Source organism: Miscanthus floridulus, chromosome 10 (assembly GCF_019320115.1).
Source record: "Miscanthus floridulus cultivar M001 chromosome 10, ASM1932011v1, whole genome shotgun sequence".
Lineage (NCBI taxonomy): Eukaryota > Viridiplantae > Streptophyta > Magnoliopsida > Poales > Poaceae > Miscanthus > Miscanthus floridulus.
Window position 1 is genome coordinate 116,724,255 of NC_089589.1, and position 72,089 is coordinate 116,796,343.

At 44.5% G+C, this 72,089-nt stretch overlaps 4 protein-coding genes and 1 pseudogene across 4 annotated transcripts; all 5 read left to right on the top strand.

Moving 5' to 3' along the window:
- The first annotated feature begins 17,171 nt into the window (after positions 1–17,171).
- Positions 17,172–20,607, top strand: LOC136485445 (disease resistance protein Pik-2-like). Its single transcript, XM_066482323.1, has 2 exons — positions 17,172–18,202; positions 18,408–20,607. Exons 1-2 carry the CDS (start codon positions 17,349–17,351, stop codon positions 19,099–19,101), a joined length of 1,548 nt encoding a protein of 515 aa, XP_066338420.1. The 5' UTR covers positions 17,172–17,348; the 3' UTR covers positions 19,102–20,607.
- On the top strand, positions 19,555–20,607 carry LOC136485446 (disease resistance protein Pik-2-like). The gene has a single exon (XM_066482324.1). The coding sequence runs from the start codon at positions 19,555–19,557 to the stop codon at positions 20,425–20,427; it is 873 nt and encodes a 290-aa protein (XP_066338421.1). The 3' UTR covers positions 20,428–20,607.
- Positions 20,608–25,126: 4,519 nt separating this feature from the next.
- On the top strand, positions 25,127–29,622 carry LOC136487029 (disease resistance protein Pik-1-like; annotated as a pseudogene).
- A 2,875-nt stretch (positions 29,623–32,497) lies between these two features.
- On the top strand, positions 32,498–33,869 carry LOC136489382 (uncharacterized). Its single transcript, XM_066486036.1, has 2 exons — positions 32,498–32,504; positions 33,133–33,869. The coding sequence occupies exons 1-2, from the start codon at positions 32,498–32,500 to the stop codon at positions 33,738–33,740; spliced, it is 615 nt and encodes a 204-aa protein (XP_066342133.1). The 3' UTR covers positions 33,741–33,869.
- A 1,838-nt stretch (positions 33,870–35,707) lies between these two features.
- LOC136489383 (disease resistance protein PIK6-NP-like) lies at positions 35,708–38,078 on the top strand. Its single transcript, XM_066486037.1, has 2 exons — positions 35,708–35,839; positions 37,374–38,078. Exons 1-2 carry the CDS (start codon positions 35,708–35,710, stop codon positions 38,076–38,078), a joined length of 837 nt encoding a protein of 278 aa, XP_066342134.1.
- Positions 38,079–72,089: the final 34,011 nt, after the last annotated feature.

A 72,089-nucleotide genomic window follows, 5' to 3' on the forward strand; every position in this document is an offset into this window, starting at 1 on the left:
TGACTATACAACCAGTGCTATTATTTTAACTACAAGCAACAACACCTGGAAAATGGTTGAACAAGCCAGCTACCCCTAAAAATGATTTACAGGACCAGGTTTTTTAATCCAACTAACCTTGAAAATTAAGTTTTAGAGCCGCTTTATTTCATAAGAATGCCCTGAAATATTTTAAAATTTTGAAAGTTTCTTGCCATTTTCAAATTTTTATTTTTCTCACCAATTTATAAATATTCATTTTCCACAAAATTTAACATCTGAGAGATATACAATATAATAACTCAATGGCATTATTTAATATATAAAGCATCGATCGCTTGCAATCATCATTATATTTGATCTGTCATAAACAATTGATGACATGACTAATAAGTATTGATCACACTTTTACATTCTTTAAACAGAAATTACAGTAACAATAATGAAGAGGCAGCATTTCCCACTGTTGAAGAAGGCGGTGTTCATCACTTTCCATGAAGTCACAGTCTTTTTGTTAAAGAACTTGACGGCTTTGTGAAAAATTTCACAAAGGATATGAATCGACAAATTTGGGATTAAACTAAAACACACCCTAAACTAAAGAGAAAATTTCCTATTTGACACTAGAAAAAGTTGTGCTCTTCTATTTGACATCCAAACTTGAAATCTTTCTTATTTGTCCACTCTGTCAATTTTTCTTTCCTATATGACATTTCCGTCAGTTAGCTAGTATAACGGTGTTAAATCCCATGTAAAAAGACCCTTTTTCCCCTGCTGATTTTTTTTAGTCATGACGTTGGACTCACAGGATGGTTATTGCAAGTTATCTCTCCCATATGTTGGTTGTTGTTGTCTTTCGTGGCAATTTTTTAAGGGCCTGCCTCTAGTAAAAAAAAGGAAAAATATATTTGAAATAGATGTGAGAGTTTGTAACCAATATTTTGGATCCTAAGCAATAGCAAGAAAAAAGGTTGTCAACAAGAATTTCGAGATTGTGTAGAACTACAGCTAAGAATACACCATATCAACACCTGAGGTCATTTGAAAATTCAAAATTTTGTATTCAAAATCTAAAAAGTCAAAATGTATATTTGGGCCTTTAATCTAAACAAAAAGTTATCAACTACAAAGTTATAGATCATGCTGATCTCTATAATTTTGATATAAAAGTTTCTCTTTATATGAAAAAAGTTATGAATTTTTGTGTGACAAGTATTTATAGAGGTGAACCTTTAAGAGGCCTGCCTCGATCTAGTAATCGATCTGTAGAGGTCTTACCTCAAGAGGGGAGCCTCTTGAAATAGCCCCAATTCTAGAGACAGTTCCATAAGTCTTTGAAAATTGATTTATAGAGGCGGGGCATGGCCATTGGGCCTCTAGATGATTTCTATATATGGTAGATCAGGATTTCTGTCTCTGAAAATAAAATACAATGCCTCATTAGGACAGTCCCAATGCTAGAAACCACAGGTAGTTTATATGTTAATTAACTTATGTAGACACTATATGTAGAAACTAGGTTCCCAATGGATAGTTTCTACACAATAATTTTTTATCCAATCACATTTATTCTCTCTTCATGATCTACCAATCACATCTCTTCATGTCTTGGTTCTCACATAGACATAGTTTCCTCTTTAAGAAACTATTTCCTTATCTCTCCTCTTTAATTGCAGTGCCACGTCATCTTTTTGCTTAGTTCGCACCCTAATGCACCCTAATTAATGATGAAGATAGAAACCATCTAGTTTCTTGGTTGGGAGTGCCCTTAGATAAGTTTCTATAGTAGTGTGAACTAAACCAAAGTTTTAAGAATACATTTGGTGAGCTAGCTTGACAAGCATGAAATCTCATATATTGGATAATATTTCACTTACATATACACTAGTGTGATGACAATTGGTGCCTCTACGTTATGTAATTTTGCTATATGTATTTACTTACATATTTGTTGTCTGTCATTATATTACTCATTTGGTATGTTACTTATATATACTAGTATAATGCCCGTGCTAACGCAACGGATTTATCTTGAAGACACACATGAAAACAACCAATGTTTTTTTTTCATAGTTCAACTTTTACACAATATCTTTGAGCATGTATACAATCCGGGAAACTAAGAAGTCATAGTAAAGTCCGCGGGAACCAGCAAAGCCGGAATTATAGTACATCATATAATTATACATGGAACAAAAAGATTAGTAAAATCAGTTTTAAATTAGTTATAGATGGGTTGTTATTTAAGCCCTTGGTAGGATAATGTTAGCATAGTACTGCGATGGTGTAGTTGGATATGGAGACCGATTTTGTGAAGGGCCAAAGACCTGAATTGTTACATGAGGATAGCAGACACTCTGAGGATAGCAAACAGTATGGACTGAACCTGAATTAGAGGTGATCGATGTTTAAGAAAATCTAGGATCGTGAGAAGACCTAGCCAGTTTGAGTGCATCAATCGCATATCCTCAGATTCGTGGAGCAGTGCCTACAATTCCTGGAACAAGCAAATAAATAAACTAATTATTAAGAGCACATAACCTATTTTAAACAGCCGCCTATTTATGTGCAGCAGCATGAGCAATGCCTAGGAAGAATCAATTTGGGCAATGATCTTATTGGTTATGGACAATGTTGTAAGGTACATTTACGAAAGCCTACAACTAAGGTACATCTAATGATGTTGAATTTGAAAATTGTAGTTATAGAAAATAGCATGGTCTGCATTAGGTACATCATAGCCCTGAGATGACAACTTAAAAAGAATATGTCAGCAGGAATGGTCTTTGCATGTGTAAAAACATCCAGGAAAACACATGTCTCATAATAGAAAGTTAGACGAACTAGAAGCACATGTCTCATATATGTGGAAAAATTATGAATAAACAATAATGTAGGGAAGACATGTTTGTCAATACAGGTTAATATAAGTAATGTAACAAAAGGAAATGTCTATACCAATGAAAATTTAGCATTAGGGCATATGTACTGTGGTTCTTTCGTGGAAGAAACACAGATAAATCAATAACCAAAAAACTGATTGTAAGACGGTAGCAGTCCAAGTTATGAACCAACTTCATTGTGGATCGGCATCTTCATTATTACAAATCGTCAGCATTCCAAGATCCAGAGATGGACTAAAATTAAGCGTTGGAATAAAAATATACTTTGCCATGTTTATATGCAGTATTTATGTTCAGATTGACCATTTGAAAATGGCATCAGTACATTCATCCAGGAAAGAAGGTGCACTATGAATGCTGTGCCATGATAGAATCAATTAGTGGCGGAGTCACCATGTTTGCTATTTGGAAATCACATGGTAACTAAAATGCTGTTTGTTTTTGCAACCCTAACAAATGCACTACACCCTTTTCAAAATAGGAAGCTCTAGGAAGCACTGCATGAGCATCTGGTCACTTAATAACCATTGCCATAAATCATGCAGCAGAATATGACACCCAAAAAAGAGGCAATAGTGTGGCTCCTCTGTTGAAATCAACCAACGAAATGCACTCTAAAGAAATGATAAACAGTGCAGTGTAAGTGGACAGGCCAGAGAAAATAAATTTGCACATTTAATACCAGTGCAAGAGCTCCAATCCTATATGGCAAAAAGCGCCGAAAACTCAAATAGGATGATAATTAATCTGTTAGAAATGACACAAAAGATTCACTGTCATAATGCAATAGCAGCCAGGCAGGGAAATGCATTTTTTTAATTAATAATAGGAGGCAAGCATAGGAATTTTAAAACAAAAATTTAGAAGAGTCTATGTAACTGCCAATGTATATAATTGCTATTGACATGTAATTGCATTTGAAAGAGCCAAAACCGGCAAACAATGAGGACTTTCTTAATCTTACCTTAGCCAAATAACATAATTGCTAAGATGTTGTGGGTCCAGGCAATACTGCTCTATCTGGATCAGCCAAGAACTTCATTTCTGAAAAGATCACACAGATCAAACAATGTGAAGAAATCCCCTGCCCCCTAACTTGCCAAAATCACTTAAAATAACAATTCCAAATCAGGGAAGGAGCACATTCCATACCATGCAGGGTTACCAAAGTTTTTATGTTGGAGATGCAATCCATCCGATCTCTGGAGCATGCCAATGGATGAACGCCAAATCTGAATAGGTCAGAAGGAAGGAAGGATACGTGTATCATGATATACATAAACTGATGTGGGTGTAAAAAGAAAAGCACAACATCCTTTTTCAAAATAGGGAACTGTAGGAAGCACCGCATGAGCATATGGTCACTAAATAACCACTGCCATAAATCATGCAGCAAGATATGGCAGCCGAAAAGAGGTAGCAGAGATAAGCACATCTTATAGTGATCAAATTAACCAACGAAATCCATTGTAAAGAAATGACAAACAGTGCAGCGCAACTGGACAGGATAGGGAAAATAAATTTTCACACTTCATACCGGTGCAACAACTCGAATTGTATATGCAAAAAAAAGCCATAAACTGAAATAGTATTAAGATGAAGAGGTTTCAAATTGGCGGTGCTTAGTAGGTATACTATGAGAGTTGATAGGAATGAACCATACAAAAGAAGTGCCTGATTAGAATAATTTAGGGAAGTAATATGATGATAATTAATCTGTTATAAACAACATAAAAAGATTCGGCATCATAATACAATAGCAGGCAAGAAGGGAAATGCATTTTTTTAATTAATAGGAGGCAATCATAGTAATCTTAGAACAGAAATTTAGAAGACTATATAATTGTTAATGGCCACACTTTGCCGTAGCTGGATATGAAACCCTGAATAAGTATACCTCTGGAAATGAAGCAAAAACATAAGCACAGCGAAAAATTGATCGAGGACATGGTTTCTGTGATCCTCGTTTGAGGACATGTAGGTACAGAGGCCACATGCAAGCAATGATCTTCCGAATGACAAATGAAGATTACTAAAGCAACACATTCATCGAAACATGTTTTGCCTGTATCAAAGCCGAAACAAATATTATGGAATAGATCGAGGAAGGATTGACCCGGCCGTCATCGAGCGCGCCGACAGCCGGGGTGCACTGTTAGGGTTTGCCCGCCTCGGGCCTCCCGTGTTGGCGCGGCATAGCATCGGGCCGTCGGAGCCGGGAGGAGGGAGCGGTGGAGCGAACATGTTGGGAGAGGCGAAGCGCGTTAGCAAGTCGAGGCGGGCGGAGAGGGCGGACCTACGGCATCCAGGCGTCGTGGCGACAAGCGCCAGCGTTGCAACCCCAGGGGGAGGGGTGCGGCGGCACTGCTGCGGGGCGGTGCAGCCGCTGCGTGCGGCGGCCGGAGGTCGCAGGAGAGGCTACGCTTCGGCGAGGCGACGCCGCAGCCTGCGGAGGTCGCAGAGACGGTGGACGACCTCGATGCCGTCGCCGTCTTTCTTGCTCTCTTTTTCTGTAGAGGCCGTCTCTTTTTGCGCGTGGGAGGTCCTGAAATATAAAGAATTGAGAGTTCAAAATTTGTACCAAAATGTATGGTATTCTAGGTGAACAAACACTAAAAGATAATATTCGCATGCATACCTACTATTAATGTCTATCATCAACCCAAATATAGTAATCAGAGAGGGTTATATAGGTCACTTGTCTTAAAATTACTTCGATTCCTTATATTTTAGGATGGAGGGGGTATTTTATTTTTCCATTTTGAATCTATTACTGCAAAACCAAATTGCATAATTGCATCAATTGTTTGGTCATTACAATTGCTCGTGAGCTAAATGAGAAAGCTCAAGCTATTAACAAACCTTGTCGAGCCGGTTTTCCAATCCTAAACTCATCTATCCTATTGCTTTCTGGCTTCCAAGAGGAGAGAGCGTTTTTAGTTCTCGCGATGCATGCGCTGGAAAATTTGGGTGCGGCATCTCTACTACAGAAAAAATTAATCGAGGCGGGCAAAAGTGATTAACCGAGGTGGGCATCGCAACCGTCTCGGTGGAAAGGTCACGGTAAATGGATCTTTCCCGAGGCAGTTGAAATGCCCACCTCGGTTAATCAATTAAAAAAACAAAAAAAAAAGAAAAATCCATGGGCAGGCCCGCCGAGCCCATCGATGCACTACCGCCACTGCCGCCATAGCTCGCCGGATCCGGCCTTCCTGCTGTCGGATCTAGCCTCCCCACCGTCGGATCCGGGCTCCTCCTCACCCTCGCCGCCGGATCTAGGGTTCGGGAGGGGCCTGAGAGAGACAGAGAGGGAGGGGAGAAGGGCGCCGCCGCTAGAGGAGGGGGCCATGCGGCCACGCCAAAGGAGGAAGAGGTGGCTACACATGCCCCGAGGAGGCAGCCGCGCGCCCCACACCAGAGGAAGAGAAGGGCTGCCTCGCCCGCGCCTCCCGTCACGCCAGCGCCCGCGCCGCCACTGGGAGAGGAGGGGAGGGGGCGCGTGTTGCTGGGAGACGGAGAGGCCGCGCCTACTCCACCGCGCCCAGCTTGCATCGCCGCGCCGCTCGCGACGAAGAGAGAGTGGAGGAAGAGAGAGAGAGAGAGAGAGAGAGAGAGAGAGAGAGAGAGAGAGAGAGAGAGAGAGAGAGAGAGAGAGAGAGAGAGAGTGGAGGAGGGAGGGGCGCCGCTGTGCGGTGCAACTGAGGGAGTGAGAGGTGGGGATGGAAGTTAGGGTTTGCTGCTCGCGGTATATACCCTTTACCAGGCCTAGATGGGCTGTCTGGGCCACTATTTAACCGAGGCGGGCCTTATAATGTGACCGCCTCGGTTAATGTATTAACCGATGCGGTTGTGTTATAATGCCCGCCTCGATTAATAGGCATTAACCGAGGCGGTTATATTACAGTGCCCGCCTCAGTTAAGGATTAACCGAGGCGGTTACTGGCCAGGCTGCCCTACCTCGAATAACCAAGGCGAGCAACCAGGCCGACTGCCTCGGAGCCCCCAAGATGTAAAATGTCGTGCAAAAGATTTTCTATAGTAGGTAAACAAGACATACTGTTTTTTGTAGCACACAAGATGTAAACAGTATGTCTACATTATGGTCGCCAGTGTCTAGGTAATACAGTATGTCTTGTTTACATTTTTTGTGTGCTGGGTCTAATTCTAACAAGCGATGTCACCATTAAACCGCTGCGGCAGTGGCTTTTTCAGTTTTAACTATAGTATTTGATAGTAGTATAAAACCGTAGTGGCTGCTCCTTTAAGTTGAAGCGAACAAGTCAAAAAAAGTATTTTGTTTGCTGCAACCTGCTTGTTTCATAGGGCTCACCTCAGCAGCACACTAGTAGAGAACAGACCTTTGATCCTCGGCCAAAATGGGCTCTAGTCCTGGCATTTTTTGCGCCCGGGACTAGAGATACCTTTAGTCCCGGTTGGTGGCTCCAACCGGGACTAAAGGTCCCTCCCAACGGCTACTGCGCCAGACAGAGGTGGCAGGGACCTTTAGTCCCGGTTGGAGCCACCAACCGGGACTAAAGGTAGACTTTTACTCTCGGTTGGTGGCTCCAACCGGGACTAAAGGTCTCTGCCACCTCTGTCTGGCGCAGGAGCCGTTGGGAGTGACCTTTAGTCCCGGTTGGAGCCACCAACCAGGACTAAAGGTCCCCCCTTTATATATCGGCCGTCTCCTTCTTCCTCCCCGAGCCCGAGCTCAGCACATTTTGAAGCTCACTGCACTAGTATTCTTGCTTCCTCCCTCCATTGTTCCTCCATCCATTCTTTGATTCCTCCATCGATTTCTTCGATTCCTCTGTCGATTCTTCAGTTGTAAAGGTTACCAATCTCATACTCTTATTTTTCACCATTGTCTTATCTCATTTTGTTCACTATATATATATGGTTCTGTATTATGGTTTTTTTTCATTTGTAAGCAATTTGAGCTTAAAATCACTTCAAGCTGCATATTTACATGAAGGAAGGTTAAAGTAGCTATTAAAAACTAGTATTCACCGTTCATTTGTAGCATGCATAGCACACTTCATTGTTTAGAGATATAGAGAATTTTAGAGTTTTTTTAATTTTATTTGTTTATAAAATGAGAAATTTATAGTGTATTAAAAAATGAGTATAGGGACTAGTGCCTCCGACTGGTATGACAGATGCAATGCAAGGCCGTGCAATAGAAAGCAAATCCGTTCTCTTTTGACGATACGCCCGAACAACCGGGCCTGGTAGATTTGGTGGTTGAACGGGTCCGTCGGCTGTCGCCGTGCGACTGTACGACAAAGAACGGCATCGATCGACCATAGTATTTTATTGTCCGAAGTCCGGTCCGGGGTGCAATGCAACGCAATGACAATTAACAATGCGTTGCTAGGTCAAAATATGGTCATTTCTATGGACTCCGCGACTAAACATTTTATTTTAACTTTTTATAAAATGAAAAACTTAGAAAATAGTTAGAAAATTATAGAAAATGCGTACTAGTTGAACTTGTGGACCGTGTTCAGCTTGGCGAGCATGTTCTCTGCCGAGCGGTAACGGACATCAAGGAGGAGCTTTGATTCTACGAGGGAGAGCGGCAACGGTCGTGGAAGACCGTGTTCCCTTCCTCGTAGAATCGGAGCTCTTCCTTGACCAAGTACGATGCCGTCCGGTGGAGAAATGCTCGCCGAGATGATCACGTAAGCAAGGTCAACTAGTACGGATTCCTGCTGGCCGTCTTCTTCCTCCCCGAGCCCGCCCGAGAGCTTAAGTTCAAATTTAAGCAGTGTTCTTGTTCTTTCTCCATCCATTCTTCGATTCCTCCATCGATTTCTTCGATTCCTCCATCGATTCTTCGGTTCTAAAGGTTACCAACTTCATACTCTCATGTTTCATCATTGTCTTATCCCATTTTGTTCACTATATATATATATATATATATATATATATATATATATATATATATATATATATATATATATGGTTCTTTATTGTGGGTTTTTTCATTTGTAAGCAATTTGAGCTCAAAATCACTTCAAGCTTGCATATTTACTTGAAGGAAGGTTAAAGTAGCTAGTTGAACTAGCGGACCGTGTTCATTTCGGCGAGCATCTTCTCTGCCGAGCGGTAACGGACGTCAAGGAGGAGCTTTGATTCTACGAGGGAGAGCGGCAACGGTCGTGGAAGACCGTGTTCCCTTCCTCGTAGAATCGGAGCTTTTCCGTGGCCAAGTACGGTGCCGTCCGGTGGAGAAATGCTCGCCGAGATGATCACGTAAGCAAGGTCAACTAGTACGGATGGTTATTTATTCACACGTCCCGATATCGTCGCAGTAGTCTGTCAATCACCGTACCCAAATGTAGTATATATATAAATATAAACGATAATCGATTGTTATGTGTGTACACTCCCATTCTTCTGTTAATTTGCGGAAATATCATGTGAATTACTTACCTGCCGTAGTAAAAGACGAGAACACAATGACCATTAAAAATATCATTGTTTAGAGATATAGATAATTTTATAGTTTCTTAATTTTATTTGTTTATAAAATGAGAAATTTATAGTGTATTAAAAAATGAGTATAGAGAGTAGATGGAAACTGCTTTCGGGTCCTCGGCCTCTCATGGGTTTCCAAAGCGACTTAGGTCGGGCCTCCCTCTCATTCCATGCGGCAAGTGTCATGATGAGACGAAGATTGTGATGGAGTACCGAGTGAAGAAGGAGGGTCCTAACAAGGATCGTATCTTCTACAAGTGTCCGGATCGCAATGTGAGTTATTTTATCGTATTTAATGATTATGGTTAGTTTATACCTATTTTTATGATAGTTGTGATTAAAGTTCTAATTTTTGTTTTAATTTCAGTGGGATGGCAGTGGACGATGTTCAGGCTTCTACTGGGAGGAAGAGTATGTTGAACTCGTGCAAAAATATCTTGCACAACAGGCAGATACGGCGGCTAATGAGGCAGTGATCCAGCCGAAGAAGCCCAAAGCGCCACATAGTTCTTTCAGGGAAAAGAGTCATTGTGGGAATTGAGGACAAGTCGGACATGTCAGAAGATTATGAAAAGTATGACCGAATTCCGCCCTTCAAAGTGAACAAAGACCCTAGCATCTTGGTAAATGATGAGGACATTCTATGGTTACGACGCGATCATAACCAAGGGACATACATAAAGAAGAAGTTCACTGCTGTGCCCACTTGATGATATAGTGATTTAATGTAGTGTGTGTTTGAGATATTATGTAATAATTGTGAATTCAGATATTTATTATGTCGTGTTTCAAATTAAATCAATGTTTGATTTGGTGGGATTTCTCTCTCGAAAAGTTACATTAGGATATTGAGTGATGAAAAATTAAAATATTAACGTTAAAATGATGTGAAAACAATTTTCTGTCCAAAACCAATAGTTTTAATAATTTTAATTAAACACTACATTTTTGCATTAACGAAATAATAAATATTAGTTACATTATGTTTTATAATTATAACAAAAAATAAAAAAAGTTAGGTTATAGATTTTTCCTATGTGCAATAAAGAAAAACAAAATCCATATTTTTAACAAAATAATTTTATGCCTTTTATTTAATTTACTATGTATTTAACAAGAAAATCCATATTTCTATTAAAAAAATTTGCTCAAAACAGGCGGGAAACGAAACTGCAGCCCACCTTTACTCCCGGGTGGGAAGCCCACCCGGGAGTAAAGGTGGGCTGGGCTGCAGTTTCGTGGCCCGCCAAAAAAAAACCCTTTACTCCCGGTGCGTGTTACCAACCGGGACCTTTACTCCCGGTTGGTAACACGCACCGGGAGTAAAGGGACCTTTACTCCCGGTTGGTAATACGCACCGGGAGCAAATGACCTTTACTCCCGGCTGGTGGCTGGCACCGGGAGTAAATCTCCCTGGTATATAACCGCCAGTGCCAGGCGCAGATCGATCCCCTCCTCTTCTTCCTCGTCGAACACCGCCGCCCTTTCTCTTCTTCCTCGCGCCGCCGCCGATTCGTCTTCCCCTGCGCATCAGCCCGCCCCCGTGACACCAGAGCCCGCGCCTCGCCTCATGTGGCCCTCCACCGCCGACGACCTCGCGCCGACGACCTCGTGTGGCCCGGCCTCCACTGCGCGCGCCCGTGGCCCTCCACCGCGCCCGCCCGAGGTGAGAGTTCTCTCGGCTTTCGTCGTGCATGGTGAAACGGTGTCAGTGAGGGCCCGTGCATGGTTGGGGTCTTTTGCTGCTTGTCGTACATAGCGGAGGAGCCATCAGCTGCTGCCGTCGTCTTGGGGGGCATGCCATGGTTGTCAGTTTCAACAATGGCATCTTGGGGCAACGGCATGCCATGGCTGCGGCGAATCATTTCCTTGAAGCACGCCACGTGCAAGTCAACAGCCTTGCCGTCCAAGTGGATGTGGTACCTGTACGCCTAGAACCTACTCCGGCGGCCCTTGTTGTCTCCAGAAGTCACACGGTGGCGAATCTCGCGATGCCTTCCGGCAGAGCTCTAAGGCTCGGCCGTTGTGGACAATGCGTTCCGGCAGTGTGGCGCAGCCCTGGTGGATGTCGAGGTCTTGTTCGAAGCAGTGGTAGACGTAACTTAGCTAGCTGAAACTTGCAACATCATGACATCACGCACCGACGACACTGCCCTGGCCCGCCTCACGTCATCGTCGTCAGCACACCAGCCCGCCTCACGTCGTCGTCGTCAGCACACCAGCCACCACGCCGACACGTATATATACATCATTTGTATTCATATGCATGTATATATACGTCGCGGAGCACCACCGCCCTCGTTCGCCTATGTGTTTCTATGTATACGGCGGAGCACCACCACCCTCGTTCACCCATGTGTACAAACATATATACAGCGGAGTGGAGCATCGCCACTCTCATCACACCGCCCTCTCTCGCGGCCTAGTCGATCAACATTCGTATTACGTGTCGGCATAAGATATATTGTAGTTAATAAAGTGACTATGTTTAGTTTAAGATATATGATGAATGACTACATGGTTCACATGGTACATAGGATCACAACATCACGCACCGACACCGCCCTGGCCCGCCTCACGTCATCGTCGTCAGCACGCCGGCCCGCCTCACGTCGTTGTCGTCAGCACACCGGCCACCGCGCCGACACGTATATATACGTCATTTGTATTCATATGCATGTATATATATGTCGCGGAGCACCGCCGCCCTCGTTCGCCCATGCGTTTCTATGTATACGGCGGAGCACCGCTTCCCTCGTTCACCCATGTGTACAAACATATATACGGCGGAGTGGAGCACCGCCACTCTTGTCACACCGCCCTCTCTCGTGGCCTAGTCGATCAACATTCGTATTATCGTTATCGTTAACGCTAAACAATCACACCAGGGCGAATTGCGTCGGTGACTAGGGCAAACCGCGTTGTTGATGTCACCGACGTGGTTCGCCCTAGTCACCGACGCAATTCGCCCTCGGCCGTTTATGTATAGCCCTAATTCGCCCTAGTACCGACGCAGTTCGCCCTAGTGTGGCGAATTGCGTCCGTGACCGAGGGGCAAGATTTAATAATGCATATTGTTCGTAGATTTTACGCATGTAAGCAAAGATTTGACGTACTATATATTGGTTTTGTTTTTTGAAGCTAGATGGCCGACCCGAGAAACATGGATGAGGAGGAGTTGATGATGAATTTGATCAACACTGGCACTCAAGTGCCGGCGATGATGGTGCTAAAAATAACGTGCAAGAGGATGCAGATGACGGGAGTCAGTACTTAGCTCTTGAACAAAATGAGCAACAACATATTGGCCAAGTATATATTTTTTATTATTAGCTATATATATTATCATATGTCTTATGTGTGATCATGACATTAAAAATAATGTTTATGTTTTGTAGCCCTCTGGATCGACATCAACAACTACAACGAAGAGTAAAAATGTTCGAGGTCCCAAAAAGCCATTGGAGGGCCGCTTCATCATCTCGGAGTTCAATGTGGATACAGGCGAACCGGGGGGGCCAAATAAAATGAAATTCGTGCACCACTGTGGTTACCTTGTATGGGACCGGCTCCCGATCAGTACCCGTGAATGGAAGAAGAAGACCAATGCTCCTCATATCAGTTTTGTCTCCGATCGTGACAAGACGTTAATTTGGAATGATGTCTTGGAACATTTCACGCTCCAAACAGATGGTTATGATGATATAATAGATGGTGATGAATTGAAGGAGCGAGTTAGGGATTGGGCAATGAAGAAGATGGCCACCTAGTTTTAGACTTGGAAGAAACACCTATACACGACGTATGTCAAGAAGAACATAGCACCAGATTTTACTGTCCTAGGCCCGATCTCAAAGCAGAGGCCCTATTGGGATGAGTTTGTACAGTACAAGATGTCGGAAGAGGGTGTGAGTCGGGTGATAAAGAACCAACATAATGCCCAACAGAAGACATACCACCATAACTTGGGATCAGGTGGCTACCCGACTGCCATTAAGAAGTGGAACAAAATGGAAGCAGGCCTTCTTGCCAAAGGTATCACACCAGAATCACTCGAGTGGGGAAAGCGTGCAAAGAATTGGTTTTTCACTCATGGGAGAACACTGGACCAGGAGACAGGGAAGTGCGTTTATGGCGCAAGACTGCAAGAAGCAGCAGAAAGATTGTTTTATGCTCAGAGAGCTACTGCTAGTGGTGCGTTCAGGCCCAACAGAGAGAATGATGAACTGACATACGCCATCGGGACTATTGAACATGGTGGCCGAACTAGAGGCAAAGGAAGTGTCTCGTGGGAGCATGGATTCCCTCAGGACAGACTTTCCTACAGAAGCCATCAGAGAAAGAAGGAAGAAGAGGCACAGTGGCTCCAGAGGTTGGAGGAAGCGATGCGTGAAGCACAGGAGCAGGAAAAAAACCTTGAAGCGAGAATGCAGGAGGAAATCAGAAGGCAAGTGCAAATAGCAGTGAGTGTAAGCAAGCAGACATCAGAGCCAGGAATCAACATTAGCCAATCTGTTCAGTTGAAAAGCAGCTGCGCTTCCACAGAGATACCAAATCAAGGGGACATAGGACTGCGCTTCCCTGTGGATGACGTCACTGAACCTTGTACATCGTGTGAGCTACACATTCCGAAGGGGAATTCCACAATCAAGGTGGCTATCGGTCTTGTTAATCCTATCGACCGAACCAAGACACCAAGGATTCATGGGAATATAATCCAAGAAGGATATGCTACCATCTCGGTAGATAAAGCTGAAAAAGGTTTTAGTGATTTGCCTCTTGACATTCCTGGAGGTGATGGCGAGAAGACTCTACGAGAAGCAGAGAAGACATTCATTCTATGGCGCAAGCGCTACATCATCATTCCCGGGATGTCGCCTCCACCTCCTCCTAAACTACCTCACCATAGGTGCGGATGAAAACACTACATCATTAATTTATATTGGCTTAAATAATTAACAATCTGCTCATAATAATATGTCATTCATTTTTTGTAGCAGATCCTCCCCCAACCTAAATCCAATTGTTCAATCGCCAGATCATCATAGTGCTCTGTACGATGACAATGTGTTGGAAGGCGAGGCTGCATCCACACCATCTCCAAGGAGGTCTACAACGCCACAGCCGCCACCTCCAAGGAGGTCTCCAACGCCGCTGCCACCACCTCCAAGGAGGTCTCCAATGCCTCCCCCGCCCCCGCCTACCAAGAAGCCAAGTACTAGCAAGAGGCTAGCCCCGCAAACGAAGAACCAGTCCCTGTCGGCAAAGAAAGCCACCGTGAAACCAAGGGCTATTCCCAAAATAATATCTAAAGAGAAGGAAGAAGTAACTGATGCATATAAAAAAGATATGTCCAGATTCTATGACAAACTTAAAAAGAATCAAGAAGCAAGGAGAAACTCGGAGAAACCGTACTTCTTCGTAGCTCCAGATATTCTAAGAAAAAAGGTGGCTTCTTACCAGCAACAACAGCGGGAATCTCGTAAGCCGTCCAAATCAACGTTAACGGACTATGACCGCACTCTCACCAAGTCAATTGAGGCGGCACAGAAAAAGAAGCGGGCAGGGAAAGGAGTTGCACAACTCGGACAACAATCGCACCAATCAGTCCCCCGCTAGTTGTTGGTAATGAATATGGTTCGAATTTAGGATTAATGCATCAGGCAAACATACCTCCGGATGTCGATTTGGATCACCTTGGTGAATTTATTGATGAGACTGGTCTCGACCTTTACCAGATGTTTGATGATGGAAACATTGAGAGTGTGGCGGAGGTTGATATTTGGAAGAAAAAATTTGTACTAGGCCAGAGTCTATACAACCCTCAAGCCTTATGTGATCTGGGGACGCAAATGTACCTGTTAAACAAGTGGTACATGCAGGCGTCTACCGGTGGAGACTTCTGCGTTGGTGTCAGAATTAGAGACGAACATTGGTTCCATGGCGATGATGTTATGTATGTTGACTTTGCAGAATTTCATCAACTATGCCACCTGACCTCTCTGGACAAAGTTATCATTAGCTGCTATTGCCTGTAAGTAATAATTCTTTCGATCTATTATTAAACTCATCATATGTGTGTATATGCATATAAATTATTCTAACAAGTACTATATATATGCAGATTTACAATGACAGAGCTCAGAAAGGAAGGCTGCAATGAAATTGGTTTTGTTGATCCCCATATAGTATTCAAAGACCCAGTTACTCCAAAGACTAATTGGAAGTCTGAGTCAGAGAGTAACCTCATGAACTTCTTAGTGAACTAACGCCACAAGAAGGATATACTCTTTCCCTACAACTTCAAGTGAGTGTTAATAATGTCGATCATCCTTAATGGCTCATATGTTGATTCTAGTTAATTAATGAGTGTTATGCGTTATATCCTATAAACACATGCAGCAATCACTGGATATTGATGGACATCGATCTGGTGAAAAGTCACTTGATAATCTATGACTCGATGAGAAAACCACAACAAGACTACCAAGATATGATAGATATTATCCAGAGGTAATTTCGGTATCTGTAGCAACTATATATACACACAAACATGATGATTAACTATATCTGATGACGTGGCAAATTTTTTGTTGGGCAGTGTTTGGAAAACCTTTATTGAGAAGCAACACATGGGAAAATGCAAAGCGCCACTGAATGTAATCCCTTTGAAAGTAAGTCCCCTAAATCGCATCATCTTTATTAATTAAACATATAGCTTTCACCGGATCACCAGATTGGATGACAAATCTTTTTCTCGTAAAGTGGTGTCTGAGGTAGGAACAGGGGAACAACTACTGTGGTTACTATGTTTACAAGTTTATCAAGGTGGTCTCCCAAAGAACTCCTACAGAGAGACTCAAAGTACGTTAAAAATACACTATATATTCATTTAATTATTATTATTGATTGTGTTACTATGTCTTTATATATATATATATATATATATATATATATATATATATATATATATGTATGTATGTATGTATGTACATATATTAATTTATTTTCCTTTAATTCAAACCTGTAGGCTCGATGGTTGGAGGAAAAGGTCATACGGCAAGACCAAATCAAAGCAATTCAAGAGTCTATAGCCGGATTTTTTAATGAGCAGGTCATCGATTCCAAGGGCGAGTTCTACTTCGACCCAACACTGCCATGGAAACCAAGCTAGAGGATGAGAGGAAACTTGTTATATCACAACAACTGTAATGCAATCTTTTGTAATATATGCACATGAAATAATATAATGTAAAATACACATATGCATGCATGCATGTAAATATATATATGATGCATGCATGCATATATATATATATATATATATATATATATATATATATATTTCTACGCTTGATATTTCTACGCTTGAATTGTGTGATTTAATACGTTCATTGTGCTTGAACCGAAACATACTATGCACGCGTATAAATGTATAATTAGCAGCGTACAATACGACTTCGAAAACCTATTTTGAAAAGAAAACAAAAAAATGAAAAGAAAAGAAAAAAGAAAAAAAAAACCTTTAGTCCCGGTTCGTATTACCAACCGGGACTAAAGGGTACCGGCCATCGGGGCATGTCAGGAGGCACCTTTAGTCCCGGTTGGTGTTACCCACCGGAACTAAAGGTCCACATTTAGTCCCGGTTCCTGACCCTCCCGGATGCTTGCTCCCGGGTGGGAAACCGGGACTAGAGGAGGTTCTCCACCGGGAGTAAAGCTCTGTTCTCTACCCGTGGCACCAACAATTGTATGTCTTGTTTTCATTTTTTTATGCTGGATCTAACAAACGATGCCCACCATTATGACTTCCACACTGTAGAGGTCCTTAATCAGTTTTCTGCTTAATCAAGGTGAGGGTGTCCTTTTGTCCAATACTCGCCGTTACCATTCTAGTGAGCAAAAAGCTTAGTACAACCACAGAACTACATCAAAAGCATCTTGTCTCCACTGGTAAGGAGGCAGCGCTAGAGTAGCGCGACGATGGATCTCGTCGTCGGCGCCTCAAACAACGCCGTGAAATCGCTGGTGAACAAGCTCGGGAGCCTCCTCGCGCAGGAGTACACCCTGATCCGTGGCGTCCGTGATGACATCCAGTACATCACCGACGAGCTGGCCAGCATGCAGGCCTTCCTCAACAAGATTAAGCGGGTGGGCGACAATGACGATCAGCGCCTGGACTGGATGAAGCAGGTCCGGGAGGTGTCCTACGATATCGAGGACTGTGTGGACGACGTCGACCACCGCCTCAGCAGCGAGCCCCGTGGGAGCGGAGCGCTGGTGTATCTCCGGAAGAAGTGGTATCTGCTCACCACGCTGTACGCGCGCCACTGCATCGCCACGGAGATCGGCAACCTCAAGGCCCGGGCGCAGCACGTCAGCGAGCGGCGCACCAGGTACGGCGTGGAGAACACGGGAAACGTCGAAAACACGGGAGCCAATGATCCCCAAGACCGTCTAGTGCCTCCTCCCCAGCTCTTCGGCACCAAGGAGCCGGTGGGCTTGGAGGATGCCATGAAGGAGCTAGAGCCATGGTTCTCCAATGGGAGCCAGCAAAGCACCGGTAATCAGCTCAGATTCCTTGCCATTTTTGGGTCTGGTGGCCTAGGCAAGACCACTCTTGCCATGGCGCTTTACCGCAAGTTCGGAGACGATTTCGGTTGCAGAGCATCCGTGCTTGCCTCCCAGAAGTTCAATCTCCGAACAGTTTTGGGAAGGCTTATAAAGACATTCCAAGAGCAGCAGTCCGGTGCATCAATGGAAGAGATCGAGGAAACTGACAAATTGGGAGAAGAGGATCTTAAAAGTAAACTGGACAATCTACTAAAGAAGAAGAGGTACTGTACCATTTTAATGCTCCTCATTCATGTTTCACCTTTCTTCACATATATATATATAATATAAGCACGATATTGTAATCCTATTTATATTATATATATAATTTTTCTATTATAATCGTTCTTTGATGTTACTGTTGTAGTGTGCTTTTGAGAATAATTACTTTGTAGGATCGATGCTTATTTTGTATAATGCTTGAAATAGGTATCTCATCTTGATAGATGACGTTTGGTCTGTATCAGCATGGGAAAAGTTTAGGGATTCTTTGCCCAAAAATGAGAAAGGCAGTACCATAGTGGTGACAACAAGGTTCAAATCTGTGTCCGAAGCCTGTCGCCGAAGAAATGGCCGTTCCTACGAGCACAAGCCACTCCTTGAAAAAAGTTCCTACAACCTGTTTCTTGAATCAATCTCTGGTGATGCTAATGATGATCTTTGTATTACCACCAGACCTATTATTAGTCAGATAATCATGAAGTGCAGAGGTCTGCCATTAGCCATCATCGTAGTAGCAGGTCTTATGGCTAGTAAACTGAAGGCAAACCAAGAGTCAAACCTGGACAGCCTGTTGGAAAAGTTTGACAAGGAACTAAGTGCAGTTCATGCAGTTCTGGGGAACAATCTCACTACGGAAGGAGTGACACGGATACTTGACCAATGCTACAAAGATTTGCCAGCTGATCTGAAAACGTGCTTGCTGTACTTGAGCATGTTTCCCAAGGGTTGCTTGATCAGTAGAAAGTGCCTCCTCAGAAGATGGATAGCCGAAGGGTTCATTGTCGAGAAGGACGGGAAGACCGTCGAGGAAGTTGCTGAGCACTGTTTCAGTGAACTCATTGACAGGAACTTGGTCCGTCCGGTCAACAACAGCAGCAACGGCAAGGTGAAGAGCTGCTAGATTCATGACATGGTTTTGGAGTACATTGTTGCCAAGTCAAGCGACGAGAATTTCATCACTGTGGTTGGTGGTCACTGGCAAACGCCATTTCCGAGCTACAAGGTGCGTCGTCTGTCCGTTCAGAGGAGTGATGGGAAAGAGAATGAAAAGGTAGGGAGGATGAGACTGTCCCACGTCAGATCCTTAACGGCACTAGGGAGTTTGAGAGCGCTTCATTCTACTTTGCATAAGTTTCAGATACTCCAGGTGCTAGATCTTGAAGGCTGCAAGGATTTGTCCTACAAGCAACTTAAGAAAATATGTAAAATGCACCAGTTGAAGTACCTGAGCCTGCGCCGGACAGACGTAGAGGAGATCCCACCCAAAATTGGCCTGGTGGAATCTCTGGAAGTGCTTGACATAAGGGAGACGAGCATCACAAAATTGCCAGAGTCTTTTGATAAGCTTTAGAGAATGGCGCACCTACTTGCTGGCAACAAGAACAAGCGGCATGCATTGAAATTAACTGAAGGGATCACAAAAATGACGGGTTTACATACACTCTCTGGGGTTGAGATCTGTACCGATTTAGCTACTGAAGTGCTTAGAGACTTGCAGAAACTTACCAACCTGAGGAAATTCACCATCTACAAAGTTAGTTGTACCCCAGGCAACTACGAGTTACTGCTGTCTGCCATTGAGCATCTGAGCAGTTGCTCCCTCAAGTATCTTGCAATTGATGATGATTTCACCGGATTTCTTGACACCTCACTGAATGATTCACAAGCCCCACCAGAGCACCTGCACACCCTCGGGCTCTCTGGCAAGTTGTCTCAAGTGCCCAAGTGGATTGTCAGTCTGCACAACCTTGAGAAGCTAACCTTGTCGTTAACTTCACTCACAACTGATGCTCTGCTGGTTCTTGCTGAGCTACCCGAGCTGTTCTCTCTCATTTTCTCACTCGACCCAACCAGGAACAATGCTCTGAAGACCCTTTATGATAACACAATCAAGTCAGGTGGCAAGATCTTTGTGCCAGCTGAAGGATTCCGAAAGCTTAAACTGCTATGCTTTGCCGCACCTGTGCTGCCCCCTGTGAGCTTCCTGGAAGGGGCAATGCCGGTGCTTCAGAGGATTGAGCTGAGGTTCAGAATGGTAGAGGGTGTCTATGGCCTGGAAAATCTTTCAAGTATCCAACAGGTAGTCCTGACTGTCAGCAGTCAGGCGCCTAAAGATGCCAAGGAAAAGGCGCAACAAGTCAAGGAATTAGCATGCATTATTCATGGGAAGGGTAATGCTCTCAGCGTGGTTCTCGATGAGTACAATGAATCGACAGAACAGAAGTAGATTATATGGTCATAATTGGCATAGTTACAACGAGTCTGTCATCGCTTTCTTACGTTGTAAACTTATATTACATTACTCCATGATCGTGCATTATCATTTCTGGTATAATTTGTGGAACTATTACCAATTATTATCAACGTTACTTCTCCTGGAGTAATACAATCACAATTTTAATATCTACTATACCTGAATAGGAGAGCCCCACTAGCAAATTTTCTTGCAATTTCGTGAAGCAACGTCAGCAATCTCCTTCCCATCTAGTATTAAAGTGCAACTGAAACTCAAGACGGAAGCATCCCTATGGGCGTGGAAACTTACAGCTAGGGGCCATTATGTGTCTGTTGCACTTCACCTCCTGCGCGGCTGCGCCACTGCCTCAAAGCACTCCATTCACCGCTTCACCTACACGTTAGGTTTTGATAGAGGCAGCCCAGTCTTCCCTCTATAAAATGAAAAGTCCATACCTAGATTAGCCCCAATCCTTCCTGGCTCTACGGAACCCAACAAGCGCGTGACTACGACTGCCTCCTCCTCCTCCTCTCTGTCGCGGAGTATTCTTCGGCTCTGGATCAAAGAAGCTTCGCAGGAGAAAGAGGAACATTCCAGGGAGGTGCATGAGTAGCCACTACTACACAAAGGATTTGTAGCAATGTTATGTTTTTTTAGGGGCGGCTCAATCACCAACCGCTCCTACAGTGACGTCCTACGGACCAACGGGACCAGCTGCCCCAATAAATAGAACAGTAGAGGCGGCTAGTGATTTGTAGGGGCGGCTTACTCACCAGTCGCCCCTACTATTTGATTTATAGGAGCGGCTCAATCACCAGCCGTCTCTAAAAAATTATAGGGGCTACATATTGTTTTATAGAGCCGTCTCTACAAAACAATTTGTAGGGAATACCAGACGCCTCTATAAATTAGATTTGTAGGGGCAGTTTAGGAACCGGCCCTACAAATCTATGATTTATAGCAACGGTTTCGTAGGAGAGGCTGGCCAAGCCACCCCTATAAACCATCACTAGCTGCCCCTACAAACCATCACGAACTTGAGAGGGAATACACCCCTTGGATGCAGGTCGAGCCGATTCCTAGGAATCGAGCGGACGGGGTCTGACCCAGATGAGCGGGCGCGTGGGGAGGAAGGAGTAGGGCGCGCGAGCACATGCGAGCGGCGAGATGGAGGAAGGAGCAGCGCGCATCGCGGCCGCGAAGCACCGACGACCGCGCGTGCGCACAGGAGTAGCACAGGCGGCGGCGCTTGCGCGGAGGAGGACGCGCATGCGTGGAGGAGCAAAGGAGCAGCGGGGGCGGAGCGAGCCGTGGAGCTACGGCAGGGGCGGCCGGGCCGAGCAGGAGCAGCGTGCAGCCGCGGTCGGGAAGCAGTAGGAGGGCGACGGAGCGGGGAGGGGCTGGGTGGCGGTGCGTGAGGTACGGCGGGGAGGGGCTTGGCAAGTGGAAGGAAGAAGAAGAGGACATTAGGCGGCCAGACAGGGCCCAGTCTCCCGACCCAGTACCGCAGATTCTTGAAACCAAACAAAGAATTAGAACCGACCCAACCTTATCAACCAAATACTGAAATGGGTACAACCCAACCCAGAAAACAGGGGCAGGTCCAACCCAACCCATGTCATCCCAAAACCAAACACATGCTAATAATGTGATTCTCATAAAATATTTTACTGGATATCTCGATGCCTAGCCCAATAGAATATACAACGCAACACAATTTCCACATGCACCAACGTGTGGGTGTCATCTAGTTATTACTAATTGAAGGTCTCCCACAGATACTTTGTGTTAATTATGATGAAACAAGTTCTGATTCTATTCATCATCACCCATAACTGCCATTGAATTCAATCTATTTTCTAAAAAAACTACTCACATCTATGATTATAAAAAATAAATAAAGTAACCCCATAAATTTAGGTCGAGCTTACCCATTTTTTGCCATTATGAAATATAATTTAAAATAACCTCTAAATATATATAGATTTCCCACCTTAGCATTATGAAACATAATGTGAAATACCTCTATATTTCTTTTTAAATTACTCATATTTTCCATCATGAAAGGTAATATAAAGTAGCCCATTTAATTTGTATCTAAATTATGTTGGAACTCGCCAGAGAGAACGCAGACGTTGTTGCCGGCAAGATCACGACCAGGAAGAACGCACACAACTCACGCGAACACAGGATACGATCTCATTTAGTGCTGTGAAACTTGGCAGCGTTTTCTGGTTGTATTGCTATGCTTAAATAAGATATTACAAGGAAACTAAATCCGCCTTTCAATCATGCTGATACATGCACAATCATGCACTGATCATGCTACTAATTAGCTACTGCCTAATTAGCTATTATCCAGAAATGCTAAGTGCATGCAAATATGCTAAGTCTAATCAGCACACAAGTAATACAATCAACAATCTCCTCCTAAGCCTTGCTGTACAGAATATTTACATCAAGCATGCCGATCTTGGCATGCATCTCATGAAATTTGACTCTGCCAAGAGCCTTCGTCAGAATGTCACCGGCCGGCTGCTCTTCACTTCTGACGAAATCTACATTGATCAAACCAATGTCTGCAGACTCTCGGACAAAGTGATACTTCACTTCGATGTGCTTGCTCTGTCCATAAAGAACCGGATTCTAGTTTAGAGCAATAGCCAACTTGTTGTCCACCTTCAGCATTGGCACTCTTGGTGTCCCTCCCTACACTTCATAACACCCGAGCTAGCCAAACTGCTTGAGATGCATCGTTTGCAGCAACTATGTATTCTGCCTCGCAGGTGGACTAAGCTACCACCTTTTGCTTCATGGACTGCCAGGTCATTGGACTGTTGGCCAAAAAAAAGATCACTCCAGTTGTGCTTTTCCTAGCATCAACATCTCCAGCGAAGTCAACACACTACTCACGTCTATGATTATAAAGCATAAATAAAGTAACCACATAAATTTAGGTCGAGCTTACCCATTTTTACCATTATGAAATATAATTTAAAATAACCCCTAAATATATATGTAGATTTCCTACCTTAGCATTACGAAACATAATGTAAAATACCTCTATATTTCTTTTTAAATTACTCATATTTTCCATCATGAAAGGTAATATAAAGTAGGTCATTTAATTTGTATCTAAATTATCCATTCCTAGCATTATGAAAATGAACTAAAATCTCCCTCATATCTATTCCTAATACCAACATAAGCTATCACTACGCCACAACTAATAATCACTACCGGGTCACAAACCTATTAGCCCAACAGTGATAATAGGTACAACATTGTCGGGTCAAAGTTTCGACCGGCCGTGGTATTTATGGCTATCATTGCCAGGTTATCGCTTGAACCGACAGTGATATGGTGATTGTCACTGTCATTTAGGACATAGCCTGTGTGGCAGAACCAACCAATTTAACCAAATCCCAAGTGTATTTATCAGCCTTTTGACCATAACAGCATGTATAATTCCCTGATAGGAAAATTCAATCGTCTTGGGAAGTACGGGAGACCACTGGTGGTGCTATATTTTCCTGGCCCTTTAAGGTTAGTTTAGAGTAAAAAGTCGATCATTATATGGCTTAAGCATTAAAATTCTCTTGAGGTTAGCACTGCTACTCCCATCTAAGATCTCACTTCAAACTCTATAACTTATCTTAATTAATATGGTGCATGTTTCAAATGATTACTTATGTTATTATAGTATTTAAGAACATCCTCTACCACCTAAATCTTTATTTTAAAAAAGTGCAAAAAGAAGAGTTAATAAAAGATACAATAAGCACAAGAGTTTCAATTGAGGACAAAGAAATCTATAGCAGTCAATAAGAATATAATTTGAAAAATTAAAATTAGATTCATGACTTCATATGGTATGTGATGCAGCAAGGACCACCATAGTTAATGGCAATATTTCAAACTAATTGCATATTTAAAATATACAGAGGTGCCATACAAAATAAAAATACGAGTATAGATGAACAACATATAAATCAGTCCCTTGAAAAAAGTGATCAATAAGTTTATGATAATTAGATATAGACTATGAAGTACCTATTACATCCATATATCCCATAGAAAATAAACAAAGAGAAAATATACAATTTAATATAAATAATTCTTTATTAGTTATAAATATTAAACAATATAAAAAGTACTATTTTTCACGTAGATGTCCACAAACACATGCCCTAATCGGCGGATCTTAAAGTTATTTATAGGAATGAATAGGTATCACTAGGTTAATTATGCTATATTTTTTAATTGTAAACCTATTTTGAGATACAAATGTCGACAACATTTTCTATAAATTAGTCAAATTTGAAATGATATGGACAGTGAGAGTTCGTCCCAAGTCATATATTGAGGTGGGGAAGAAATGTCGCAAACTAGTAGTAAGGGCCCCCTACAAGCTACTCACTCTGTCCCTTTTTTAACTTTTGCTATGGTATTCATGCGGGTCAAATTTTCTTAAGTTTAACTAGGTTTGTAAGAATATGAGCAACATTTGTGTCTCCCAATAAGTTAATTATGAAAACAGATTCAACAATCTATCTAATGCTACTAATTATGTACTATAAATATTAGTATTTTCTTATACCTTTAGTTAAAATTGAATATGTTTGGCTTGTCGGGAAGGGAAAACGATAATTAAAAAAGGACCGAGGGAGTACAAGGGTAACATGGCTGGTTCTTCTAGCCTTGCCCCGTTCCCTCAACATTCGCCGAGTAGCAGCTCTAGCTGTTTCTGCAGCAAAAGGGTAGCAGTAGGGGGGCAAGGAAATTGGGATTAATTCCTTGCCAAAACGTTATTCAGGGCTAATTTGCGCAAGTAACAGCCTTCCCGCCGCCGGCCACCTGGTGTCGAAGGAGCAGCCGGCAGCAGCAGCGTAGTACTAACGAGGTCGGCGCCTTGGGGGTCTTCTTTGCCGCTATCAATCGGGGAGACCGGCCAGATCTGGTAAGTTTGATTACAAGTGAATGCCCGCACTATGTGACTGCATGTATTTTGGAGGATTAATCCTGGCGTGTTGAATGCACGCACATACCGAATAAAGGTTATTCTGGTAGGGGGCGTGGAACAGGCATGGCAACTGCAGCTTCCGAGGAGGAGCAGGGCAAGGAGGTAGAGATCGTGCCTTGCCACTCCCGGTCCCAAGGGGGAGCAGCAGCAGGAGGTAGAGATCGTGCCTGCCACTCCCGGAGCCTGCAAGCCAAAATCGTCCGTCAATCGGCCATCACGGATCAAGTAAGTGGGAAATTATAAGTACATATTGAAACCCTTTGATCGACATTCATTCTGCCGCCTGATATTGGATCGATCCTTAATAGTTCATTTAACTGCTCAGCTCGCAGGGTGCATGCATGGCGCCTAAGGCCTCCGAGGGGGAGGAGGGCAAGGAGGTCGAGATGGTGCCTGCCGCTCCTAATCCAGAGCAGCAGCTGGAGAGAGATGTCACGGCGCATCAAGATTCCGAGGAGGAGAAGGAGACGGCGGCCAAGATCAAGGAGTTATTAAGCAAGCTGCAGCCGCTTCGTGCCAGGATCTCATCGCGTCGTCACTGGTGACCGTGGACGGCGCTGCTTGGTATTGATGGAGAGGGAGCTGAGCATCATTGCGGCGCTCTTGACGACATTGAGTCCGCAGCACTTTGACGATGCCGAGACGAAGAAATGGCTGGGTGAATATTTGTTCACTGTTCCCCATTTTGCCGACTTCGTCCTCGGTGAAGTCGTTGATCCCTCTCGCCACACGCTGCTGCGAAGAGCTTCACAGTGCTTCCATCGTAGGAAGTCATTCTCATATTGGCATCTTCTTTACGGTACTGAAGCTTTACTATATCATCGAACATCCCTCCAGCTCCAGGTATAGGCATCTTCTCCTCCCTAGCTCTGACCTTGGGCGTATTACACCCCAACTGGCCGAGGCGGATGCCCTCCTCCCTCTTGTCGGCATTGATCGCCCGGCAAAGAAGATTTTGGGGTGGCTCGCACACCAGGGAAAGATGGACATGAACCTGAGAGTCATGTGTATCGTTGGACCTGTGGGGATAGGCAAGACAACTCTTGCCGTGGAGCTCCGCAACCGACTCAGGCAGCAGCATGAAACTAGTGGAGGGCGCTACAATTTCCAATGCAACGTTATGGCACAAGTGCCACGGGGAACTGATAGAAACATTCGTCTTGTTCAAGATATCCTCTCCCAAGTCTCAGAACCAGCAGCAACAGCATTGTCATCTGACCCGTCACAAGCCAAGACAATGGAGGTCCTAGTCCGCCTCATTTCAGAATGCTTGCGAGATAAAAGGTACCGATAACAACCAACTTAATTACTAGCTTTGGCATGATTATCTTTAATCTGAAAATATACATATTTGCTAATCTCTTTCTCACAATGCTCCCGGCTGGCTGGCCAGGTACTTCGTCATTATCGATGATATATGGGAAGCATCAGACTGGGAAACAATCAAGGTTGCATTTCCTAATAATAATCATGGTAGCCGAATATTGATTACAACACGCAGTACAAGTACAGCATGGGCATGTTGCTCCGATTCCTATGATGGCCTTGATGTGCATGAGATGAAGCCTCTAAGCGAAATGGATTCAGAAAGTCTGCTTCTAGCAAAAGCCGTTGGTTCAGTAGATGGTTGCCTGCCAAACAATATGAAGCTACATTGTGATGAAATATTGAGGAGATGTGAAGGTATACCGTTGTTTATAATTGGTATGGCAGACTGGCTGAAGGACCAACGACTGCAGCAGCTGCACCAACGAGAGGATGAGGACGAGGAGCATCAAAGATTTGCAATTTATTGCAAGGAACGAGTCCCCCGGCTGACAGAACAAGCACTATCCTCCGCTTTTAATGACTTCACTAATGATTACTTGAGGTTACTATTAATTTACATGAGCATGTTTCCTTATGGGTACAAGTTTGAAAAGGATCGTCTCATCTTGAAATGGATAGATGAAGGCTTCTTTATCCTTAATGATAATGATAGTAAGTTAGAAGCAGAGAGGTTGTTCTCCGAGCTAGTGGATAGTAATGTCATCACCTGTGTAGCATCAAACTGCAAACACAAGCAAGATGAAGCCGAGGCCTGCCAGTGGCAAATCAATCATTTTATGCACCAATTCCTGGCCTCCAAACCTGCAGAGATGGGTTTTGTTTTCACCACCACTACGCTCAACTTACTGGCAGAATCAGCAGCAGCAGCAACAACAGAGTGTGGCAACCAAACTAGCAGCAGGATGCCACGGAGGTTAGCCCTGCACCATCCAGATCCCCTGCTCCCGTCGATGCTTGAAACCATGGATTTGTCCCAGACTCGTTCGCTAGCTGTTTATGGGACAGTCTGCGGAATCCCTCTGGACAAGTTTATCAATTTGGTGGTTCTGGATCTAGAAGGCTGGGAGAATCTCGAGGATGAGAACCTACTTCAGATATGCAGAAGAAAAATGATCTTTTTGAGGTATTTGAGTGTCAGGAATACTCGAGTCAGCAAGCTCCCACACGAGATCAAGGAGCTGTGGGCTTTGCACACATTGGATATAAGTTACACGCAGATAAGTGAGCTCCCACTCGAATTATTCCAGCTAACAGGTCTGTGATACCTGGACCTAAGAGGCACACGGATAAGCCAGCTGACAAAGCAAATTGTGGGCTTAAGGGGTAACTTGGTGTATCTTCTCGTCGAAACAGCCGCAAGGGTGCCGAATGATGTACGGCATCTCTACCAGCTATACACAGTCACTGTTGATTTGACCAAACAACCTGCAAGCTTCGTCAGGGCTCTCGGTGATCTACAAAGGTTGGACGCGCTTGCAGTTACATGGTCCTTTCACCAGTACACTGACAGAGACTACTGTGAAGCGTTACTGTCATCCATCAAAAGGTGGAGAAGCCTCAAGTCCCTGACCATTCACTGTGGACTAGGCTGCTCCATGGAGTTCCTGGGCTCCCTTGAAGAGTCTGGTGCGCCTAGGAGGCTTGAGAAGTTCAAGGTGACAGCGGGAAGATTCGCAAGTGTTCCACCATGGATCGATGTACTCAAGGATCTAGCTTTCGTGCAAATCACCGTCTGTAACAAGCAAACAATGACATATGATCTGAAGATACTTGGAGGCTTGCCCAAATTGCAGTGCCTAATAATAGGATTGGACTTCATTCCTGGACAAGCCATAGTGATTGGAAACGAAGGATTCCGTGAGCTTCAGAGATTCTCGATCGACTGCCCAATGCCATGGCTCACTTTCAGCACAGGAGCTATGTGGAAGCTGACATACCTCCAATTGAAGTTCTGTTCGACTCCAGCGAGTCAGATCTGTTTTCCTTCAGGTATCAGCAACCTCGGTAGGCTTACGGAGGTTTCCCTGTGCTACAACGCACAATACATCAACAGCCCCAGCATCAAGATGACAGTGGACGCAGTGACCAAACAAGTTGCCAGACATCGCAACCCGATTGACCTTTTCATCAATGGCATTGAACAAGATGATGTCCAAGAAGCTGATGATGAAGTGACAGAAATTAAAATTGAGACTTCAAGCAGAACCAACGCTGGAGCTGAAAATGATGCTCAAGCAGTTGGTGAGGAGGCTACAACAGCAATTGAATGTGAGATTACTGAAGCTGAAAGTTGATCCAATTAGGCGACGCTTAGCTCTAAAAGACAGGGGTAATCACTACTACTATGTTGCTTGAAATTCTGCTTGTGGTCAACACCATTTTCTTGACAGTTTCCATATACACTCTGAGGGTTTCCATATACAGTCGTTGCACCAGGAATGATCAGTCGTCTCATCTCTGGAGGCAACTCAATTGCCCAAGGGAGATGAGAGAACAAGAGTTACAGCTTCGCAGTCCATACCACAGGATGGTACATCACTCCTCGCGCCCCCATGTAACGCTGTTGACCAGAGCTTGTATGTGTGTATCTCAGGTCAGAATGTCTGATGAATGTGCTCCCCCTTGTCATTGCCACATTACTTCTAAGACTGTCATGTACTAGCGTATTGGTTCCTCCGTGTGTACTCTGGCATTTTCGCTGTTGTTTGTAACTTTATTTACCGTGAGTGAGGCCTGTGTGGAAATCAGTTTCTTCCACGCGGACCTCTGGATGGAGTGTTGTTGCTTCAATGTCTCAAATGGATTTGCATGTAAGACTTTGCAACTGTTATGTAAGAGGGTTATTTCATCAGTCTCTTGAACTACTGTACTACAGTGTGTACCCAGCTTTGCACCTCTGTCCCTACATTCCTCCACGAAGTACCCAGTGAAGACCCCCACAAACATCCAAGCAAAACAGAGCAATCGTGAGGGAAACAGGCAACTCACAGTCATCGGGCCCGTGGGCAATGCGCCTGACCTGGACGGCGGGCGGGTGATCCATGGAGTTGTCTGTGGACCGTGGCGACCACGGAGAGGTCATCCCAGATGGCGAATTCGACAGACCTCGCGGTGACAGAGGGCGTGGGGCGGGTTGAACGGTGACGGTCATGGTCAGGTGGCGCCGGAGGTGGAGAAGGGGAAGGAACTGGAAGTGTGGGCCGACGGGACCGATTGTTGGAAAGGAGATCGTTCGGCCTGTCTGGCCCTGGTGCTGGTGTTGGGCTTGCTTTTGAGTTGACAACTTTCTCAATGCGGCCCAGGGCTAATTTCCATGTTGCGCTAATCTGTCCGTAGCACGCGTCGTAGCACCTGTTTCTAATAATAATAATAATAATAATAATAATAATAATAAAAATAAAAATAATAATAATAATAATAATAATAATAATAATAATAATAATAATAATAATAATAATGATAATGATAATAATAATAATAATAATGATAATAATAATAATAACGCGTCATAGCACCTAATAATAATCTGCATAAGATTTAAGCCGATCAAACTCTCTTCAGGAAAACATATTATTGTCTCTGTAGTATTTGTTGTAGTGCACTATGACCATAAGGAGCAGACAACAATAGAGATGTGGGTCATGGCAGCTGCTTTTCGAGGACTACCTAGTTTTTTTAGGAAGAATAGATAGCATTTCATTTTCTGTATTCGTCAATAATTCAATTCAAACCCCATATAAGTTTAAACATTTTTTATGTGCTTGTAATATCTATAAACTGATGCTTCTTCCTTGCTGAAGTATATATGAAGCTGTACTTTTCTACTACCTTTGAAATCATTTCTCAAATCAGTGGCGGAGCCTGGAATTTTTGAGAGCCTGGGCGTGACAATACGTCGAGCTAACAATGACAAGCAATGCACATGAATATATTATATAACATACAAATAAACTTAGGAAACCATAATAGATTCAAATTAAATATTAAAATGGTTTTTTAGTACACAAGTTCACGACTTAGATAATGAAACACAAAAGATAAACCTAAATGCTAATTGGTAACTACGGATGCCCACGGCCACGAGCATGGTTACGAGGCAGCTTCATCTTGCGACTCAATATAGCAGATCATCAAGTTGTTGAACCAATCATCAGCAATCCTATTGCGGGATTTAGACTTGATAGTCTTCATACATGAGAAAGCCCTTTTCAACAGTTGCTGTTGACACCGGCACCAACAAGGCCAATTCAATGAGCCTGTAGACCAATGGAAAAAGCAAATGTTTTTCAGTTTCAACCATTTTTTGGGACAAACATTCAATATCTTTGCAATTAGCAAAGGCAGCATGCCTCCTTACATGAAGAATATGTCTCCAATTGTCCCCTTATGACTCCATGATCATGATTTGAGAAATCCTCAGCATAAATTTCAGCAAGCCGAGCAAGACTGTTGACATCAAAAACTAGAGAAAGAGTTCTTTGGATCAAGACAAGAAAAGCACATCAATAGCTCCATCATCGCTTCAGTGAACCGATGATTCATCTCAGCACATATTTTATCAAGAACAACATAGAAAATCCCAACACGATAATGATGAAGATTAGTAACAGTAAATCCATCACGCCTTGAACGACCTCTCACTGGTATTTCCTCGGCCATACTGGAATAGGAATACCATTCAAATCACAAAATTGTCTTGCCTCATCAAATAAGTTATCCCAGCCACATTCTCTCATGGTGTTAAACTGAGCTTTGACATCATGGATAAGCTACAACTGAATTATATAAGTGCAATCAGATAAATAGCAAAAGGGAATAGCTGAATAAGAAAAGCAATATTGTAAGAAAGGGAACAACTGAATAAGAACTAACCTCAAGAGCATTAACAATATTGAGACCTTTTGTTTCTAAGGCACGTGAGAGCTCATTTGTGATGCCAAGAACCTTTAACATAAGCACCATAATAAAAACAAATTCAGAGCACTCCATTTTTTGTATCAAACCAGCTGCTTGATTTGGCACTCGTCCATCTTCATGAACTATTTGAAGGACCTTTATCATTGAGTGAACCCCATCTAGTATCCCCAGGCCTAGCAAGGACAGTTTCTTGATTCAAGCCTCTTCCTGTAGATACCTCACCAGTTTCAATACGCCATGCTTATCAGTCATGTTCCCATCAATCACCATGTTCGCTTGATCGTATCAGCCATGCTTATCAGCCATGATACAGTGTTTTTCTCTCACAACAAAATAGCATCGGCCGGCTTATAAGCCACAGAAAGGATCAAGCAAACAGGGTGAATAGCGAGGCACCTGTGGTGACTTCGTCAATCTTGGTTTGCGTGCGTGCGTACATAGGGGTAAGCGACGTTCCCATCGATAGCGAGGCACCTATGGTGACTTCGTCAGTCTTAAAGATTTGTCGGTGCAGTCTTCGAAGACCCTCATAAGGGTAGGGTTTGCGTGTGTGCGTATATATATAGGGGTAAGCGATGTTTCCATCGATAGCGAGACACCTGTGGTGACTTCGTCAATCTTGGTTTGCGTGCGTGCGTACATAGGGGTAAGCGACGTTCCCATCGATACCGAGACACCTGTGGTGATTTCGTCAATCTTGAAGATTTGTCGGCGTAGTCTTCGCAGATGCTCATATATAAGGGTAGGGTTTATGTGTATGCCTTCATAGGGGGGTGATTGTGCATTGCCTCCATGTTGGGTTAGAAGTGATTTTGAGATGATTTCATTATTTCTAGAGTTAAAATAAACCTGATAAATAAAAAGATCTTTAAGCTTTTGAAAATTTCATGAAAAATCCTAGAAAAGATGCATTAGACATGACATAAAAAATGGATTCTTTTCTAAAATATTATAATTAATATCTAATTGTTCTTTAAAAACGTGTTGGAATATAAAAATTCCTTGCTATGAAAGAAAAAGGCGATGGCATTATTACATCAATATAATACAAAATATTCATTTAAAACATTGTTGTTGATGAATCTTAACATATTATTATTTTTATTAGAGGAAATAATGTTATTAGATTTTTTTAGGCTCTTTAATATTATTAGATTAGATGACTTTATTATAGGATCGAATAAAACTGGAAGCCTTTGAGTTACTTCCCATGTTGGGCCGGCCGACGACACATCCTCTCCGTTCCGTCCGATTCCGACTGTCTCCCCGAATCCTACCGGACCAAGGAGGTACGGTTCTTCCCCGCCGCCGCATCCTTCAGCCGGCCAAGCCATCGACAGCTAGGGTTGCAAGATCTCACTTCCAATCGCTAATTCGCCGAGAAGATCCGTTTTGCCGCCGATGGCAGGCGTGGAAGGTTCGCTGAGCGGCGGCCACGGCGACGGTACCACAGGCTCCGTTGAGGAGATGCTCCACCAAGAGGAAGGCGGGGAAGGAGGCGGCGTCTGGTCGGATGCCTCGTCCGCGCGCTTCAGGAATGAAGGAGACAACCTCGGCGGTGGCGTCGGCCTGCTCAGATACAGAGAAGGCGAACCGGTTGCCGGCGAAGGATATTCGGTGGATCCTAGCCCAGAAGCCGGAGGCTCCGCCGCCCCGCTACCAGGCCCTGAAGCGCAGCAACCCAGAGCTGGTGCCGCGGCCGGGGGAGGAGGACAAGAAGCTGATGGCGCTCTACGGCGTGACCAGGGCGTTGTACGAGGTGCAGGAGAGGTTGCCGAAGCTTCAGGAGTGGGTGCGCAGTGAGCTGAAGGAGAAGGGGTACGTCGAGGTCAACGATGACTGGTTCAAGTGCAAGGCCGAAGCGCAGGCGTTGATCAACAGAGATTGGCCCAGAATCAGAGCCAAGATGGATGAACTCCGCCTGATGGATGAACCCTGCCTCTCGGAAGGTGGTGACGAGAGCGAGAGCGACTCTGACGAGGAAGATGGAGAGGACGAGGATGCTCTGGAGTCACTGATGAAGGATTATATGTAATTAACTGCACATATAATCTATTATCTATATATCTATGCTTGCACTGAGTTAGGTCGTGATTCATGATGCTTGTTCTAAGTTCAAGTGCTGTTGAACAACATGGTAATGTACTATTTAACTAAATAATCTTATATAGTAGTAACGTGATGATTGTCTTGTGTTACAGAGGGCTTAGAACTGGCTATGCTAGACGCCTTGATTTTGCAGGTGCCATGACTTCGGAGGGGTAACTGATTTTTTGAGAAGAAAAAAAAAGCAAAATGCATACTTTGGTTGGCTCTGTGGCAGTTAATTCGGTCATGCCCCAAGCAGATTTATTGAAACACTGAAATGCATCGCTGTGTTCACCATTGAAATGCATACTTTGAGATACCTCATGCCCCTATTACTTCAAATTATTTCATCACAGTTTTTTTTTTTTTTGCATTTGAACTGTATTATTCTATTATATTGGTTCAATCTCAGCTATTGCAGCTTATTTGTGCATTTGGACTTAGTATTCATCCAATGCTTGGCTGTCAAAGCTGTCCCTTGGTCCAGTCTTTTTTTGGTTATGCTTCACCTGAAGCACACACACTTGGAGGTGCCTTGTGATGTTTATTTCTGCGCTGTAAGCCAATTCGTTTTTTATGTAATATATATAATCTGTAGTTGTCTTCTGTGTGAATGCGTTTCAGTTGTTCCCTACTTCCCTGACTTGTTGGCTGATTCATCGGTATAGAGTAACTGGATTAGAGTTAGAGAAGAACGTTCTGCTTCCTCCCTGCAAGAGCCTGGAACTATCACTCTTCCTGCATATAAATGTCGCCTGGATGAACGCCTGAACCTCTCCTGGTTCAACCATGCCAACCTTTTCTGATAAACTCTGTGTCTTGTTTAACATTCTTTGTTATGATGAACTGAAAAGTGAGCCATCTGGTATCTGTCCAGGAGCATATCTCGTCTCTGACACCGGTGTTTCTAAATTTATCTATGCATATAGAATCGTTGGTTACATAAATTTTCCCGTGCTCGATGTCATTGTAATGGCAAGCTAAGGGTGAGTGTGGGACTGATTTAAGCAAAGCAGGAGGGTAACGATTTTCAACCAGTTTACTAGCACTTGGCATTCTTGGTTCAAACAAACAACTAATTTGACATATTTGCAGGCAACAAGAGCTTATGGGCACACGGCACATGTTACCATCGCTGCTTAAATCAGGGCAGCACTCGCTGTGGCGCAAAATAAGGGGTAGCCTCAGAGCGAAACAGCATAGACTTATAGCATCTGAATGAAACTGCATCATAGCAAAAATGGCCACGTCAGGGTGACAAAAATCGTAAAAACGAACCCCCGTCAGTAACAAGAAACTGTCAAGCTTTTGTTCTCCGCTTTAAATTTCTTCCCCACTTTAAATTTCTTCCCCGCTTTAAATTGCAGCTACATCCTTAAGGTGGACACTCTGTCCAACTTGGGACTCCATTACTCCAATCCCCTTCCCTCTGAGACTAGCGGATAACATGAGTTCGGTTTGTGATGGAAACCGAGTCGCATAATTTTGCCTAAGTTTCCTCGGAGCTTTATAGATTCTGACATCTGAAGCTGAATCGGTTAACTTTTCTTTTCTGAATCAACAGAACACACTTGGTTTCACATTAACTCTCAGTTAATTCCATTGACTACCAAAAAGAGTGTCACTACGAGATTCATATTGGTCAAACTTTTTTTAAAATTTGACTAGATTTATAGAGAAGATTAACAACATTTAAATCTCCAAATAAGGTTATTATGAAAATATATCCAGCGATTCATCTAACGATACTAATTATGCACTATAATGTTTTCTTATATGTATTTGGTCAAAGTTGAAAAGTTTGACTTTGTAGGAGTATAGGACAATGATAAATAGAGAGGGGTCAAGACAAGATTTAGGTTGTTTTACATCCAACTATGCAAGAGCGGAGAGCACCAAACATGAGCAGGAACGATGAAGACTAGTCAGAGCTCAGAGTTTAGCTGTGAAGGCCAAGGTGAATCCATCAATGGTGCTGTGCTGGGGCCAAGAGGGCAAGGGCTGCATGATCTGCCAGAAGCCGGTGAAGGGGCAGGAACAGAACAGGTGACTTCTGTCGAATGTTGAGAAGACCTTCTTTTACTGCACAATATATATACAATGTCATTTCTGTCCGTCAGGAAGTTTCTCATTTAGACGTTCAAAGTTGGCACCCTATAGTGCAAGCTAAAACATAAGTAAAATGCAAAACAAAAGCAACAAAAAATAATCAGTTATGGACAAGAAATTATGGGCCTGCTTGGTTGCAAGCCAATTTTTGCCAAACCAAATTTAGAGCAAGTCAAAACATGGGTACACCAATTTTAGGGTAAGCCAATATTTTGGCAAGGCAATGAAGGTTGGTATTTAGTTTGCTAAAAATAAGAGAGAAAATGTTGTCTTGCCAAAAATTCGGAATGGCACCACACCAATTGAGTGCCAAATTTTTAAACTTGCCCATATTTTGGTTTGGCAAAGATTGGATTGCAACCAAGCAGGCCCTCTATAGATAGTCCCCATTCTATTTCATATTACGAATTCTGAAAAGGGTACATTCCGATGGTATGCAGCCCAGAGCTTTCTATGACAGGACATCATAAGTAATAAATAGGTTACAAAACACTCTTAGATGCTCGATTTGACAATGAACTTGATGCACAAAGGAACTTTTCAAGCTTAGTGCAGCAACCTTGCATCCGGCACATACAAATCTTACCATGGTTCTATAAAAAATGATTATTTTTGCAGCGAATGTGTTTATGGTGTTGGACCATGCCTTCAACGATAAATGTAACCAAAGAGAAGCCGATTATATTTGTAGCCCACGTGTTTATGGTGTTAAACAATATCTTCAGAGGTGAAGGTCACCAAAGAGATGCCACCAACGCTGAGCACTCACTTCTTTGAGGAACCAAACCCACCAAAACCCATCATGGCAGAATGTCAGGGCCCATGTCCTCAGGCTCATGTTGGGCTGTCTGTTCTCTCTGAAATCAAGTGGGTATAAATTGTACTAATTCTCAAACCCCCACGGGACTGTCAGTTATTTCAAAAGGAAAGCAGGACTTAGCAACAGGCAACAGGTCATCTATTTTGCATTGCTGCACTTACTTTCTTCTTTTCTTTGTGTTGGTGCTTCCGCTCTTCCTCTTGTTGTTTCAATATTCTTTCGTATGCTCCCTATTTCCCTAGAGTTATTGCGTGCAAAATTTTCATTCTGAATGGTATGTGCGATGAAACTGACAGCATATATGAGGATTTTTCACTTTCTCACCATGTTCAGTAAAGGCCCTTGGACCCTTCTCACAGGTGCTCGAGCAGAAAGAATGGTATGTGGTCCAGTGGCGGATGGACAGAGAATGGTCTTGTCCAAGTGCGGCGGTCTTCCCAGAGTGATAACTACTGTTGCAAGATAGTTGGCCAGCAAACCAAGAGACGCCCTCCAACAGGAGATGAGGCGCCTGAGTGACAACTTTATGCAGGAGGTAGCGACCAACCCAGAGTTTGATTCGTTGCGGGGCCTGCTCCCCTGCATTCCTATTTACATGCCTGTCCTCGCCACCTCAAGAAATGCATGCTGTATCTATCAATCTTTCCTCAGGACACCATCATTCGGAGAAGGCGTTTGATCAGTCGATGGATCGCCGAGGGCTACTCAAAGGGCAAAGACAGCAATAGCACCGACAAGTACGCAGAGAAGATGTTCGATGAGGTTGCAGCACTGAGCATCATGCTGCCAGTACTACTGGATGCAAGCAATAAGGTGACTGGGTACCGAGTCAAAGGTTTCTTCCGCGAGTACATCATGTCACGGCCAGTGGAAGAGACCATTTTCTTTCCAGTGGAAGTCTCTGCACTGGAGAAGCAGGGGCATGGCCGCCTGACCATCGGGAGCACCGGCCTAGCCATCGGGAGCACATGGGAAAGAGATCGGGTTTTCTTCGAGAGTTTGGACTTCTCACGGCTACGGTCGCTGACGGTGTTTCAATTGTTTTGGCCATTATTCTACGTGTCGGACAGGATGAGGGTGCTTCGGGTGCTGGATCTAGAGAATGCAGGCCAAGTAATTGATTCTGACTTGGAGGAGATTGGGAAGCTGCCATCTCGTCTCAAGTTCCTCTCCATAAGAGGACAGAGGGAGATCACTCGTCTGCCAGACTCCGTGGGTGACCTGTTGCAGCTGCAAACTCTGGATATCAGAGACACCAAGATTGCCACGCTGCCACCATTCATCACCAAGCTAAGGAAGCTGCAGTATATTCGTGCAGGTACCACCGTTGCATGGACGGATAATGACATTAGCTGATCTGATGACGCGGAGGAGGGATCAACGCCGTCAAGTAGCAGGTCACGCACTCTGCCGTCCCGCTGCTTGCCCAAGAAGTTCCTCGGAAGACGTGCACCAGATGTTGGCTCTCGCAGTGGTGGTGTTGAGGTACCTACAGGTATTAAGGGACTGGAAGCCTTGCAAACGCTGGGTGTTGTCCATGTAAATACAGCAGACGGGGAGGCCATTCTGGATAAGATCGTCAATTACGTTCCCCAGTTGAAGAAACTCGAAGTCTCCGGCCGGAAACATGGACGATGGTCTTTATTGTACTTATTACGCATCATGAATCATTTGGAATCCTTGTCACTGCAGTTCGAGAGGAACAACCATTTCCTGTTAGTTGATCTCCACCAATAGGCCCAACGGTCTATTAGGCCCTTGCCTCTGCGCCCTGATTGGAGGCGCCCAACCCTAATATGGTTGGAGGGCCCCTGTCGCATAGCACACATATATATAGAGGAGTGGAGAACTGGGCTCGGTAACCGAAGTTGTCCAGAGCCGTCGCAATCCCACTCACAGAAACCTAGTCCGATCTAAAGGCTGTGCTGCCAGCGACGGGATGCCCCACCGCACCGCCGTAACCTCTGCCTCACCTCTGCAGGCCACGGGATCACCACTGGACCTCGCAACCGAGCCGGAGCTGCCTCAACACCGGCGTCCGCGAGGTTGCAGCGCAACCAGGGCGAAATAGACGAACCCTAAAGAGGTCTACTCCGATCTACGGTTACACAAAGGTACACTCATTCGATTCTTACAATGGTACCAGAGCAAGGTTGCGAGTGTGGAACCCTAACCCTAATCGGGTAAAAGAAACGAAAAAGGGACCGGGGGTGGCGGACGTCACTGGAACCCTGGTCACCACCACCACCGCGCGGGGAAAAGTGCTGGTGCGGCAAGAAAAGAAAAGAGTTCCTTACGGACCTGAACAGAGAAGGGGTTCACGAACCCTAAACCCGTAAAAGCCTTCAACGGGAAGAGAAACAGTAGAAAAAAGAAGAAGAGTGGGTTCGGATTTCGCCGAACCCTAAGACCTAACCCTAATTTTAACCCCATCCCTAATCGGGTTGATCCCAAAAGAAGAAGGGGAAGGGGGAAGAAGGGGAAGGAATTAGTCTCGGGGAAGAACAGTGAACCCTAGCATCTCGATCTCGAATCAAAACAAATCGGGTTCAACCGAACCCTAACCCTAACTCGCATGGAGAAAGGGAAAAGGGGAAAGCCATTCGGATGAACTCCAAAAAGAAAAATAAATCAAAATAAAATGAAACCTACCCCAATCGGTTGAATCCGTAGAAAGACGTAGATCAAAAAAAAAGAAAAGAAAAGAAAGTAGATTCAAAAGCAAATCAGAGAAGGGGAAGGTCGGATTCCGAACCCTAACCCTAGATCTAAACCCTAATCCCCACCTTAGGTTCGGATAAGAGAAGAGAAATCCAAATCAGAGAAGGGGGAAAAGAGGAATGGACCTACCTCGCCGTGCGTCGGGATGGCCCTTCGCCGGCGCGGGAGAAGAAGAGCCGAGCCGGGGGCAGCTGCTTGCCGGGCTCGGCCAAGGGGGCGCCGTGGCCAGGCCGCTCGATGGCGGCGTGCTCACCCATTGGGGAGCACGTGCGCCGGCGAGGGGGCCGGCGACGGTGCCATGGTCGCTCCACCGCCGTAGTTGCTCGGTCGCCGCTCGGTCCTCGCTGCGCTGAGAGAGGAGAGAGCGGCGAAGACAGAACGAAGAGAGAGAAGTAGACAGAGCAAATGAGGCTAGGGTTTCCAGCCGTCGCGGCCGAGCATGGTTTTGACCTCGCGAAGCCTGCGGGTGACCGTCGGATGTGATCCGACGGTGGAGCATGATCGGACCGACCCGCGACCCAGGCGGGCGAGCGCACCGGCGCGGCTTTGCCGGCCCAGGCCCAGGTTGCAGCCTGGGTGCGGTAGCGCGCGCGGAGAGTAGCTGGGCCGGGCTGTTTTGCTGGCCGGGTCGAAAGAACAGTGATCAATTTGAGTCATTTTTCGTTTTTTTCATTTTCCAGTAAAGGTTTTATTTCCTGGAAATTGATTAATGGCTTAAATAAAATAGAAAAAGTAATTTTTTCCCTGTGGGTAAAATTCAAGAAATTGAGTAAGAGTTTTTTCGCTGCCAAAGACACTGTTTATTCTCCAGTTAATTTGTACCAACGTGATATTTAATTGGAGAAAAGGAAAGTTTTTCCGCTGCTAAAGAAATTGTTGATCTCCAGTTATTTTGAACCAATGTGGTATTTAATTGGAGAAAAAGAGATTTGACATGATTATGATGTTGTTATTTTCTGACCAACGTTGTTAATAACAATATCAGTAATTTTAATGATTTATGCATTAATTCTATTTCTGCCCAACGGTGATGTAGAATTAGTGTATGAGAATAGTTGTATAATTTTAATGATTTATGCATTAATTTACTTCTGCCCAACGGTGATGTAGAATTAGTGTATGAGAACAGATGTAAAAGTTAATGATTTATTCATTAATTCTATTTCTGCCCAACGGTGATGTAGAATTAGTGTATACGAACAGTTGTATGTTTTGATTTTGACCAACGTTGGAATCAAGGCATACAAATGGTGTTATTTTTATGTTAAGAAAATGTTTGACCTGGTTTTCATCTTGGCTAAGATGGACTGGGTAGTCACCTCACCGTGTCCCACTGATTATGTGGCACCGGTGAGGGAGACAAAAGAGAATGATGCCGATTAGGCAACTAAAGAAAGGGATTTTGAATCCCAAAAGATGTCATATGACTTTGAGCATAGGAAGTGGGTCACTGCCAACATGAAATGTTTGGCTGTGATAAAGAACACGATTGAGCCTACAATTGTGGGCTCAATCCCAGAGTGTGACACGATCATCGAATACCTCGATAGAATAAAGAGTCAGTTCACTGGCTCTTCAAAGACATATGCTACACAGCTGATAAAGCAGCTGGTGACAGAGAGTCACTCTGGAAATAGTGGCATAAGAGAGCTTACGATGCGTCGTCGAAATTATAGCACTGTCGTTTAGGCCATATTTCGAGGAGGAGAATAGAAAGACAAGTTAAGAATGATATTCTTCCTCCATTAGAGCTCTCAGATTTAAAACAATGCAGAGAATGCATAAAAGGAAAGTATATAAAGAAAAGTAAGAAAGATGACAAACGAAGCGCAGGAATTTTATAGATTATTCACACAGACATCTGTGGTCATTTTCCTGTAAAGCGTGTGGATGGTTATGATTCGTTTATAACATTCATAGATGATTACTCCCGTTATGTCTACATTTATCCAATCAAGGAAAGAACAGAAGCATTGGATAAATGTAGATATTTAAGGCAAAAGTTGAAATCCAACGCAATTTAAAGATAAAGATAGTCAGGTCTGACCGTGGGGGAGTACTACGGTAAGTATACCCCATATGGCCAAGTTCCTGGACCTTATGCAGGGTTCTTACAGGAGAATGGCAAAGTAGCCCAGTATTCTATACCGGGTGAACCTCAGCAGAATAGAGTAGCTGAAAGACGCAATCGTACAATGAATGGATATGGTGCACAGTATGATAAGTTACTCCACCTTATAGTTGAGCTTGTGAATGGAGGCGTTAAAACCGCCATTCATATTCTCAACAGAGTATCAAGAAAGTCGGTGTCCAAAACACCGTATGAGTTGTGGACAGAAAGAGTACCCTCACTAAACCACTTGTGTGGGGGGGGAGCCCTGCTGAGGCTAAAGTATTTTAACCCAAACATTGGGAAGTTAGATCCCAAAATAGTAAGTTGCCATTTGTTTGGCTACCCAGAAAAGTCAAAAGGTTTTCATTTTCTACTGTTCAGAGAGACATACAAAGTTTGTGGAAACGAGACACGCTGTCTTCCTAGAGGATGAATTGATGAGGGGGGCATGGTAGCTCGAGAAATTGACCTTGAAGTGAAGCGGGTGTATGCGCCCACTCCAATGATTCATGAGCCATTTTTCTTACTACCTGCTGTCGCTGCACCGACAGTGCAAGACACTATGATGCCAGCACCTGTTGTTATCCCACCTGTGGCAACAATGAATGACGATGAGAAACCTGTTCTTCAGGATCCTATAGAACCTATTGTCACATAAAAGGGGAGCAACAACAGCCTCAAACAGAATATGTGCCAAATGTGAAGGCCCCTAGAAGGTCTCAAAGAGTTAGAAAATCAGCTATTCCTGCTGATTATGAAGTGTACAACACTGAGGAATTTTAAATGGAGGATGATCCCACCTCATTTGAAGAAGCCATGAGAAGTGATCATTCATCAAAGTGGCTTGAGGCCATAGAAGATGAAATGAAATCAATGAATGCAAATAAAGTTTGGGATTTAGAAATAATTCCTAAAGGAGCCAAAACAGTAGGCTGTAAACGGGTCTACAGAACAAAACTTGACTCTCAAGGGAATATAGAGACATATAAAGCGTGACTTGTGACAAAAGGCTTTATGTAAAGAGAAGGGATTGATTACAATGAGACCTTTCTCCAGTCTCATGTAAAGTTTCCTTCAGAATCATAATGGCATTAGTGGCACATTACGATTTAGAATTACATCAGATGGATGTAAAGACGGCGTTCCTCAACGGGGACTTAGAGGAAAATGTTTACATGGCACAACCAAAAAGTTTTGTCATGGAAGGAAAAGAACGAATGTGATGCCGCCTAAAGAAATCCATTTATAGATTAAAACAAGCTTCAAGACAGTGATACTTGAAGTTTGATCAGATAATAAAGAATTTTGGGTTTAAAGAGAATGTAGAGGACAATTGTGTCTATACAAAGTTTAAGAATGGGAAGTTTATCTTCCTTGTCCTGTATGTGGATGATATCTTACTTGCTAGTAGTGATGTCAGTCTACTACTAGAAACAAAGAAGTTTTGTCCTCAAAATTTGATATGAAAGATCTTGGTGAACCTTCGTCTGCTCTAGGGATTGAGATTCACCGAGATAAAAGTAAAGAGGTATTAGGACTGTCACAAAAGGCATACATAGAAAGAATCTTAAAGAAATTCAATATGCACAAATGTAGTCCCTCACCTGCTCCTATAGTCAAGGACGACAGATATAGGGATTTTCAATGCCCCAGGAACCAATATGAGCTCAATCAAATGAAAGTGGTTCCATATGCTTCAGCTGTCGAAAGCTTGCAATATGCTCAAGTATGTACGCGCCCAGACTTGGCATTTGTTACCTGGTTTACTTGGCAGATTCCAGAGCAATTCTGGAATAGAACACTGAAATTAATAAAGAAAGTCTTGCATTATTTGCAAGAAACGAAAGGCCTCATGATGACATATAGAAGATCTGATTCACTCCACATAGTGGGATATTCAGATTCTGATTATGCGAGAGATGATAGAAAATTAAGAAAGGATATGAATTCACTCTCGCAAAAGGGGAGCTATTTCATGGAAAAGCCCAAAGCAAACCGTCACTATATCGTCCACAATGTATAACAGTTTGTAGCATGTTATGAGGCAACGGGCAGGTTAACTGACTAAAGAAGTTCATACCCGATTTGAAGGTGGTTGACGACATCTATAGACCACTTAACTTATACTGCGATTATAATCTGGCAGTACAGTATGCTCACAACATAAGTCAAGTGGTGCTGCCAAACACATTGACATAGAGTATTATGTTGTGATAGATAAAGTCAGGGATTAAGTCATAAGTCTTGAGCATATAAGTACAGAAAAGATGCTCACAGATCCGATTACAAAAGGCTTACCACCCAACATGTTCAGAGAACATAGTGTTCAGAGAACATGTAGCTAGCATGGGTTTAAGGGAAAGCCTAAAATTCCTGGACAAAAGAAGGCCCAAAGATAAGTATCTATTTCAAAACAGAGTAGTGTGTTGTAGCTGTTAAGTCTATCGACAATGGACCATGACGATGAGACATGCTCTATGTGCTAATCTGTAATGGAATGAACAAAAGTAAATGATATAAAATTGAAAGATGGAATGAGATCAAGGGGGAAAATGTTAGTTGATCTTCACCAATAGGCCCAACGGTCTATTGGGCCCTTGCCTCTGCGCCCTGATCGGGGGCGCCCAACCCTAATATGGTTGGTGAGCCCCTGTCGCACAGCACATATATATAGAGGAGTGGGGAACTGGGCTCGGTAACCGAAGTTGTCCGGAGCCGCCGCAATCCCACTCACAGAAACCTAGTCCGATCTAAAGGCTGTGCTGCCAGCGACGGGATGCCCCACCGCACCGCCGTAACCTCTGCAGGCCACAGGATCACCACTGGACCTCGCCACCGAGCCGGAGCTGCCTCGACACCGGCGTCCGCGAGGTTGCAGCATAACCAGGGCGAAATAGATGAACCCTAAAGAGGTCTACTCCGATCTACGGTTACACAAAGGTACACTCATTCGATTCTTACATTTCCTTCATTGGGAGGGAACTCGTCTACATTCCCACAAGCCTACGGAGCCTGAATATGATCGGCCATGTCGAGCAGCTGCCACAGAGCATCGAGGAGGATGCTGTTAATCTCGGGAAGCTGACTTTAGAGATGACTAATGCACTGTTGACAGCAGAGGTCATACCGCTGCTCGGGAACCTACCAAGTCTGCATACTCTGCGCCTTCGCGTCAGCAAGGATCAACAACATGGTGAGCTCCAATTCCCCACTGCCCTTTTCAGCAAACTCCAGGTCCTCGAGATTGCCTGCAAATCCAAGTTGCATGTAAGGTTTGACGAGGGAGCCGTCGAGAAGCTTGAGCTGCTGAAGGTCCACTGCCTTGAAGGTTCAGAGACGCAGTTTTTGGCGCTAGAGCACCCGGTTTCCCCCAAGCAAGTATGGCTTCTGGGTTCCTTTGACGACGCACTCAAGGAAGCAGTCCAGCAGCAGCTTGTCAAGCACCCGAAGAAACCTGCTCCGAAGCTGGAGGTCCGCCGGCCACGTTCATACCAGGTGTGGAGATCGTGATTAGGCTTGCCCTCGTCTCAAGCATAACTTACTGTTCCTGCACCGCACGTACGACTGGTGCCGCTCGTTACCTTTAATTATTCCCTCTTTTTTTTGCTTTAATAATTATGCTTTAGTTCTAATAATCTCTTCTAAAAGTGAGCACCGGTTGTTATGTTTATATTCGTGTATAATAAATGCTCTCGTGCTGTTGAATGTAGATACCTATTCAGTTGGGATTGTATATTTTGTTCTCTTACCCAATTATTACTAGGTGCATTATTGCCACGTGCCTGTATATAGCGGAAAAGGCCTTTAAGTAGATTATTACTGTACTGTTGTCACGCATTTGTCAGCCTGGTACATGATCACTACCTCCCCCATAACTTTCTCCTTCACTGTTTTTTTTTCAACGTCGCTGTTTTTTTTTTCTTCTCGAATACACAAAAGATTTACATATCATTATATTAAGGAAAACAGTATAAAGAAATAAACAGCACGCTTCTATCGAGTGCCAAAGGATCGCCCGAGCCCGCATGTTTGCCTTTTGGTTGCTGAAAGTCGCATGAGGGCCCAAGCCCAAAGCAGCAGAGCTTCACAGCCTTCTTGTTTCCTCCTTGGGTTTGGGCCTCGCTGTGAGTGAGTGTCGGCCCAGGACAGCCCACGCTGGAACGACAACACGCTGTTTCCTTGGCTGAGCTTTGCCTAGTTCTGTTCGTTCCCGTTGTCATTTATTTATTCTCTCCATGTATGTATCTACGTACTACTGTTTTCGACATCTTCTAGGTAGGCTGTCGTACTGTTCAGTGGAGTATATATTAATTGTACATGGCGCAAAAAGAAAGATTGTCGTCGTTTGTGAGTTCTGTTGTGAATGAAGTTGAGAAATATTGAACCATGTGAAACCATATGTGCTGTCATATATATCACTGGTGCATTGCCAGGGCGGAAAGATAAATAATAATAAATAAAGTTATCATCGGCCGGCAGGTCACTGCACACCGCCCTTGCCGTGGTTGTGCAGTGAGACGATGATTGTGTGGAAGTACTGTAGTTTTGGTCAATAATCAGTAGCATAGGTAGGACTTATCCTCTCAGGCCATATTCGTTTGGAGGAATTTAAATGAATCTGGAGAAATTTTTTCAACCAGCCGAACGGGCGCCTCATTGTTGTCAGCCTCTGCGGTCTGAATCAGACTGGGTAGGAAAATGTTGTCATCGGCCAGCTGGTCACAGCACACCGTGGAACGCGACTAGTGCTGTGTCTGCAACCGTGCATGCTCTCTCCAGCTGATTGATTGCATGCATGCTGTACAGTACGTTCTGGATCATCGCATTCGCGTCTCCTAAACGTAATTCTCGGTATATCATGGGAGCAGAGATGTAGAAATGATGCTCGTGAAGAATTGCTACAAATTATGTATCGTACGGTATATTCTCCTTTTTTCTCACTCCTGCTCTCTTAATTAATCTTGTTGAATGGAGATCAATATATTGGCTGGCGTGTTCATTTTTTAAAAAGGCTCTCGTGATCATTCCGCACTCGGTACACTACCACTGTTGCGATGTACTCCTATTTAATTTGTTTGTCAACAAGGGAGAGGACGTTTCTTCTATGATTAAACTGAAGACACAAGTGATTGGTGTTGTGTGTACTGCTGAATGAAGCTGAGAATGTGTGTGTGTGCTGGTGGAAGATGGCTCGCCGGTGAAAATAAAATAAAATGGAAGGAAAGCCGGAGGTGAGTGCCGGCCCCTGAGCTAAGCAAGCTATGCCACATGGTTGGCCCAGGCCTGTTGAATGACCAGCATACTCGTCGTGGTCTCGTCTGAGTCACGAGCCAGCGAGTGGGACCCCACTACTACAGAAATGAGCTTTAGTCCTGGTTGGAAACTAGCTCTACTCCCGGTTTCCCAACCGCGACTAGCAATTCGGGGCTAAAGGTATGCCTCCCACCGCTGCGCCCTGTGAGATTCGAACCCAAGACCTCATGCGCTGTCTCGAGCGTAGCTTACCACCCCACCTACACAACACATCTAACAATGGATGAGATGCTTTTCTTTTGAACTAACCCATTCGGAGACCTTTAGTCCTGATTGGTGTTACCAACCGGGACTAAAGGGTCCTTTAGTCTGGGTTGATGTTACCAACCGGGACTAAAGGGTCTACCTTTAGTTTGGGTTGGTATTACCAACCGGGACTAAAGGTTGGAGGACTTTTAGTCCCGGTTTAGCCGTTGGGCAGGGACCTTTAGTCTCGGTTGGAGACACCAACCGGGACTAAAGGCCTTCTAGTCCCGGGGGTAAAAAATGCCGAGGCTAATGCCAAATTAGGATATCGTTCTAAAGTCTGTTCTCTAGTAGTGCCCTGGACCCGATCATCACATAGAGAGTGAATGTGATAAAGACTGGCAGTGAGATCAAGCATGATGGTTTATTAGATCAGCATCGGTGAACAGAACAGAGCGACAGCAATCACTCATCGAGTCATGAACCATGACCCGCATGCTGCATGAACATGCCTCAAGTCAAGGTCGTCATCGTCTCCAGTGGCTTTGGTTGGGGCCACGACCGCGACCGCACTTACTGCGAATTCATGATTATATAATAAATATATAAATAAATGTCTGATGCACGGCCCAACAAGCTTACTACACACAGTGCCTTATCATGTATTATTCGTGCGCTCGGAGCACTACCACAACTGGATTCAGGTTCTTTGTCGAGTGCTTGAGGCACTCGGCAAAAGTCAAATTGCACTCGGCAAAGTCTTTGCCGAGTGCGTCATTCGGCAAAGAACACACGACAAAAATTTGATCGGCAAAGCCCTCTTTGTCGAGTGTCTTTTATCGGTTACTCGGCAAAGGCTTTGCCGAGTGCCCCGGGGACACTCGGCAAAGAAAAGCGACCGTCACGGCACCGGTCCCGTTGACGGTCACTTTGCCGAGTGCCAACCCTGCAAGCACTCGGCAAAGATTTTTTTAATTTTTTTTTAAAAATTTCTTTGCCGAGTGCCAACCCGTGAGGCACTCGGCAAAGATTTTTTATTTTTTAAAAAAACTTCTTTGCCGAGTGCCAACCCGTCACGCACTCGGCAAAGATTTTTTATTTTTTTAAAAAAAATTCTTTGCCGAGTGTCAACCCGGAAGGCACTCGGCAAAGAGCTTTAATTTTTTTTGAAAAATTCCTTTGCCGAGTGCCAACCCTACAGGCACTCAGCAAAGTGTTTTATTTTTTTTTAAAAAAATTTCTTTGTCGAGTGCCAGCCATCGGGCACTCGGCAAACGTTTTTCATTTTTTTTAAAAATTTCTTTGCCGAGTGTCAACCCGGAAGGCACTCGGCAAAGATTTTTTACTTTTTTTAAAAAAATTTCTTTGCCGAGTGCCCTATGGATGGCACTCGACAAAGTTTTGTATTTTTTTTAAAATTTCTTTGACGAGTGCCCTATGGCCGGCACTCGGCGAAGTTAAAATTTTTTTAAAAAAATTTCTTTGCCGAGTGTTATGGTCACAGCACTCGGCAAAGCTGGAAAATCTGTTTTTTGGTCGCCCATTTTTCCAGCTTTGCCGAGTGCTGTGACCATTGCACTTGGCAAAGGGGTCCTTTGCCGAGTGCAACACTCGGCAAAGTGACCCAAAACGGCAATTTTTTTTTGCATTCCATCATGACAAATACATTCATACAAACATATATCACATATATATCTCTTCCATCACATATATATCTCATCCATCCACACATCCATCCGCCCATATCACATCCATCACAATATATAATAATAAGTGCTCAAGTCCATCCAAATAAGTTCACAAGTCCATCAAAGTCCACAAGTGCATCACAAGTATATCACAAGTCCATCACCAAGTGAACAACAAATGTAAAAAATACAACATGCACTCATCTCGGCCACTGCGACTGTGGTGAAGGCCCAGATGCATCATTCGGAGGTGCATGAGGTGGATTATTCGAACCATCGTCAGATGGAGACTGCACAAAGGAGAAAAGATTGCACGTGAGACAAGATTATTTTGATAGCTAATCTAGGATGATAGAGGCCATACAAGCAAAGCACAAGCGAAAGTAAAAAAACTTTGATACTCACAGGAGTAGCTGCAGCTGCAGGACGCGGAGGCGGAGGTGAAACCAACAGCCCAGGTGGCAGAGACAAGCCCATACGTTGCCCAAGCCCTTGTAGGAAATCCGTAATGTCCATCAGCCTCTGCGCCTAGGCCTGCCGCTCGGCCCGCTCGGCCTCTAGCTAGGCCCCCAGCTCCTGACGTTCCTTCATTTCTGGTTTCAGCCGGGCCTGCAATATTTCACTCCAATGTTTCAGTAATGCGAAGCTAATTAAGGTGTGTAAAGATCAATGTAACAGGAATAACCTCGAGTGCTTCGACCCAGTGCTGTGCTGCGGTCGGCCGTGTGCGAATGGCCGGGCTCTCGCTCGTGCTCCGTGCTCAGATCTAGGAGAGAGAGGGAGTAGAGGCCGTGTCGATGACGCCATCGCCAAGCCAGAACCGCCCATGCTTCTTGCCTTGCCCTGCCCTCATGACGGCCTCTCCATCAAAGTCCTGGGTGCTCGGATCATGGTCTGACCCATGGAGCGACCTCGCCACCTCAGTGTACTCACTTATGCGGGAGTGGACGCTCGGGTTCGTGTATGCCTCGGGCGGGTCCTCCAGGTTGAAGGAGACGTCGGACGTCACCTTGCCCTTGTGGGCCATACACCATGCATGGAAGTCCGAGCAAGCCTGGCCACTATGTGACGCCGACTGCGAGAAAGACAGCACGATGATTAGAAATCAGGCAGAACTAAGCTTGACAATAGATAAATCAATTCGCGTACCCATGCTTGTTTGTATCTGGCGAGGTTGCGGCTGCCTTGATGGTGTGCTGGACCTTGCATCAGCAAACGACGGTCCCGGGCATCCCTATGCATCTTGAGGTACTCCTCCATGAACCACCTCTCCACCATCATCGCCCAGCACTCGGGATACGCTTGGCACCACCAGGGAATCATCTACACATCATCAAGTATTGGACATATAAGAAGATCAAATTAAACCAACTTAATCTCAAAACGAATCAATATTGATGTTCTTCATTTACCTCAAGGTACTGCTCCCGGGTCAGCTGCATCTCTCTTGCGTCTTTCTTGGTTTTCCTCTCTCCAAGCTTCGACCCAGTAGTAGGTTACGATGGCCTGGATGCGCACCTCGTGATGCATGTCGGTGATGAGTTTTTTACAGGCTTTGGTAGTCACCTGCTCCGCCCTGGCCTCAAATCCCTCCTCGCATCTGTAATAAGTCTGCATACAAAAGCGATGTATCCATTCATTATTTCAAGAAAAGTCCAATGAATGCGACGTATTGAGCAATGTTGTGCGAGGGAGACTTACCCAAAACTCTAGCCTTCACCCACGGCCGCCTTGTTGGGGTACTCTGCATCGGAGGCGATGACGTAGTGGTCAAACGAGTAGGCCGGCTCCAGTCTTCGATGCGTACGTGACAATGCCGGGGAAGTGTTGCCTGCACAGAAGACCCAGGATGCCGTTGACTAGCCATGCGCTACCACCCGACACAACCACCCAGTTCCTGCACAAGTGATTAAGAAAATTATTAGTTTTTTTCATCATATCATATGAAGTAGTGGTGATAACATATACAGTTACTTACTTTTGTCCTTCGGGGCGAATCACTGGGCGTTGGTGAGGAAGCGGAACCTGTGGGAGGCTCGCGGGACCTCGCAAGTAGACACTCGAAGAGGAGTTGGAGGAAGCGGAACCTATGCCTGCCGCCTCCCCCCCTCCTCCTCCTCCTCCTCTTCCTCCGTCTACCGAACTAGCTCCTCGTCTGACTCGTCCACGGGCAGCCACCTCCTCCTGCGGCTGGCGGTCCTCCTCACAGTGGCGTGGGAGGAGACGGCCCCCTCCTACGGCTAGCGGTCCTCCTCCTCCTCCTGTTCGATCCCTCTGCCGCCCCCTCCACCCCCTCCTACGGCCGGCGTGGTCTTTGGTAAATCGAGTTCACAGACCTATGACGGTCGCCCGCCATCTTTGTTCAATCACCTGCAATAAAAAAGAAAAACAAGACGTAATTAGAAATAGGTGCAAAAATGAACAAAACATAATTACAAAAAACATAGTAATACATGTATTAGAAATATATGCAAAAATGAACAAAACATAATTACAAAAAACATAGTATTACATGTATTAGAAATAATCTTCATGATTGAGATTAGCTAGGATCATAGGTCTCGTCATCACTATCAACATTGTCCAACTCATCAACACTATCCGAAGGAGGAATGTTGTCTTCATTGTCATTGCCTAAATGTAATCGCTCAAGCATTTGTATGTCCTTCAGATTTCGCACCTCGTCTCCAGCGTCCTCGTCATCATCCCTTTCATTGTCTACTTCCATTCCTATCTCTTCGGTTAAGTCTATGTCAAACCTCCCTTGTAGCCCCTCTTCTTGATAGAACTCTCCATCATATGTGTTTGGGTTGAAGTTGTATTCTTCATCATTTGGGACAGGTAGTTTACCGTGTGGCGATACCTTGTGCACAATAGACCAACCCTTAAGATGCTCGATGTCTTTGCACGCGTATGACGTATAATAAACCTGGACGACTTGTTGAGCCACAATGTAGACATCTTTTCCTAGATAGACGGAATCCTGTCGAATCTCGACTAGCCCAATCTTAGGGGTCCGTCTCGTTACACTAGGATGAAACTAGTGGCATTTGAATATGACAGGAGTAAGAGGTTTGGAACCATAAAATGATAGTTCGTAGATTTCTTCAATTCTTCTATAATAGTCGAGTCCATCAGTGTCGGGCGTAACAACTCTGCTGTTTGTGGTTTGTCGATTGGGCCGACTCTGCTCGTAGCTTACTGTGTGAAAACGATATCCGTTCACGTCATAACCGGTAAATGACTTGACCCTAACGGCACAGCCGTTTGCAACCTATCTCAACTCATCACTTATAGGCGCATCAGTTTGGGCTTTCTGTTTGAACCAACAAATGAAATCGGGGCTCCCTGGTCCCGCACCCCATGAAAGAAGGGTATCATTTTCTTGCGGGGTAGGTTGCCTTGATCTATGCCAGGATTGACGAAGAAATTCCCTGTACCAACGAGAAACAAGGGGGTTGGACTGAAGAAACAAGGACATACAGCGAAATGAAACAAGTTCGTTCAGAACTTACCAAATGAACGGTTGCACCTCGACAAGGTTGGTCAACACATATAGCATGATACCCACTCTTCATTTTTCAATTGCTTAGTGGTCGATGCACTTGCGCTTCCGAGTTGCCCTTGGAAAAGGCTGAGGTTCGATTCATTTTCGCCAGCATTGTAACGAGGGGGTGGATTATAAACGTTAGGAAGTTTCTCAGTGTAGTATTTCTCTGTGAAGTTCGACACCTCCTCTAGAATGTATGCCTCTGCAATGGAAGCCTCAATTCTGGCTTTATTTCTACATTTTTTGTGAAGAGTCTTCAGACATCTCTCGATTGGATAGCACCAACGGTTCTACACGGGCCCCCCATCCGTGCCTCATATGGGAGGTGCACAATCAAATGCTGCATCGACAAGAAGCAGGCGGGTGGAAAGATCTTCTCCAACTTACAGAGCAACACGGGTGCCGCTTTTTCCAAGTCATCAATGACGGTCCGAGAGAGCTCCTTAGGCACAAAGCTGGTGGAATAAGTAGCTCAACTCTGCCAGCACTTGCCAGACATGCTCCGGGACATAGCCTCGAACCATCGCCGGAAGAAGCTGCTCAATCCATATGTTGTAGTCATGACTCTTCATCCCGTTGACTCGCAGAGTGCCTAAGTTAACTCCCCTCTTTAGATTTGTGCATACCCATCAGGGAACATTAGCTTCTTGATCCATTCAAGTACTTCCCTCCTTTGGTCCTTTTTTAAGATGAAATCGGCCTTAGGCCTTCTCCAGGTCTTGCCACGACTAGGAGGTTGCATCTCTTGATTTGGTCTATCGCACAACGTTGCCAGGTCTACTCTAGCCTTTGGGTTGTCCTTAGACTTTTCAGTGTCCATGAGTGTTGCCCAAAGTGCCTCGGCGACATTCTTTTCAATGTGCATTACATCAATGTTATGTGGTAGAAGAAGGTCATCGAAATAGGGGAGCCTCGTCATGCCCGAGATATGTGTCCACATATGCTGCTCACCATATCCCACAAAACCACCTTCTTCATTGGGCACGAGAGCACCTATCTGAGCATGAACCTCGGCACCAGTCATCATCCGCGGTGCAGGGTTTGTCACTTTGACACCTTTCGTAAAGTTCTTGATGTCTTGTCTGAATGGATGGTCAAGAGGTAGGAATTGACGATGTCTGTCGAACGACAAATACTTGCCACCCTTCTGCAACCAAATAAACCTCACACCTTCCTTACATATTGGGCATGGGAACTTCCCGTGAACACACCAGGCGCAGAATATCCCATACGCCAGGAAGTCATGGAGGGAGTAGTGGTACCAAACGTGCATTTTGAAGGTTGTCTTTGTAGCTCGATCGTATGTCCATACCCCTTCATCCCAAGCACGGACCAATTCATCAAACACGGTCTCCATGAACACACTCATATTACTCCCTAGGTGTCTAGGAATTATCAACGACAAGAATACGTTATGTCGCTGAAAGGAGACACTGGGGGGGAGATTAAGGGGGATAACAAAGATGGGCCAACATGTGTATGGGGTAGCCATCATTCCATAAGGATTGAACCCATCTGTTGCCAACACGACACGTACATTACGAGCCTCATCTGCTTTGTCACGATGTTTGTCATTAAAGCGGATCCAAGCTTCACCATCGGATGGATGTACCATCTTGTCAGGATTGTACCGTTTGCTATTTTTGTGCCATGTCATATGTTTCGCGGATTCCTCGGTCATGTATAGCCATTGGATCCTCGGTAGGAACGGAAGGTACCATAGGATTTTCGTGGGGATCGTAAGTTTCCTCTTCTGGCCATCATCAGAGTCTACCTCTAGGTACCTGGAGGATTTACACTTTGGACAGAACTTTGCATGCTCGTGTTCTTTCCTAAATAGGACGCACCCTTTCGGACAAGCATGTATCTGCTCATATGACATCTTAAGTGCTCGAAGGAGTTTCTATGACTCGTACATGCTCTTTTGCAGAATGTGGCCCTCCGGAAGCAGGGTTCCAATCACGGCCAACATCTTATCGAAGCCAGGTTGACTCAAGTTTAACTCGGACTTCAACCCCATTAAGCGTCCAATGGCATCCAGTTGAGACACCATTGACCGATCGTGAAGGGGTTTCTGTGCCGAGTCCATCATGTCGTAGAATGCCTGTGCGGCTGCCTCCATCTCCTCCTTCTCACGTCCCTCATCGAACTGTCCTTGGTGAAAGTCATCTAACATGTCTGCTACCCTGGCATCAGCATCAAAAGCCTCCACCCGTGGTCTCACCACCTCCTCTCTCATATGATGGGCTTCACCATGGTGGACCCACCGGGTGTAGTCCGGCGTAAATCCATTCTTCACAAGATATTTACCCATTTCCACCTTGTTTACCCTTCTCCTGTTTCAACATTTGCTACAGGGACACAAAACTAGGCAATGTCCTTTAGCAGCATTGCCAAATGCACTGTTCAAGAAAGCATTGGTCTTGTTCATCCATTCTGTGGTGTAATCACTTTGACTTCTCCAGCCCGTGTACATCCACTGACGGTCATCCATCCTCTAACATATGTACCAGCGAGTAATGTAACCATCAATTGCATCTACATGGTGTTCCTATTGTCTAATAGGTGAGGATAGGTCCTAATCCCACCCGCAGATGCGTATATGAGGTTAGTTTCCATGCTCTACTCCTATCCGAGACAGAATTTCGGCAGCACCTCCCCGCTGTTCTCCAGATACACGTCCTGCCAAAGAAGAGTGCGTATCCAGAGAACAACAGGGAGGTGATGCTGAAACTCTGTCTCAGACCAGAGCAGAACATGGGAACTAACCCATCTATGCATCCGCGGGCTGTCCAAAAAGCGTGGACAATCTGAAATAGATACGGTCATAGATATGCAAAGATCTGCATACCTCCAACCGTATCTCTTTCGAATGGGAGATGCCTAACTGGGTTACGCGATCTACGACTATGATACGAAAAGAGGGGTTATACCTAGGGTGGCGGCGGAGTCAGGCTAGCGGGGCCATGGCGGGTCAGTGCAGTGGCGAGACGACGCGGTGCAGGCAGACCGGCACGGTGGCGAGAACTCCGACTCAACTCCGATGGGCTCTTCTCTACAAAAATGGAACAAAATACTGTCATTTACAAAAAATTTCGGCAGAACCTCCCCTGCACGGTGAGGTTTCCAAAACCTGCAAAAAACAATGGCATGATGGCCAACAAGCACATATGGCTCAAGAGAAGCCATGTAGTTTGGATATCAATCCATGCAGAAGAATATATCCAAGTAGTACCACTACTTGTACTACTATTTTCACTATTGCTACTACTACTACCATTGGTTCTACTACTACTACCACTATTGCTACAACTACTACCATTAGTTGTACTACTACTACTACCACTACTTCTACTACTACTACCACTAATTCTACTACTAATACTACCACTAGTTGTACTACTACTACCACTAGTACAACTAAGAGAAAATTTCCTATTTGATACCAGAAATAATGCTGCTTTCTTATTTGACACCGAAACTGAAATTCTTTCCTATCTGTCCTTCACTCGAGTTTTTCTTTCCCATTTGACATTTCCGTCAGTTTAGATTGCTAACGGTGTTAAGTCCTAGGAGAAAAGTCCGTTTTACCCCTGGAGTTTTTTTTACCAGTCATGACATTTCATGGTTGACATTGCTATCTTCTTTTTGAATGTTTTTATCTCGAACTGCTATATTTTTCTTTTTGCTTTTGTAAAATAAATAAATGAATGAACATAATTTTATATAATTACTTATAATTATATCAGTTCAATATCAATCCGTTTAATCTTAGCCGTAGATCACGAGATGGATGGCTCAGTTTTGCTGCTGGTGTGAGACACGTATACGTGTATTCATAATATATAATGAATTTATGAGATTATTTTTCTAAAGGAAAACAGCCGTATAACGTGTATGACGTCATGATGACATCAAGCAAAGAAACACTAGGGCAAAACAGAGCACAGCTTGCGGCCGGCGTTCAGGGTTCGCAGGCACGCGGCCATGGCGGCCTCTCGCGCGGCGGCGCGGCCGGGGCCAGAGCTCGCAGGTGCAGCGATGGGATGGGCGCGGCCTCGCCGGAGCTAGCAGGCGCGGCGGCCTGCTGTGTCCTCGGTGCGCCGGCCCTGCTCGCGCATGCCTTGGTCGCGCTGGCCGCCCCCATGTCTGCGATGGCTGGCCTCGAGGCCGCGGCGCCCGCCCGCGTGTCCGCGACGGCCAGCCCTGAGGACGAACATCCACGACTCCCAGAGACTACCGAGTTCATTTGCTTCCCTCAAAGGGCATAACGGTCTTTTCCCATTGCCTCACTTGGACAACTAACGTTAGTTGCTAACAGAACTGATGGAAATGTCAAATAGAAAAGAAAAACTTAAGTGGAGGACATATAGGAAATAATTTTAATTTCGGTATTAAATAGAAAAGCATAATTATTTCGGGTGTCAAAAAGGAAATTTTCTCTACAACTAATACTACTACAACTACCACTACCTCGACAATAATAAGTGAGAAGGCATACCTGACGGGCGCTGGGGTACGGGCGGGCGGCGTCGGGATCGGGCGGAGTCGGGGACGGAGTCGGGCACGGACGGCGTCGGGGCGGGCGGGTCCACGGGGCGCGGCTGGCGGCAAGAGTGCGGCCGGGAAAAGGGCGGGCCGAGGTCAGGGCGGAGAGGCGGGGGAAGGGCCGGCCGGGGGCAGCACGCGAAGGCGCAGGGCGGCGAGGCAGAGGCGAGCGGAGGACGAGAGGGAGGAAGGGCCAGGAAGAACGGGACAAGGCCAGGACGCAGGGCATCCGCGAGGCAGCGGGCGGCGCGGCAGGGGGGCAGGGGCAGGCCGAGGGCACGGAGCGGGGGGCGGCGTGGGAGGGCGGGCAGGGCGCAGCGAAGCGGCCGGGGGGGCAGGCCGAGGCGCGGAGCACGGGGGCCGGGTGGCTGCGGGAGGGCGCGAGGCGGGCCGGTGTGTGCGCGACGCGCGGCGCGAGCGGCGCGGAGGCGGGGCGGGCAGGCGTGGGCGCGGGGCTGGCTGGCTCTGACTGCCCGGCCGGCCCAAAATGCCTAAGTCCCCGCGGCTTTGCCGAGTGCAGGATCAAGGAGGCACTCGGCAAAGATTTGATTTTTTTAAATTTCTTTGCCGAGTGCCCCAGATCTAGCACTCGGCAAAGATTTATTTTTTTTAAAAAAAAAATTCTTTGCCGAGCGTCTCAGATCTGGCGCTCGGCAAAGAATTTTTTTTTAAAAAAAATACTTTGCCGAGTGCCCCTGGCACGGCACTCGGCAAAGATTTAAATTTTTTTTATAATTTCTTTGCCGAGTGCTCCTGTGGATGCACTCGGCAAAGAGGAATTTTTTTAAAAAAAAATTAAAACACTCTTTGCCGAGTGCCTTATGACTGGCACTCGACAAAGACACCCTGTGCCGAGTGCCATGCCCCGGCACTCGGCAAAGTTTTTTTTGTTTTTTTGTTTTTGGCCTCCAATTTTTTTGTGCAGCCCTTTTAAAGCACCAGGAACTCCTAGTTACAATTTGGAGATTTTTTGTGGCTTTTTGATATATTTAGTTACTTTATTTCGTTTACTTGAATTTTTCCAAAAAATAGAAATTTGAACCGCACGTGGTACGAATAATGGAGTTTAATGATTTCGTGCACGTTGTCACATACGATGCTTACAAACCAGGACATCTCTACATGTGATATCAGATCTCACATGTGATATCTGGGGCACTCGGCAAAGAATTTTTTTTTTAAAAAAAAATCAAATCTTTGCCGAGTGCCTAACAGCAGGTGCTCGGCAAAGAAGGCCGTGACCGAACGTCGTTTCACGGGCAGCCTATGCCGAGTGTAGAGATTTTGCCGAGAGTCTGGCACTCGGCAAAGAAGTCCTTTGCCGAGTGCCCGTGTTTGCCGAGTGTCCGGCACTCGACAAAGAACTCATTGCCGAGTATAATTCTTTGCCGAGTGCCCGATTTTTAACACTCGGCAAAGAATTTTGTACTCGGCAAAGTCTCTGTTCGTACACCATCTGGCATCTGCGGCATACAAAGGCTCAAGGCTACCTACCTGCGGTTCACTAAACCAGAACCAGACGCCGCTGCGCGGCACGACAATAATTGAGTCCATACCCGCTGCTGCTCTTTTAACAGTGTGTTTGGTTTGCAGCACGAGATCATCCGACGGACCATCCGAACCTATATCGCGGCCTAGACACTGTTTGGATTGGGTTGCCGGTTGACGTCGTCCGTCATCTGCGAAGCAATAATAGCAGGTCAATCAGTGGAATGCGGTGGTCCAGCAAAAATGATTGGACCACCTCGTGCCGCCGAACGAGATCGTTCGTCGAACCAAACATGCTAGTAACCATATAATTGGGAGTACAGAGTTGTGATCATTGTAAGCCTTTCAGTGAACCAGTTCCATGGCGCAACCGCCACCTAAGTGTGGCCAGTACCATGCTTTCAAGTCACATTACCAAATTGCTGACACAAGCACGCATCAGCAAGGGCTATAACGCCCAAGGATGCAAACAACTGCACACCGCCCTTGCCGTGGTTGTGAGACGATGACTGTAGTTTTGGTTAATAATCAGTAGCATCAGGAGGTAGGACTTATCCTCTCATTGTTGTCAGCCTCTGCGGTCTGAATCAGACTGGGTAGGAAAATGCTGTCATCGGCCAGCTGGTCACAGCACACCGTGGAACGCGACTAGTGCTGTGTCTGCAACCGTGCTCTCTCCAGCTGATTGCTTGCATGCATGCTGTACAGTACGTTCTGGATCATCACATTCGTATCTCCTAAATGTTAGGACTGTAGATTTGGATATCACTGTCGGCCTCATCATTGCCGGATATAAAAGAACCGGCTGTGATGTGCCTTCACTGTCGGTTATGAGCTTGAAATTGAGAAAATGATTGGGGCTGGGCTAAAATCGGCATTGAAGGACCATGTCACTGCCGGTTTGTGGCTTGAACCAGCAGTGTTTTGGCAACCACTTATCACTGCCGGTTCAAGCAAAGAGCCGACAGTGATTGGGATCAATCACTGTCAGTTCTAGCCAAGAACCGACGGTGATAAGCCTACAACAGAAAAAGGCTGCAGCCGTCCTCTTCTTTCTTCTCTCTTCCATCCCGAGAACAGAGGCGCGCGTTTGGGCCCTTCCCTCCATTGTTGCAGCTACTCTTCACCATGAAGCTAGCGCTTGGATTTTGAAGAATGACTTGATCTTTTTGCTTTAAGGTTAGTAACAAACATCTACTCCTTTGATTTTGTTGCTTAATTAGACTGGTTTTGATGGCTACATTGCTTGATTCTCATTCTAATTCTTTCTTCATTCTAGAGAGCACTTTTCTAATTGGACATTTGTGCAAGACTCAAATTATGGTGAATTCATCGTCCAAAAGATCGGTGTCTATGAACACATTTAAATTCCTAGCTAATTATTCCATGGTAGTCAAGATCATCATTGTTAGTATATGATGCTATAATTAGTTCTTAGAAGTATAGTAGAATTTTAATTTTTCAATAATTAGTGTACAATAATGTTTTTTAAAAATGGTACTTTCGAGCTACAATTGTTGTTTATGAAGCTCGATTTCTTATTAATTCTTTGTAATTACTGTCTCGGTATTTTTTTGTGCAGAGATAGATCAAGAGTGGATGCATCAGTCCCGAACGGACAAGCGGTACATGCATGGCGTCAGCCAGTTTATAACCGATGCCAAAGCCCATGCTGTGAATGGGAACCCTGTCTTCTGCCCATGCAAAGATTGCAAGAATCAAAGGAACTTTCGTCAAATTTAGTGAAAGACAGCTGAGAAAGCTAGAGAAAATAATACAAGATGGCAAAATACCATTGTATAAAAATTGTCCAATGAGCAAACTGGAAGCCGACATCATGCTGTTAGAGTTCAAATCGACAAACAGATTGAGCGATAAAGACTTCGATCAGTTGTTAGGTATAATAAGGAAAATGCTCCTAGAAAAAAATGAGTTGCCAGAAAAGACATAGTTGGCCAAGCAAATGATCTGCCCCATCGGCCTCGAGGTTGAAAAAATCCACACGTGTTCCAATAATTGCATATTGTACCATGGAGAAAAATACAAAGACTTAGACAAGTGCCCCAAGTGTGAAGCTCCACGGTACAAGGAAGGGCCGTCAGATGAGGGTACCAAGACCAGAGGAGGTCCCGTAAAGGTCGTTTGATATTTCCCTATAGCTCCCTGGGTGCATAGGCTGTTTGCATGTGCAAAGTCAGCTAAGCTGTTGCGCTGGCATGGCGAAGAGCGTAAGAAAAGATACAATGATGAGGCACCCCGTCGATGGGCATGACTATGTTCTATAAGGACATCGGTGGAGAGGTAAGGCACCTTTGGTTTGCTTTGAGCACAGATGGGATGAATCCTTTCGACCAGGTTAGAAGCAATCATAGCACCTGGCCAGTGACGCTCTGTATATACAACCTTTCACCTTGGGTCTGTATGAAGCGGTCGTACATCCAGATGCCACTACTGATCCAAGGGCCAAGACAACCTGGGAATGATATCGATGTGTTTCTGGAATCAGTGATCGATGAACTAGTAGAGATGTTTGAAAAGGGTGTGCCGGATGTTTGGGACGAGTACAAAAAGGAACATGTCACGATCAAGGGAGTACTTATCGCTACAATCACTGACCTGCCAGGTCGAGGTTCGTTGTACGGGGAGAAGACAAAATGCTTTGCTGGATGTGTCGAGTGCTTGGACGACATCGATGCGGTAAATCTGCCAAATAACTCAAAGATAGTTTATATGGGACACCATAGATTCCTACCTAAGGATCACCCTTACCACAGGAATAGAAAAGATTTCAATGGTACTATTGAGAAACGCTTAGCTCCAAAATATCGAGACTGGCCTGCAATACTTCGAGAACTCAACAAACTGGAGGTTGTCTTTGGGAAGGGGGATAATGCAATAGCAGCGCCTGATGGGAGTGTTTGGAAGAAAAAATCGGTTTTTTGGAAACTACCTTACTAGACATTTCTGACTGTACGCCACTGTCTTGATCCCATGCACATCACTAAAAACATGTGCACTAACACTCTTAACACCTTGATGAACACCGGAGGGACATCGAAGGATTCACAAGCCACACGCCTGGACATGCAACACTTGGGAATCAGGAAGGAGCTGCATCCCGTGGAGCTAGAGAATGGCCAGTTCGAACTTCTGGTTGCGTCATGGACATTGAAGAAGGAAGAAAAGCATGCGCTTATTTCTTTCTTCAATGAACTCAAAGTCCCGATGGGCTACTGTGCGAATCCGAAGAAGCTAGTGAACATGAGAGAACTCAAGTTCAACTATGGCCCTATTAAGGCCCATGACTGTCATGTCATTATGACTCAGCTACTCCCTGTTGCCCTGCATGGTATCCTCCCCGCAAAGGTCCGCGCCCCAATCATAAAGTTGTGCTCGTTCTTCAACGCGATCTCAAAAAAGGTCATTGATGTGTCCACGCTAGAGCAGCTGCAGCGGGACATAGCCGAAACTCTCGTTAGGCTTGAGATGCATTTCCTGCCGACTTACTTTGATATCTCATTGCATCTGCTCATTCATCTTGTTGACCAAATTAGAGCCCTTGGCCCAATGTACCTGCATCAGATGTCCCCTTTCGAAAGATTGATGAACGTTTTCAGGAGGTATGTTAGGAACAGATTTAGGCCAGAAGAGGGCATGGTTGAAGGATGGTCAACGGAGGAGGCCATTGAGTTCTGCACATATTATCTGGACATCAAAAGGGTCGAAGTTCTAGAATCTCGTCACAAGGGAAGACTACGTAGCAAAGGAACGATCAGGGAGAAATATGTTACAGTAGATGACCCTGTTTCTTTTAGACAGGCACAATTCGTTGTTCTCTAGCAAGCCAAGGGTGTGATGCCATACATTGACGAGCATAGGAAATCGCTGTAAACTCTGTATCCGAGCAGGTCACAGGCTTGGTTGGATAAAAAATATAAGGAGGAATTTGTCAACTGGTTGCGACGCCGCTTGCTTGGAATAAAGTTAGGTAATCAACTGGATGCCTTAGCCAAGGGACCTTCGAGTACATATCATAAGTACCAAGGGTATGAGATCAATGGATTCACATTTTATACAAGAAAGCAAGATGGAAAGAGCACATACCAAAATTGTGATGTTCGTTTTGATGCTCACGACGAAAATGGCAACGAGCAGGCGACATACTATGGTTTCATAGAGGAGATATGGGAGCTAGCCTACGGTCCATTGAAGGCAGCTCTTTTTCGCTGCCAGTGGGTCTGGCTCGAGGAAATCAACACTAACAACGAAGGGTTCACTACCGTTGATCTCACTAAGACCGCATACCGAGACAACCCCTTCATCCTTGCAAGAGATGTTATGCAAGGGACAACAAGACAAAAGGAAGGCTAAAAGTAGTCCTAAAAGGGAAAAAGGAAGATTGTCGATGTCGATGGAGTGACGGACGAAGAAGACTACAGGGGCTATCAGGAAATGCCTCCATTCATGGCGAACATACCCCTACCTATCCTTCAAGAGGGTGACAAACCTGCTTACGTACAGCTTGATCACAATGAGGCCCTCATTGTTGATGCACCTAAAGATAGTTAGATTATTGTTAACTATGTAATCATTATTCGGACATTGTTCACCAACTATGTAATCTAATTTATATTTTGTGTGCTTCTCTATAATTAAATAATTGACTATGTAATCAAATATTGAGATGATGTTCAGAAATACTATTATTTAATAATTATAGACTATTAATTAATTATCATGGAATTAAATAAATGACACACAAATATTTATATTATTTTATAATAAATTATATGAATTTACATGCACTAAACGGATAAAAGAAAAAACATAACCTAAACTAATGTAATCCCTAATGCTAGCGCAGCGGTTAAGGCCCTATAATCTGGACCTCAAATTAATTAACTCCTATTTAGAGGATAAAACAAAAAAGAAAATGTATCTTGACGTACTCCCTATCATAGCGCAGCGGTAAAAGCCAGCTATTGTGAAGCCCGCGCTCCTGGTTCGAATCCTAGGTGCGGCAAACTTTTTTTTATATTTTTACAGAATTAAATCAACCTCAACTTAAACTATAAAAATGATAACAAAACATTTCCTAACGTAAATCCTCCTTTAACGCAGTGGTTAAGCTACTAATCCCTTTTCTTGCTCCCTCGGTTTGAAACCTAGGCGAGACAAAAAAAATTTATCCAGAGCCCGCGGCAGTGGCTCTGACTTCAAAAAAATAAAAGCTGAGCGCCTATGGCAGCGGTAGCTGTTTGTTAGGCCTATCACTGTCGGTTTTTTCATAAAAACCAACAGTGATGCATGGAATCACTATCGGTTCTAAAAACCAGCACTAATGACCCCTATCACTGCCGGTTTTTTATCAAAACCGACAGTGATATGAATATTCCCTCACGGTCCAGCAGTGCTCTCGCTGATCACCACAGCAGGAGCACTGCTCCCACCTACCGCGATAGCTAGCCTATAAAATGGTGCCCTGCTAGGGAGCCTCTCCATGCATGTTAGTTTCAGCCAGGGCTTATCAGCCATGATACAGTGTTTTCCTCTCAAAACAAACCACAGATATCGTTATGCGTCGTAGTCCACCAAAATGGTGCACACAAGAGGTACTAGAAGAATGCTACTGAAGATAGAGCAACGCCGAAGATTAGAGACGCCGCGAGGTTCACAGAGCCATCCACAACGGTGCGCTCTAGACTGTACCAAGAAAAAGGCCATGACAACAGAGGCATGGATTCATCGATGCCACCTTATCATCTTCAACCGGTATAGCTCGTAGACCACCTCGGTGCTGCTGTTTGACCCTAGTTGGTGCTAGAAGAATGCTACTGAGGTGGTTAAATTATAATGTGTTGATACACATTGATTGTAACATTGACCTGTACACAAATAGGTCTTTGTTATCGTATATGGAATTTTAGTGTAAGATCTTTGTTATGGTATATGTAATTTATTTCTAATATTTTTGTTATTTTTTGATGTATTTCTATATTATCTAAATAATATATCGTTGTTGTTAAAACATTCTCACTATACTATCTAAATAAATATATCATTTACATATATGCACCTTCACTGTCCGTTCTATTTAAAAACCGATAGTGATATTCAGGCCCCGTTCAGCTTACCTTATAATCTACACTATTTAGCTTGTTTTTTCAGCCGGAACAATATTTTTCTCTCATAATAATTCAGCCAGAACAGTGTTTTCAGCCAATTCAGCCAAGTTTCAGCAAGCCGAACGGGGCCTCACTTTCACTGTCGGTTCTATTTAAAAACCGATAGTGATATTCACTTTCACTATCGGTTCTATTTAAAAACCGGCAGTGATGTCCATGCCCCCCTATATAAAACAAACCACCGGTCACATACATCGATCTCACACACCCACGAACTCTCACAGTCTTATTTCTTATGTTTCACTCTCACTTCTCAAGAAATCCACTCTCTCTACGTGATTTGGTCATGGCTCCTTCATTTTTCATGAAATCCACTCTCTCTACGTGATTTGGTCATGGCTCCTTCATTTTTCATTGGTACTGATATGTTGTCTTCTCCAATATTCTATCTATGTTTATTTGATCTATATTTATATTCATGTTTCTTTGCATTCTTACATTTATATATATTCTTATTCCTTGTATTCGATCTATATTTAATTGTGTTGCCACATTTTACTTGGAAGAATTTTTTGTGCATATATTTTATGTTTATATTTTTTTGCATTTTATCGATCAGGTGGTATGAACAATGGACCTCCCCCACCACAAGAACTAGGTTTCCACCCTGACGATGAGCCATTCGCTCCTAATGTGGCCATTCGCGATTCCCTGTTCCAGCTATTGTATGAAATATTTTCCAACATCTTTTGTTTTCTGATACAAACAAATAAGTGTAATTAGTTTAATATCATTATTGCATACATATATGTCGTAGACTATATCCCCAATAGATTGGTTGCGAACAACACTTAGCTGCTTCTTTATCTCGGACATCGTCGAGAACACGACATCTAATGCAAGTGGTCGGCTATGGACGTGTGAACTCAGTTTTTCCATCCCTTTGAGGGGTGCAAATCATCGGAACCATATCCATGAGATGGGAAGACAGAGCCCGAACGTGATAAGCGCCCAATTCAGTGCCATGCGGTTCTGTTTAGAGGCACTTCGACGTGTTTGCTATGATATGCCTGATTTCTCGCACTTCAAGGCACTTGCTTTGAATGTTGATGATGTCCCCGTCCCGCAAGCAAGCGAATGGTTTGCAAGCTACAACTGTGCGGATGTGGTAAAATGGTCACTTATATCTGAGTCGTGGTTATTTGTTGTTTATTATTGTAATAACATTCTCTAATTTTTTTTCTTTTTCTCCGTATGCAAATTGCGCTCCAGGACCTTACCTATGCTGCATGTGGCTTGTGGGCTGTTCAAGACCAAGCTACAGAGCAACTCGGATACGATTGGGACTTCTGCAATGGAAACCTCGGTCAGCTCACTATAGAAGGACGCTAGTGTTGCATAAAGATTACTAACAGGGGCAGTGGTCGTTCAGTAGGTTACATCTATGGCCGACAATTCTTTCGGTATTGTGAGGCACGAGAGAGTGCACTCATACGGGCATTGACCTTCATCGATACAAGCGGATACATAATCTGTGACATCAATTACCATCTATGGCTGCAGAGGCATGTTAGTGTGCGTGGCCCGATCGATCCCGACAGTGATTCCGATAGCAATTAATGTTTATTTAGCTAGGTTTGCAAGGTCGTAGTTTAATTGGGTTCTAATTTTAATTTGTACGGCTTGTGTGTTTAATTATTGTCATGCATGTAATTCGTGTAATATTTGTTGGGCAACTAGAAATATACATTCTGGTGTCGCATTGGTCTCAAAATTATTCTCAGGCTTGCACGTGACACAGGTGAAGGAAACACCAAGTTTGGGATTTTCTGGAGATGGTTTGCTACTTTCTGAGGTTTAATTGAATTTTCGCGCGACGACAACGATTAATTATAGGTTGAACTGAGTCTAGCCACGAAATGATCCGAAATGGTGCCAAACTTTTACATAGGCTCTAATGTGCCCTAGGGATAAGAATTTTGTGAAGGTCGATGAATAAATCTATTGGGTCCAAGATGTAATTCACCATCTTTTGTCTCATTCAGCATAGAGAAAAATATATTAATAAAAAATGATCAGAAAAACCTAAGATCTTGTTTGGGGCCTTAATTTGGGTATACATGCTTTCCAAAAAAATGCCAAACCATTTCGACATAGGCGGAGTATACATGCTTCACAGAGGTACATGAGCCCTTTCATCGAACCATGACTATACACATAGGTTATCAAGGTTTCTGTGGTTCATACGCATTCCGGTGTCGTATTGGTCTCAAACTTTTTCTTAGGCTTGCACGTGTCACGGGTGAAGGAAACACCTAGTTTTAGATTTTTCGGAGATGGTTTGCTACTTTCTAAGGTTTAATTAAATTTCCGCACGACGACACCGATTAATTATAGGTTGAACTGAGTCTACCCACGAAAAGATCCAGAATGGTGCCAAATTTTTACACAGGCTCTAATGTATCCTGGGGATAAGAATTTTGTGGAGGTCGATGAAAAAATCTATTGGGTCCAAGATGTAATTCACCCTCTTTTGTCTCATTCAGCACCGAGAAAAATATATTAATAAACAAAATGATCAGAAAAACCTAAGATCTTGTTTGGGGCCTTAATTTGGGTATACATGCTTGCCAAAAAAATTTCAAGCCATTTCGACATAGGCGGAGTATACATGCTTCACAGAGGTACATGGGACCTTTTATCGAACCATGACTATACACATGGGTTATCAAGGTTTCTGTGGTTCATATGCATTCCGGCATCGTATTGGTCTCAAACTTTTTTTTAGGCTTGCACGTGCCACGGGTGAAGGATACACCTAATTTGGGATTTTCTGGAGATGGTTTGCTACTTTCTGAGGTTTAATTGAATTTCCGCGCGACGACACCGATTAATTATAGGTTGAACTGAGTCTACCCACGAAAAGATCCGGAATGGTGCCAAACTTTTACACAGGCTCTAATGTGCCCCAAGGATAATAATTTTGTGGAGGTCAATGAAAAAATCTATTGGGTCCAAGATGTAATTCACCCTCTTTTGTCTCATTCAGCACATAAAAAAAATAATAAATAAAAAAACTGATCAGAAAACCTAAGATCCTACGTGGGGCCTTAATTAGGGTATACATGCTTGCTAAAAAATTTCAAGCCATTTCGACATAGGAATACACATGCTTCTATTTATTCAGTATATAAAAAAATTTATATATATAAACATCACTGTTGGTTTCAAAAAACCCGCAGTGATGACACAAAACCGATAGTGATGCTGGTTATCACTGTCGGTTTATTTTGAAAACCGATAGTAATTTATAAAAAATTAAAAAAAATTATGCCAGCCCTCGGATTTGAGCTCGGGTCTCGGGGAGCAGAGTTCTGAGTCTTAACCGCTACGCTAGTATAGGAGGTGTGTTAAGGCTAATTTATTTTTTCTTGTTGACCTTTTAAAGCGCTTATTAAATTATAAAATTAAACCAAAAAATTTGGGCCGCTGGGACTCGAACACGAGTCTCGAGGGCTAAATTGCGTGGTCTTAACCGTTGAGCCAGTCGGAGGATTTCGAAAGAAAGGGAAAATATATCCTACTTAACCTGTAACCCCCACACCGCTATCACTGCCGGTTCAAGGAAAGGCCTGGCAGTGATGTTTCCTCATCACTGTCGGTTGAGACTTACAACCGACAGTGATGAACCATTGGGATAAAAACAAGGCGCGGGGTGAAATTTTTTAAAGTCATTTACTAAATTATAAAATTAAACCAAAAAATTTGGGCGCCTGGGACTCGAACACGGGTCTTGGGGGCTATATTGCACGGTCTTAACCGTTGAGCCAGTCGGAGGATTTCGAAAGAAAGGGAAAAGATACGCTACTTAACCCATAACCGCTACACCCCCATCACTGCCGGTTCGAGAAATGGCACGGCACATCATTGTCGGTTTAGAACTTACAACCGGCAGTGATGAATCACTGGGATAAAAGCAAGGCGCAGGTTGAAATTTTCCAAAGTCATTTCAACCCCGCGCCAACCCCTCCCTCCTGCGCCGACGGGCACCATCGTTCCCCGCGCACCCGTCCACCGCCCCCCGCACCGCCGTTCCTAGCCCCACGCTCCTTTTCTTCGACGCTGGTGCCCATGCGTCCCCTCGATCGTCCCGCGCCAGCGCCCGCGACGCTGTCCACCGCCCCACGCCGGAGCACCGCGCCGTCCGTGCTCTCATTCCTCGTCCACGACGCTGGCCGTGCCCCTCCTCCACGCCTACACTCCCACCGTCGAGGCCTTCAGGAGCACACAAGCAACTGATTTCCCACCCCCACGGTGAGTGCATACTCACTGCCCGCTATATGTTTGATGAAATGCCCCATGGTGAGTGCATGACGGCGGTGGCTAGGATTTGGTAGGTCCTCTCCTGCATTGACTCATGATCCGTGTGGCATTTGGCGTGTTGGGGCCAATGGGACTTTAGGGGTGGGCATTGGGGCCAAGGCGAGTCAATGAGAAGCCATGTTTAGGCCTCCATGAATGTGACGTGGAAAACCTAAAAGAGAGATTGATTGTTGTTTTCGATGAATTCAAGATGAAGAACAAAACCCACAAACTTCTAGCCTATAACTGTGAGTTTGTGTTCTCGGCTTTTAATTTTATGCTTCTTTTTTCGTTAAGATTATTCGATAATTAGGATTCTGTGATTGCAGCAACCATTTCGTCTTCATTGGTGTCAATCTTGCTAAAAATCTGATCGAGGTGTGGGACTCGAAGAAAAAACCATTTCATCATCTGGATGCACTGGTGGCAGTGCTGAATTAGTAAGAGATCCTAATAACATATTATTTTGTAGTCGCACATACCGCTTTCTAATGTTTCTCCTTTTAATGTTGCATAGTGTCCGAAAAAGACATATCGGTGAGACGCAGGTCCCATTTAAGGTTGGCGAAATGGAGGGGAACTACCTAAAACAGTCAGCGGGGAACAATGAATGCGGGTTTTATGTAATGTGGGCAATGCTTCTCTACATCGGTGGGAAATCGGAAGAAGCAGATTGGTGTGTATAATCCCTATTTCATTTATGTCTGTTAATAATTCAATAAAATGATTTATTGATTCCTCTTTGATATCATCTTTTTTGAACGACAGCACAAGAAATATAACCACGAAAGGCGGTTAGACATGGAGATCGTCGCACTGCAATCGAAGCTGGCAAAATTCATCTTAGCCGAGGTATTGAAAAAAGATGGTGTATTTTCCATTGCACAATCCGTGAAGTTCAAGGACCAGTATGGCCCAGAGCGGCTCGTTAGATTATTGTAAGAAGTCCGAGAAGCATGTTTCATCTTATCGAATAATTTCTTTTTTATTTTGAGGGATCGAGATCTTGATAAGAACATTTGAACTGTAACCGTAACATTTGTAATGTTTAATATTGATGGACCTGTTGTCTACGTAGCGTATATAAAGTAAAACCCGATTCCACGAAAAAATATAAATTAAAATAAATTATAAAACAATAAAATGCGAACGGACCATCACTGCCGGTTAGCAATAAACCGGCAGTGTTGTCATAACCATCACTACCGGTTAGCAATAAACCAACAGTGATGGCCAAGATGGCACTGCCGGCTTGAGCCACAAACCGGCAGTGTTAGCTTAGCGATCACTACCGGTTCTTGTCACAAACCGGCAGTGATGGTTACGACAACACTACCGGTTAAAACACAAATCGACAGTGTTGGTAGAACTAAACTCTACCGGGTGGTCTCATGAACCGACAGTGTTGGTGGAACTGAACTCTGCCGGTTGTGTAAAGAATCGACAGTGAAGTTAAAGAACACTGCCGGTTTGTAGGAACCGACAGTGATAGCTGACCCTCATCACTGCCGGTATGATTGTGCCGGTTCAAAATCTGACAGTGATGGGGTGTTTTGAACCAGCAGTGAAGTGCTATTCTGACGTATTGCGTAATTCTCGGTATATCATGGGAGCAGAGATGTAGAAATGATGCTCGTGAAGAATTGCTACAAATTATGTATCGTACGGTTTATTCTCCTTTTTCCTCACTCCTGCTCTTGTCGAATGGAGATCAATTGGCTGGCGTGTTCATTTTTTAAAAAGGCTCTCGTGATCATTCCGCACTCGGTACACTACCACTGTTGCGATGTACTCCTATTTAATCTGTCAACAAGGTAGAGGATGTTTCTTCTATGATTAAACTGAAGACACAAGTGATTGGTGTTGTGTGTACTGCTGAATGAAGCTGAGAATGTGTGTGTGTGCTGGTGGAAGACGGCTCGCCGGTGAAAATAAAATAAAATGGAAGGAAAGCTGGAGGTGAGTGCCGGCCCCTGAGCTAAGCCAAGCTATGCCACATGGTTGGCCCAGGCCTGTAGAATGACCAGCATACTCGTCGTGGTTTGTCTGAGTCACGAGCATGCGAGTGGGACCCCTGGACCCGATCATCAGAGAGAGTGAATGTGATAAAGACTGGCAGTGAGATCAAGCAGAATGGTTTATTAGGGCAGTCCCAATGGTACATTGATGATGGTTTCTATCCTCATTAAATGACTTACCACGTAGGCAAAACGCTGACATGGCAACGTAATTAATGAAGAAAGAGAGCAAAAATCATAGAAATGGTTTCTTCACGAAGAAATCAGGTCTACTCTTGACCCAATGCACCAAGAAACTATGAAATCGTCATTGGGGAGAAACCACTAGTTTCTACGGAGCTCGTGTCGCACTCCTATTGGAGGAAGAAGATAGAGTTGGGAGAGAGAAAGAGAAAATAATTATTACTCATAGAAACTATGGGTTAAAAAACAATACTTTTTTTGATGCGGTATCCTATGTTATAGAAACTACTAGTTTTTTTCGTTGGGGCTGCCCTTAGATCAGCAACGGTGAAGAGAACAGAGCGACAGCAATCACTCATCGAGTCATGAGCCATGGCCCGCATGCTGCATGAACATGCCTCAAGTCAAGGTCGTCATCGAATCCGGTGGCTTTGGTTGGGGCCACGACCGCGACCGCACTTCCTGCGAATTCATGATTATATAATAAATAAATAAATAAATGTCTGATGCATGGCCATAACAACCTTACCGCACACAGTGTCTTATCATGTATTATCCGTGCGCTCGGACTACTACACCATCTGGCATCTGCGGCATACAAAGGCTCAAGGCTACCTACCTGCGGTTCACTAAACCAGAACCAGACGCCGCTGCGCGGCACGACAATAATTGAGTCCATACCCGCTGCTGCTCTTTTAACAGCATGTTTGGTTTGCAGCACGAGATCATCCGACGGACCATCCGAACCTATATCCGAGCCTAGACGCCGTGTGGACTGGGTTGCCGGTTGACGTCGTCCGTCATCTGCGAAGCAATAATAGCATGGAATGCGGTGGTCCAGCAAAAATGATTGGACCACCCCATGCCGCATGGACCCATGCCGAACGAGATCGTTCATCGAACCAAACATGCCAGGCCTGGTTACCATATAATTGGGAGTACAGAGTTGTGATCATTGTACTGGAGTACCTAGCACTGTAATAGCCTTTCAATGAACCAGTTCCATGGCGCAACCGCCACCTAAGTGTGGCCAGTACCATGCTTTCAAGTCACATTACCAAATTGCTGACAC

Coding starts and splice junctions, on each gene's coding strand:
- LOC136485445 (XM_066482323.1), top strand. CDS start 17,349: ATGGATCTCGTCGTCGGCGCCTCAAACAACGCCGTGAAATCGCTGGTG. Junction 18,203..18,407: donor AATCTACTAAAGAAGAAGAG/GTACTGTACCAT, acceptor TGCTTGAAATAG/GTATCTCATCTTGATAGATG.
- LOC136485446 (XM_066482324.1), top strand. CDS start 19,555: ATGGCGCACCTACTTGCTGGCAACAAGAACAAGCGGCATGCATTGAAA.
- LOC136489383 (XM_066486037.1), top strand. CDS start 35,708: ATGAAGACTAGTCAGAGCTCAGAGTTTAGCTGTGAAGGCCAAGGTGAA. Junction 35,840..37,373: donor AAGGGGCAGGAACAGAACAG/GTGACTTCTGTC, acceptor ATCTTTCCTCAG/GACACCATCATTCGGAGAAG.